Source organism: Myotis myotis, unplaced genomic scaffold, assembly GCF_014108235.1.
Source record: "Myotis myotis isolate mMyoMyo1 unplaced genomic scaffold, mMyoMyo1.p scaffold_m19_p_2, whole genome shotgun sequence".
NCBI lineage: Eukaryota > Metazoa > Chordata > Mammalia > Chiroptera > Vespertilionidae > Myotis > Myotis myotis.
Genome location: NW_023416324.1, coordinates 92,800,562 through 92,872,388, shown reverse-complemented (window position 1 = coordinate 92,872,388; position 71,827 = coordinate 92,800,562). Strand labels below are relative to the sequence as shown.

Sequence of the window (71,827 nt, the reverse complement as noted above, 5' to 3'; positions counted from 1 at the left end):
TACAAGTGAGTCAGTGAAAGGGCCTGAATCTACTACCCTCACAACTGAGCACAGAGCCTTCTTTTCTCTTCTCCTCTTGGGCTTCCTGGACTGGAACTTTGGAACGCTCCCTGCCTGTGCAGCCTAACGCACATTTTACATTTCCAACACTTGTGTTTTTCATGGCCTGGAATAGGCTACAGGCATCACAGTGATTAAAATCAAGACTAAGCCCCAGCCAGTATGGATCAGGGGATAGAGCATTGGCCTGAGAGCTGAAGGGTTTTGGGTTTGATTCCAGTCAAGGGACGTACTTAAGTTGCAGGCTCCAACCCCGGTTGTGGTCGGGGCATGTAGGGGAGGCAACCAATTGATGTGTTTCACATCAATGCTTTTCTCTCTGTCTCTCCCCCTCCCTTCCACTCTCTGTAACAATCGATGGAAAAATATCCTTGGATGAGGATTATCAACAACAAGAAAGACTAGGACAGAGTTCTCTTCATTGTGAAAGACTAGCTGATGAGGCCATGAAGAGAGTATATGAATGGCATTAAAATAATGTCCTTTGCTCTTACACAGCACCTTTCATATGAGAATTTCAAAGCATTCTTTCATTTTAGCCACATTTTCATAATGAGGCTTCACGTTACAGATGGAGAAGCAGACCTCTGCACCCGGTGTTCCACAGACACCCCACTCTCAATATGTAACTGACAGAAGTTACCATCTTTTCCCCAAACCTCTTCTTTTCTCTGGATTCACCTTCTTGTGAATGGTCCCTTTATCTACCTGGTCCCAAAGCCTGAAACTTAGATATCATTCTAGACGTGCAGCCCTCCCCCACTTCTCTAACTGAATTCGTCCCCCAAATATGTCTCAGCCCCGTCCACACACTGCCATCGCTTTGCCTCCACCCAGAGCATTGACTCTCCCAAGGCCCCATGTTACCTGGGCCTCTGCAGCTCTTCTAGCTGGTATTCCTGCCACCTCTCTTCCCTACACTGATCCAGCCTCCACTCTGGTCCTCGAATATCTCCTAAAAGGCAAATGTGATCATGGCAATCCACCCCTGGGCTTCAAATCCTTCAAAAATTCTCCATTTTTGTGGACAGATTCTAAGTCCTTATCATGCCACACATTTGTTTCTGCCTCCTTCATTTTCATCTGCTTCATCCTCAGCTGCTCCCCCGCAACAAACACATGCAAGCACTCATACACACACGTGCACACACGCTCACACACACACCTACACCACATGTTGCAAACCCACAATTCCCTAAACTTGCCTTGCTGTTTTCAAAGCCAGGCCTTCGTACTCATTATTCTCCCTCCCTCTCTCCCCATGGAAAACTGCTACCCATCTTGTAGGATGCAGCTCAAGTGAAACTTTGTGAAGCTTCTGATCTCACCAGGAAAAAGGATCATTTTCTTTTGTGCCATCCATATAACATGTACTTGTTTCATTTCTACTGCTACCATTCTGGGTGCCAATGATTGGATTGGAACTACTGCCTTTACTAGACTGAGCTGTCCTTGGAGGGCAAGGCCCGAGTCATTCATCTTTATATTGCAAGCACCTATGTATCCTGGCAGCATCGGGAACTCCATAAATGACTAATGGCTTCAGTGGATCGACAAATAATGGAGTGAGTCCCCTCCAAAACTAGGATAAAGGAAGATTAAATAACTCACTCCAAGGACAGAGACAAAAAGGATGAAGTACAACCAGGATTGATAAACTATACCCAGAGTTTAGCCTAGTCAGACTGTGGTTGAAGGATGAAAACCTTGTTTTAATGTAACTACTTCAAACCAATACCCTGTAGGAATGATGACTGGAAGGACATATACCAAACCTGATAACAATTTCTAAAAATGAGGGTGGGGGAAGGGGAAGGCGTCAGGATCATACCATGAGCCACTAGAGCTCTAAAGTATCTTTTCACAAAGAAAGTTACCAAAAAATTTATGCACCCATAAATTATGCTCTAGTCTCACACCAGCAACTTGTAAAAAATAGATGACTCCTTGACAGGAAAGCTTAATGGCATTAATTACCGCTGGCCGGGTTACATGAAGGGGCAGTTTGAAGGGCAAATTGCCTACTGGTTAGTAACAGGGATTGGAAATGAGGGAATAAGGATGTTTCCCTTTGTATTAGCTGACCAGCAAACTGGACAGAATAAACAATGTCCTTGCCTCGAGGGTGGCCAGAGAAATAGTAAAGATTTTACGTTTCAGCAGTTGTCACCCAGGGGGTCAGAATGCACTGGGATTCTTGATTAGTTGGGAGAAAGGTAACTTCAACTACAAACTAGCAAATGCACCCAAACCGGAAGACTGAATTACCAAATGCCATCAAAGTTGGGATCCATCAGTGGGAGTGTTTCCAATCTTGACCTGATTCATAGCAGAATAAACGTGGAAAACTACAGTTAGCCCAGTTACTTCATTCTATGAAGGGAGAAACTAAGGGTTAAAACACAAGTGACGTATGCACTGTCACACTCCTCCTCGGCCAAAGAGCTACCACTAGAGCCTGGGTCTGGGCACATGGAGCCCAGGGCCCTTTTTGCTCCTCTGAGCTCATCTTTGTATTCATTACCTTTACCTTCACCACCCAGCTAAGACATGAACCACCCTGAAATTAACAGTGTTCCAAAGGTCTGGGGAGATTGGGTATGGAATCCTAAAATTGCTTTGGAACCAGCTGCTTTCTTTGCTAATTGTACAACAATAACATTAATTGTTGGAGTGTTTGTGTAATTATCACTGTTAGGATAAAAATTTTAACCTATAGTACATCTAAAATAGTGATTCTCAACTGGAGGAAATTTTGCTTCTCTCCCTCCCCACCCAGGAACATTCAGCAATGTCTGGAGAGATTGTTAATTGTCACAACCTGGGGGGAGATTGCCACTGGCGTTTAGTGGGCAGAGGCGGGCATGGTGGTAAACAGCTTACAATGCACTGGACAACAAAGTGATCCAGCCCTAGATGTGGATAGTGCCAAGACTGCAAACCCTCATCGACAACACACACCTTATATTAAAACAGGCATCTTCAGTTGGTTAAAATATGAGCTTTTTCTCTTAATAGGCCCAACCTATTGAGTAATGTTGGTCATAGAAAGGCATTTTGGAGACAGTTTTCTTCTATATAAATTTCCCCAAACTGTAGGCTCATTCTAAGGTACACGCGTGGGCATGAAGCCAAAGCATTGGCTATTTTCACAAACGAACCCCCAAATTGCCAACATTCACGCAAAACAGCGGAGGAACATGGTGCAGCACAAACTGGGACTGTGAGGAACAGACTCTTCCAGCCTCAGAGAACCTCAAGGAGGAATCCTGAGCACCTGGGCCTGGGCCTGGGTCTGGCGGGGAAGAGCATGAGTGGGAAGGAGACAGTTTGGCGTATTCCCCAGATGCCAGCTTTGACCCAGTGATAAGTGTCACTTTGACCCTGTCTCCTTGCTGTTGTCCCTCCACCTGAAGGGACATGGGACTGTGAGAGTACAAGGATGTTAAGATTATACTGTGTGGCCCAGCCGGGTGTGGCTCAGCGGTTGAGCATCAACTCAGGAACCAAGAGGTCACCGGTTTAATTCCCCGTCAGGGCTTATGCCTCGGTTGCAGGCTCAATCCCCAGTGAGGGGCACGCAGGAAGCAGCTGATCAATGATTCTCTCTCATCATTGATGTTTCTATTTCTATCTCTATCTCTCTCTCCCTCTCCCTTCCTCTCTGAAATCAATAAAAACATATTTTTTAAAAAGATTATACTGTGTTAATACAGAAGCTGTTGATATAATGTTGGTGATGCTATGCACAACATTTTGTAACTTAAAGGTATCCCACATAATTGCCACGTTGTGTGTCAGCATTGTTTCCTTTAGGCTTTGCAATCCCCCAAGTCAGGAACCATGACAATCAGTTCCTATGACACAGCCTCTGGCAGAGTTCTGCGCACATACATGTTAAGTGTGTGATAAGGATGATGACAATGAGGACTAGAAATACACCTATTGCAGTGTTTCTCTGCCACATGAACAGTGCTCTTACATGCAAGTTCATTATATGGCAAGTTCCCCATTTCTCCCTCCTGTTAACAGTAGAAAAGAGAATAATTGCTTCTTGCTGCTTGTCATTTTAACAAGACAGAGTTCCAAGCTTCTTGCCCTTAAACAACCAAAAATTATATGAGACTCTTCCTTCAAATGTCAGAATGGCATTTAGCTTGACAGCTTTCTCGTTGTTATGCACAGATATTCTCTAATCAAACCTGTCAGAAATTCCTAACGGGGGCTCGCAAACTTGGAGTCAATACTTCAGACTTGTGTCATGATTCTGAAACTTTCAGTGAGTTCAAGCGAGAGGTAAGTGTGGGTGTTCTCTGACACCAGAAGACCTGAGGTATTCCTCCCCACCACGTTCTGGAAAAGGAAGGGGAAGATTAATGTAGGAGGAAGGTTGAAGGGACACCTTCGAGTGACTGCTTTGAGGAAGACCCTAGAACAGCCGTGGGCAAACTACGGCCCGCGGGCCGGATCTGGCCCATTTGAAATGAATAAAACTAAAAAAAAAAAAGACCGTACCCTTTTATGTAATGATGTTTACTTTGAATTTATATTAGTTCACACAAACACTCCATCCATGCTTTTGTTCCAGCCCTCCGGTCCAGTTTAAGAACCCATTGTGGCCCTCGAGTCAAAAAGTTTGCCCACCCCTGCCCTAGAAGCTTCCTCTGTAGTCAGTTCAGAGACAGAACAAGGGGCAGCCCAGCAGGAGAGCGTCCGGGGCAGCAGTCCATAAGGAATACTGAGACATCACTGGGTAAACTGGAATTCTGGTGCCAGTTAACTCACCTTTCTGCATTGACTTTTTACATAATCTGGGATGAGGATGTTGGGTCCACTTCTGCTGAAGAAGGTGGTGCCACAACTGATGGAGATCTGCCAGCAACCAGGCCAAATATGCGCATTCCTTTAGCATCGGTGAAGTGCCCACCTCTCCCACTCACCGAAGCCACACAGACAGATATCACCGGCGCTCTCCTGGCCCAAGACCTAGTGTTACATCAGAATCGGTGGTTCAGGAGAGGGCTGACCTGTCAGTCAAGAAGATCTCTTCAGCCACTTTCCGCGGGATTTTAGAGCCTCCTGATTCTTTGTGAGAGCCTGTCTCTGAGCATGGCTGCCCCCGAGCATGCCTGCCCCGGTGCAGGTCTCCCGAACACTTCCTCTCCCTCCGCCTCTGAGCACAGGTGGGGCAATTGTGTTCAAACTCAGCCTCGGTCTTCCCCCTGTGGTCACACGTCAGCAGCAGCAGGATCTCGGCTGAGTGATCAGGGAAACCAGGGGCTCAGCCACCCCTCTGAGATCAGGAAGCGGAGAGGCAACGAAGCCAACAGTCAGAATCAGCTAGAATTATGAAAACAATGATGGCACAACGTGGTGCTTTTTATTGGAAATGTGTGATTTATTATGACCCACATTTTAAGCAATTTAACTTGTTTATGGCTGGCAACAAATGGTGTAGTTTGAAAAATCACATCTAATCAATGCATGTAATAAATCCCTTATTTTAGACGTAAATAAAAGATATGTAACATTTATTAGTAAAGAAGTGCCACTTCTGCTGAATAAATGTTGGACTGCTATTCAAAGAACATGCTTTTGAAAGGGTCCAAATAATTCTCAGGATGCCCGTAACCTTTTGATCCCTCCTTTGGGTTAGAAATAAGTGGGAGCTCCTCAACATTTGGGGAAAAGTTATTTACCCCTCAGCACCCTCAGACGTGATGGCCATTTCCCTTTCTGCTCCTTGTAGGGTTGGGGCAGGAAGGGGGCAGAGCCCCTAACTCAAAAGTGGAGTTCAGTTCCACAAAAGAATATGGAAGAAAGGGTTGGGGGTGGAGTGGCTGAGTGGGGTGTTGAGTGAGGGAGTTGAGGGGGGTAAGGAGGGGTTCAGTGTGGGGAGCACCCTCCCCCTGATGAGGAAGCTATGATTTAATGTGTGATTAACTCCTGAGTCTGCGGCTCTGCTTCCTGGGCAAGGCCAGCTATAATTTTAGAGTATGTCAGCTCATCGCCATCACTTTCACATCTGTCTCCATAAGAGCTGACAGAGCTGTGAAGAGATCTCCGTTTTGGAACATACACTGCTGGATGGAGCTCACGTGATGCAGTCTCCTGTGCGCATCCCCCTCAAGCAGCCAGTGGGAAAGGTGAAGGTCCCCTCCTCAGATGAAACACTGAAGACAAGCGTCACCTTGGGCGGTTTGGACCAGGGCTAGGACCAACCATCGGTCGTGCTGTGGGGAAACTGAGGTCGCCCTCAGGAAACTCAGGCTCAGTCTTCCCACCATGGTAAAGATCACATGCCAACCAAAACCACGGCCGCCACCAGCCGCTGTCCCAGCTGGCGGGTGCTGCTGGACCCCTCAGTACTCCACCGCCACGGTGGAGAGTGGGCTTGGTCTCACGGGCTGATTCTGACCGATTGTTGGTGACTCCCTGGAGGGGAGGTTATAACCTGGAGGCTCAGCCCAGCCAGAAACAGGCCGTGGCTGACAGACACGTGTCAGGAGTGGAGGCGGTAGTGTCTGTGATAGCTCCACCTCAGTTATCATCCGGCATGGAGACAGGGCCCTTTCTTTAACTCCCTATCCAGCTATTCAGGGCTGTGGAACATTTAGGTCATTTTGATTGGCAGCTCAGGAAGAACAAACTAGAACTGAACACAACTGCCTTGGACTGGTCAGTGGGCTCACAGGTTGGAGAGTCCTGACATGCTCTGCAGGTTTGGCCTTCGGAGCTGGCCTCCAAGTACTGGCTGTCACTATAGCAACCTAGACTGGCAAGACACTGGGCTCCCTGCTGGCCAAGAGACCACTCCCTCTATAGGTTACTCCTTTGGAAATATCTAACACCTTTAAAGGGAACCAGGTATATAGGAGAGGTGGGGAGAATAATTATGCCAATATCTCCCCCAGGGCGGTGGAGTGGCAGGTGGAGACTGAGCAGCTGAGATTGGCTGACATGCTATCAATAGGCTGCCTGGGATTCCAGTCCTCTCACTTTGAGCTCAGTTCACCAAACCAATCTATACTAACAAAAGGACATCAGTCAGACTGGATTAGGGCCCATCTATAATGACCTCATTAGACCGGGAAACCTTCTGGACACCCTTCCGGACAAAGCCAGGGTCTTGGCTGGCCTGCAAAGCGCCCCCAAACAGCCCTCAGCCCCTCACTCAGGCCAGCCACGCCCCACAGCGGGGACCCTCAACCCGATGGGGGCGTGGCCAGCCTGCAAACCACCCCAGCCCTTCACCCAGGCCATCCCTGCCCCCCAAGGGGACCCCCACCCTTATCTGGGACCCCCTTCAGGGCAGACCAATGACCCCCACCCATGCACCTGGCCTCTATCCTATCTAATAAAAGAGAAACATGGTAATTGGCGTACCACCGCTACCCTTCCCATTGGCTAATCAGGGCAATATGCAAATTAATTGCCAGCCAAGATGGCAGCCGGCAGCCAGGCAGCTTAAACTGAACATGAGGCTTGCTTGCTCAGTGACGGAGGACTCCAACATTCCCCGCCTGCCGCTGCAGGCCTCTGAGCTGCAACTCTAAGCAACTATGTAACAAATATAGAAGCTAAACAAAACCCCAGAAACCTGTTTTAGTCCGCCAGGCTTCAGCCAGCAGGATCGCAACATTGTAAGCAAAGGCTAGAAACCTACTTTCAGCAGCAGAGGCCTAAGAGCTGGAGCCAAGCCTCAAAGCTAAAGCTGGCCCAGAATTAAAAAAAGAAAAAAAGAAAAAAGGAGCGGTTGGGAGCTTCAGTCACCCCCAGCCTGAAAACAGCCCTCAGCTCCTCACCCAGACTGGCCAGGCACCCCAGTGAGGACCCCCACCCTGAAGGGTATGTGACCAGCTGAAAACAGCCATCATCCCCTCACCCAGGCTGTCCAGACACCCCAGTGGGGACCCCACCCTGAAGGATGTGTGACCAGCTGCAAACAGCCATCATCCCCTCACCCAGGCTGGCCAGGCACCCCAGTGGGGACCCCCACCCTGATCCAGGACACCCTTCAGGGCAAACCAGCTGGCACCCACCCGTGCACCAGGCCTCTACCCTATATAGTAAAAGGGTAATATGCCTCCCAGCACCGGGTTCAGTGGAGCCGCGAGGCCTCCCGGCACCGGGATCAGCGTGACAGGGGGCAGCACCCAAACACCCTGATCACCCTGTGGCTCTGTGTGTGACAGGGGGCGGGGCCACAACCTCCCTATCCACCCTGCTCTGTTCATGACAGGGGAAGGTGCCCCAACCCCCTGATCAGCCCTGCTCTGTGACTGATAGGGGGGAGCTCCCCAACCCCCTGATCACCATGTGGCTCTGTGTGTGACAGGGTGCAGCGCCCCAACCCCCTGATTGGCCCTGTTCTGTGCATGACAGGGGGTGGTGCCACAACCTCCCCATCGACCCTGCCTTGAGTGTGACAGGGGGCGGTGCCCCAACCCCCCAATCGGTCCTACCCTGAGCGTGACTGAGGGTGGCATCACAACCTCCCAATCCACCCTGCTCTTTGCATGATAGGGAGCAGCGCCCCAACTCCCCAATCGGCCCTGCTCTGAGCTCGACCAGGGGCTGCACCTAAGGATTGGGCCTGCCCTCTGCCACCCGGGAGCAGGCCTAAGCCAGCAGGTCGTTATCTCCCAAGGGGTCCCAGACTGCGAGAGGGCACAGGCTAGGCTGAGGGACCCCCCTACCCCCCGAGTGCACAAATTTTTGTGCACTGGGCCTCTAGTTTATAATAAAAGGGTAATATGCTAATTAGACCAGACGTCCTTCTGGACAAAGCCATGGTGATGGGGCCAAGGCAGAGGCAGTTAGTGGTGATCAGACCAGCAGGGGAGGGCAGTTAGGGGGATCAGGCTGGCAGGCAGGTGAGTGGTTAGGAGCCAGCAGTCCCGGATTGCGAGAGGGATGTCCGAGGTGTCCCGTATTAGAGAGGGTGCAGGCCGGGCTGAGGGACACCCCTCCCCATCACGTATGCATGAATTTTCTGCACCGGGCCTCTAGTAGGAATATAAGGTAGCCAGGTACGAGGAAACTGGGGCTATAAAAGAAGGAAAGAGAAGTAAATTTAGAATCTTTTCATGCTGCGCACAGTGCTAGATTATTTCACAGGCAGTGTTTTATTCCATTGTCACTACACTTGTATGAGGTAGAATATTAGTCTGTTAGTGTTGCTGTAACAGGTACCCCTTAGACTTTCTAAAGTCTAAGCTACAAAAATTTATTTTCTCACAGTTCTGAGGGCTGAAAGTTGGAGATCAAAGTGTCAGTAGGTTGGTTCCCTGAGGCCTCTCTCCTTGGCTTGCAGATGGCCGTCCTTTCTCTGTGTCCTCACTGAGTCTTTCCTTTGTGTATGACTATGTCTTAATCTTCTCTCCAGTAAGGACATCAGTCAGACTGGATGAGGGTCCATCTATAATGACCTCATTTAAACTTCATCACCTCTTTAAAGGCCCTTCTCTGAATACAGTCACATTCTGAGGTGCTGGAGATTAGGATTTCAACATATGAATTTGGGGGGAACATAATTTACCCCTTAACAGGTAGGTAGAATAATCCCATTTTACAGAACCTGGGGTCCACATCAGTAAATAGCTGTGCTCTATCCAAATGTGAAGTTCATGTTCTCTCCACTACAATATGCTGCCTCTCTGTGTCCCCAGTTTTCTAATAAGAAATTGGATAACCTCACCCCTGCCTCCATTTTTGGTGTCAAAATACAACTAGGAAGTCAAGAGAGTTCTGGAAAAATAAAAGTGACAATCAAGTTAAAGTATAGCATTGATTTTCCTGTCTGAGGGGGAAGAGTAAGGAGGGTGGGGAGGCTGGAGCAATGAAGCGAAGACTGCTCATTCGGAATGCAGTAGGAAAAACAGGAGAGAGAACAACCTGGAGCCACTTTCTTAATTGTCATCTCTGAGCTTCCGGAGTCCCATCCCCTCCACTCACCCCTCCCCATGTCCCAGCCCTGAACACTGTCTGTTTACTCTTTCTAAGCATCAGAGCTCAGAGGAGATGCCTCTTTGAACTGCTTCTTCCGGAAGTCATGGTTCACACTTTGGTGAGCATGTATTACTTTATCTGTCTAGCATAGTCTCCCTCTCCACCTTTCTCTGGTAACTGTTCCCCTTCAAATTCAACTACTGTATTTTCCATGTGTAAGATGCCCCCCACTTTTCCAACCCAAAATTAAGAAATCAATATTTTTAACATAAAACAGAACACATTTTTATTTAGTAATTACCACAGGTAATGTTTACATACCAGTACTATGATATTAGGCAGCATATCACTTTATTCAGCCTCTATTGTTTCACTGCTCTCTTCTTCATCACTATTAGTTCCAGACATATCAAGTTCTTCAACTTCTATTGTATCACTGCTGTCTTCTGAGTCACTGTCTATATATGTGAGATCATCCTCATAAACTGGTAGCATTTTCTGAGCTAACTTTGTTTGTGTTCTCATAGCCAACCCTCCTCTCCTCTTTTGCCTTTCCTGTAAAATCAACAATGTTCATTTCGCTTGCAAACATTCTTGCCTGACATTGAATAAGCATGGCTGACACACATAAGCCACTCTGGCACTGCTCCATAATCCAAGTGTTAAGCCTCTTCTCCAAGTCTGCCCATTTTGCTGGTTTTCCTCTTAAGGCCCTCTTCCATCTTAAGGACTTGTTCTTCCTGTTTTCTCCACTGTCTGATCATACACTTAGTGGGAGGAGGTCCAAATTGTCTCTCTGCAGCTCTATTTCTATGCTCTTTTGCAGAGCTGATTACATTCAATTTGAATTTTGCAGAGTAAAACAGTCACTTACCAGTATTTATCTTTTGACATCTTTATGGGCTCAGAACACTCTGGTCCCTGTTGCATCTGGGCACTCTCCACCTCCATCTCCAATTAGGGCATCAGCTGGGGTCAGTAACAATAAGGCTCGTGATTGGAGGAAGCCTGTTTGACAAGGTATGGGTAGCTATGCACTTGCACGGCTCCCTCCTCAGCTGACTTCTGTGTATAAGACGTCCCTTGATTTTCAGTCTAATAATTTTAGAAAAAAAATAGCATCTTATACATGGAAAAATATGGTATATGACTCCCATGAGAGTTGCCACTTTCTTAAATGACTTCTCTCCCATTGTGGTTCAGTTGTCCAAGGGTGGCCTCCCGGTCCAGGCTGGCCCAACAAAGGTTTTCCAGCTGCACTTTCTGCTGAGCTGTGACGTTGGGAATGGCGCTGTCAGTGGCCGAGCTGCTAACCCTGTGGAAGAACCATCTGCCCAAGGGAATGAACCTGACTCTCAAAGAGGAGCCACAGCATCCCAGGGATGGCAAGAGGACTTTGATTGATGGTCAGAGATCCTGGCTGTTCCTGAGACCTGGATTCTCGGCAGGAGACTGAATTACAAGGAGGTCTGGCTGCTGTGGCTATGGCTCAATGGCGAGTCCCCTTAGCTCCCAGTGCTTTGAGGAAGGAAGAAGTCTCCATTCATCCTGAGCAGGCCCTGACTGGCTGACACACTGCCAGGCCTGCCTCGGGAAAGCATTATCTACTAAAGTATGGGGTCCACGCTCCCTTGGGCAGTGGGACAAATCTCACACAGGCTGTCACTGTTCTGCACAGGCATTACCTTGAATGTCTCGCAATATCCTGGTTGTCAACCTCCTGAGGCTTAGACTGTCTTTAATTTTATTTATTTATTATTTAATATTTAATAATTTAATATTACATATTTAAATATTTAACAGAATATTTACTATTATAATAAGTATGTAATATTTAACATTTATATTATTAGTGTGTCCTAATATTTAAAATGTAGTTTTACTTATTTAAAACTCTCAATCGTGTAAAGGCCAGTTGTGCTGTGTGTGGTTACACAAGACAAAGGCCTGTGCTGTAGAGGGTGGAGACAGGTCAGGGTCCATGCCCCGAGAGCTGGCCTCGAGGCCCGCTTTCCCCGGGAAGGAACGGGGCAGGCGCCGGGCAGAATCGCTGTGTCTGCTCCAGTAGCCCCTGGTCTCGGTGACAGCTTTCTTCACCCTTTGTGGGAACCTTCCCCAAGTGCAACATCTCCACTTGTCTCCAAACACCGCCCCTGAAGAAAGGGCAGAGCCCTAAAGGATGGAGTCTACACACTCAAATGTTGTTTGAAAGTTGAGAAGTGAGATTTTTTTCCTTCTGGAAAATGCCGAAGTTCTGCATACTATGGCTCTGAAATAGAGTTATTTTCTACCAGCACATAGCAGAGGTGAGGCTTCTCCTAGTGAGAGGTGTGGGGTCTAAACAGCTAGTGCTCTCAGTGAGTGGAAACACAAATTTGGCCAGCGAGGGCCTGTGGGCCCCAAGGGAGCCTGACAGGCTTTGAGAGCTCTTTCCCTCTACAGCAGCGGTTCCCAACCTTTGGGTCGCGACCCCTTTGGGGGTCGAACGACCCTTTCATAGGGGTCGCCTACGACCATCGGAAAACACATATATAATTACATATTGTTTTTGGGATTAATCACTATGCTTTAATTATGTTCAATTTGTAACGATGAAATTGGGGGTCACCACAACATGAGGAACTGAAGGTTAAGAACCACTGCTCTACAGCCAGGATCACTATCAGCCTCTTCACACTTCCCACCCTCCTGACTACAGCGATTGGGTTTCCGAGTTTTATCATCTCTCACAGAAGTGGACTCAGGATAGTGAGGCTCTCTCTCCAGTTTGGGCACATTCCACGTTCTCTGGGCTTGTTGGTGTTAGTGTTATCTGTTTCCACAGCTATTTACATGCATAAACAAATCCAAGCAGACAGGTAGGCAGACGTCCATCTGTCTGGTTCCTCCAGACCTCCTTCTACCCAGCCCCTGCCCCACACAGCTTTGCCCTCACTCCTCCAGCCCCAGAGAACGTGGCCCTCTCACTCTGGGTCAGCAGCTTCTCCACTGTCTGAAGCAGCCATCGCAAGGAAGATGTTGCATTTTGGAACATCCACACACTCTCACACACTCACACACACTTACACACCCAACATGACAACACACATGTAATGTGTCCTGACATTTTCTATTCTTTTTTGCTCACTCAGCCTTTATTTAAAGCTACTCACAAGCCACTAACCCAATTTCATGGCCTACTAATGGGTCACAACCCACAGTTTGAAAAACATGACATTGGCCCCACCAGCATCGTCAGATAAAATTGAGCCTGAACCATTCCCTCAAATCACAGCTCTAAAATTTCCTGGTCTCTACACACAAAATGTCTCTAACACCGGCAGTCAGACTTCGCTCAATCAGGAAGTTTACTCTTTTTTGTTTCTTATAAATCTGTCGCTAACTGGCATATAGATGGCCTCTTTGAAAGCCCTGGGCTCCCCGCATGGCATCGCCTGCTGTGGCCGGCCCTTTCCCTCACAGCCGCTTTCCTTTCTCTAGTCACCGCCTCCCACTCAGGACACCTCCACACGCTCTGACACCTGCACAAGGTGGCTGCATGTCACCCAGGCCCCATTTAAAATCTAAATTCCTAAAATTTATATTTGGATAGAGAATTCTGCTTTTGCCACAATTAAACTTTAATGCCCATATGTCATTTCTTCACACCACTATAGAATTTGTTGAAATTATATGTAGAAGTTCAAAAAGTAATACTATGTAGGCCCCTATTTTGTTCTTAAATGGCTGACCAAGACGGTGATGATGACTTTAAAGATGGATGTTCTTTTTTTTTTAATCTTTACTAAAGGATATTTTTTCTATTGATTTTTTAGAGAGAGTGGAAGGAAGGGAGGAGGGGGGAGAGAGAGAAACATCAATGTGAGAGAGACACATCAACTGGTTGCCTCCCGTTTACACCCCAACTGAGGCCAGGGATGGAGCCTACACCTGAGGTATATGCCTTGACTGGGAATCAAACCTGTGGCCCTTTGGTCCACAGGCCGATGCTCTAACCACTGAACAAAACTGACCAGGGTGGGTGTTCCTTTTTTTATTAAATTTATTGGGGTCAGGTTGATTAATAAGATTATATAGGTTTCAAGTGTACATTTCTATGCTACATGATCTGCATATTACATTGTGTGGCCACCACCTAAGGTCAAATCATCTTCCATCACCATATATTTGATCCCCCTTTACTCTTTACTACTCCCAACCCCCTTCCCTTTGGTAACCACCATATTGTTGTCTGATCTATGAGTGAGTTTTTTATTTGTTTTTCTTGTTTGTTCATTTGTTGCTTTTAGTTTTTCACATAGTGGAATCCTATGGTTCTTAACTTTTTCTGTCTGACATTTTGCTTAGCATGTTTTCACAAGGTTCATCCATGTTTTTGCAAATGGCAGTATTTCATCTTTTCTTATGGCTGAGTAATATTCCTTTTTATATATGTAGCACATCTTCTTTACTCAATCATCTATTGAGGGACACTTCCATTGTTTCCATGTCTTGGCCACTATGGATAATGCTGCAATGAACATAGGAGTGCATATGTCTTTGTGAATAAATGTTTTCAATTTTTTTTCATGTAGTTACCCAGAAGAGAGTTTGCTAGGTCATATGGTAACTCTATACTTGATTTTCTGAAGAACTTCTGTACTGTTTTCCATAATGGCTGTACCAGTTTACATCCCCACCAGCAGTAAATGAGGGTTCCTTTTTTCTCCACAACCTCTCCAACACTTAATACTTGTGTTGTCGATAACAGACATTCTAACGGGTTGAGGTGGTATCTCATTGCAATTTTGATTTGCATTTCCCTAATAGCTAGTGAAGTTGAGCATCTTTTCATATATCTGTTGGCCATTTGTATAAGACCTGAAACAATAAATTACATAGAAGAAAATACAGGTACTAAACTTATAGACCTTGGTCTTAAGAAGGATTTTATGAATTTGACCCCAAAGACAAGGGAAGTAAAAGCAAACATAAATGAATGGGACTATATCAAACTAAAAAGCTTCTGCACAGCAAAAGAAATTGCCAACAAAACATGACAAGGGGTTAATATTTTAAGTATATAAATAACTCATACAACTGAACACCAATAAAGACAAAAGGGGGGGAAAAGAATCGACTGAAAATGGGCAGAGGATCTGAACAGACACTTCTCCCAATGATAATCACTTTTGACTTAAGCTATAGCAACAATAGTTTATAATGAGCTTTAGAATTGCATGAGATTTCGTATTTAAATTAGTAACTATAATAAGTATTTTAAGTGAAGGCAAGTTTCAGAATCCAGGCCTTTCAGTAATGTAATTGTAAGTAATGGTAAGGTGTACAGGAAGACAGAGAATTCACTGACTCTGAAGCCCATAAGTATTTTGCATGTGACTACACTTGTTCCTTTGAAAATTAATACTTTCATTACTAACTCTTAAGTTATGAGTTAGATATAGTCATTTTTCTTTCTGTCTTTTTTTGTTGTTGTTGTTAATCCTCACCCAATGATATTTTTCCACTGATTTTTTAGGAAGAGTGGAAAGGAAGGAGAGAGACACAGAGAAAATAACATCAAGTATTTATATGCATATGCACACATTATTTTCTTATAAAAATGATATCATACTATGTATATCGTTTTGTAACTCAAGTTTTTAACTATAGTGACCTTCATGGTCTCTCTTATGGCCTTTGTTTGAAGTCTATTTTGTTTGATGTAAGTATTGTTACCCCAACTTTTTTTTTTGTTTCCATTTGCTTGTAATATTTTTCCATCCCTTTACTTTCAGTCTGTATACCTCTATTGTTCTGAGATGGATCTGTTGTAGCCACCATATGTATGGGTTTTGTTTTCTTATCCATTCAACTACCCTATGTCTTTTTTAAAAAAAATATAATTCTATTGATTTCAGAGAGGAAGGGAGAGAGATAGAAATATCAATGATGAGAGAGAATCATTGATTGACTGCCTCCTGCACACTGGGGATTGAGCCTGCAACTAGGGCATGTGCCCTGACTGGGAATCAAACTGTGACCTTCTGGTTCATAGAACAGTGCTCAACCACTGAGCCATGCCAGCTGGGCAATACAGTCGATGTTTTTGTATTATGGAACGAAGAACTGGTTATCAGTAAAATATTAAGTGGGGGAAGGGGGAGGAGGATTGTTCCTACTGCATTCAGTGATTTAGCCAAGACTTAAAATGGAATCTCAAAGTTGTATATGAACTTGAAGACTACATGTACTGTATTTATATTTTAAGATTCAGTTGAATTTCTACTACATTATAGTCCATAGTTTTATATTATAATTTCTGTTAGAAGTATCCTCTACGATTCTCTATAACAGTTTTTAAAAACACACTAGAACCAACATTTTATTAGCTACCATAAGTGTTTTGATACATGGACAGTAGGAGAGTAGTATAAAAACATGCTCTGATTCTACAAGGACCCATCCTTTCTCCTGCAATAATGGCATGTCCCACAGTAACACCTGGAACGTGCTGCTAGTACATGTCAGCTCCAGACAGCATAATGTGTGTGTGTGTGAATTACCTCTGGATGGTTTAACAATTAACAACACAATTCAGGAAAATTGTTTCTTAAAGGCAAAACTATTGAGCCCTGGCCAGGTAGCTCACGTTGGTTAGAGTATTGTCCTGATACACCAGGTTTGATCTCTGGTAAGGGCATGTACAAGAATCAATCAATGAATCACATGATCTCACTCATTTATGGAATATAATGAACAACATAAACTGATGAACAAAAACAGATCCAGAGACAGAGAAACATCGATCAGACCATCAAACCTCAGAGGGACGGTAGGGGAGGGTGGGGGTAAGGAGGAGAGATCAACCAAAGGACTTGTATGCAAGCATATAGGCCTAACCAATGGACACAGACAACAGGAGGGTGAGGGCATGAGTTGGGGGGATAGGGGGGGTAATGTTGGGATAAGGACACATATGTAATAACTTAATCAATAAAGAAATTAAAAAAACAAGAATCAACCAATGAATGCCTAAATAAGTGGAACAACAAATCAGTGTTTCTCTTTCTCGCTCTCTCTTCCCTTCCTCTCTCTCTATAAAAAGAAATGTAAACAAGATGAAACTATTGATTCTTGCTTTAATTATAAGAGAATAATGTATGCAAGCTCAAATGGATAATAAAATTGGTATTATTCAGGTTGACATGTAATGCCCTTAAATATTCCAAAGAGTTACTTAGAAATAGTAGGTTTAGTCTTTTACTGCATAGATGTCAGATGGGATTACAAAACAGAGTAATAAAAAGAATGAAAAATATTGATCTTTCATCATTTTAAGAATTTCTAAAATTGTATTTTAATTTAATTTAATTTTAATGTGAGGAAATCTGCCAGATCCTGGTAAGGTCAGGATTTCATGAAGAAATTCACACAAGTGTTGGGAGACGATGAGAAAATAAGAAGAGAAGTACGGTTAGTCCTTGCCCTTGTTCAGCAAGTGAGTGAATCAATAGCTGGGGCAGCAGATGCTGAAGGGGCGGGTGCTCCGCTGGCACAGCAGCAGGGCAGGGCTGGAACTGCTGGCGGTAAATGTGCCTCGGTGTCTAATGATCACTGTTAACTTATATTTTTCATTCTTGAGATTTGCTTCTTAGGTTTATAGAACCTAAAGTAAAACATTCTCAATCACTTTAGGTAATTTAGAAATTGCATATTCTAATGTGAAAGCTAAATATTTCCAGTTTTAAAAGTATATTGTAGTATAATATTAGTTATATTAAAATAGTGTGTTATGATTTAAAGGTTTAATTAGTAAGCAAATAAGGTGCTAGCTCTGTCCCAGAGACAAATTCTTCCTAAAACTTCATTTTACCTTTGTTTTTGTTAGCTAATATACTATTGCCTTATACTGATTACAAAAATATCAATAAATTGTTGACAACTTAGAAAATAAGAAATTAATAAAGAGCAAAGCATTCACAAGCCTAGCATGCATACACATCTTTTCTTTCATTTCCATTTAAAATTTTAAAAGCACATTTTATATAGTTGAGAGCAGACTGAATATACAATTTTATATCTTGACTATTTTTCTTATTAAATTATAAACATTTTCCTCAATGTTTTTTAAGACTGTTTTAAGTGTCAGAAAACAGATCTGGTTTTTGGCTCTAATTGAGTAGATGTATGCTTTTGGGAAGTTAATTTGCCTTCACTCCTCATCTGTAATAGATGAAGATAATAATAGTACTTATTTCACAGAGGACTAAAGTCGTGTCCATAAATGTTTTAGCTACATGTCTGGTTCATAGTAAAAGTAATAATAACCATTTTTTTTGAAATGGTGATTGGTTCACTTTTAGAGTGTCGTAGTGTTTCCAACTATTTACCTTTGCAGGATATTAAGATATTGTAAATTTTATTCTTATTATCACTACTAAGATAAATATTTCTAAGATCTATTATTATGTGTTGTTGTTTTTTTAATGTACTAGAAGGGCATTACTAGGTTGAAGAGATCATTTTCAAAATTCCTAGATAGATAGTCAAATTTCTTCACAGAAGGAAGTTTAAGTTCAAGGTGTGCTGCTTCATAACAGGGAGTCAGTTCAATCCACACTTAGAAAATCACCTAAAACAGTGTCAGAGGGTCTTACCACACTGGGAAAGTCCCCCTTCAGGATGACATAGGATGTTCTATCCAGGTTGGGGGTCGGACAGCCCTTCCCGCTGGACACTGCAGCCACCTGGTGCTGGGCTGTCCCTCATGCTCCCAACAGTGTGACACAGAACTTGCGCAGGAAGCCTCAGTGGGGGAGGAGCAGCCAGGGACTTGGTCCCCTGAGACCTGGACAACGTCCATCTGCCTTCCATTGGTCAAACCCCACTCACGTGGTGAAGGTCTACACGTGACCGCACAGAGCCTTGCCTGTACGCTGGAGTGATCTGCATTTGTAGGAAGGATGTTGCTTGTTTCCTGGGGCTCAAGGGTGGGGGTGAGGGGTGAGGACTCACACACTGGCAGCTGAAAACAAACAGAAATCCTCCCTCTGGCCTGGGGCCAGAATCCCAAGTTAAGATGGCAGCAGGTGGCCTTCCCTCCAGAGACCCTGGGGGGCAACTTCCTGCCTCTTCCAGCTCCTGGAACTCCAGGTGTCCCTGGGCTAAGGCTGTGTCACTTTAAGCTCTGCCTCGATCTTCACGTCCCACCCATCCCATTTGTCTTCCCTGTGTCTCTTATAACAACACTCTCATTGGATTCAGGGCCACCAGATAATTGAGGATGGTCTCAAGTTGAAGCCCCTAATCGTGTCTGCAGAGGCCCCGTCCCCACATGAAGTCACGTCCTGAGGATCTGGTGGGCTGTCCCGGTACAAGTGCCCTTCCTGGCCTTCCTGGCCCTCCCGGAGGAGGTCGCCTTGGCCTGGCAGCCATGGCTGTCCACCTGGAGAACCTCCAAGTCCCTGGCTGCTCCTCCCCCACCGAGGCTCCCTGAGCAGGTTCTGTGTCACACTGTTGGGAGCACGAGGGACAGCCCAGCACCAGGTGGCTCAGGTGCCTCAGGTGCCTCAGGTGGCAGGGGCAGGAGAGGGGTCCCACCCAGCTCTCTGCCAGAGCGTCATTGAAACAATAGCCACCAAGAGCCAGCGTTCTAAAATTTACCAAGACTGATTTTAAGTGGATTGCCATTAAAATCAATTTATCTTAAACTTCCTAAAGAATGCTAAAGAATTTTCTTAAAAGCTACTTAAATGCATAAACTTTTCAACATTACTAAACTGTAAGAGTAAAAACATTGTACCAAGCCCATTTTGAATTTTCTTTCTTCCTTGAATAACACAGACATTTAGAGAACTATGAGTGTCTTTTAAAATATGGCTTCTGAACAGAGTGAGCCCAGCGTTCTTTTATTTCGAATACCTGTTGGACAGTCCGCTCCCAAGCTCCAGGTCAACCGGCATCATAGTCACAGGGACTCTGGGGGAGTATCTGCTTCTGCCTCACCGAGGAGCAGCTGAGCTCCCTGGTGGGGACCGGGGGCAGGTTCCTGGTCCATCCCCGAGGGATGCTGAGGCCCACGGGCTGGACCACATGGCCCAGCACAGAGTCACCTCCTGTGTAGGGTCTGCACGTTGAGCTGGAGGGGGCCTCATCCTGGGGGCCTGCCCTCCTCCAGCGCCCTCACAATGACGGTGGGGACGCACACTCTGGGAAGGGTCCTGGGCTCCTGGGCTGGCTCAGTCTGGCCGCTGCCACACAGCAGGTTCAGGAGCGGCAATTCAGGGTCAGAATCTCAGAGGAGGGCTGCTGGCTGGGGGGCACTCGGCCATGCTGTCCTGGGGCTTCTGTAGAACAGTCGCTGTAGGGCCCACGACGGAGGAGGCAGAGGGGTGCCCCGAGCCCTTGGCAATGGAGACCAAGGCAGGGTTCCCGGGACACCTTGCTGGGAGTTGTGAGCCCACTCCTGAAGGAAACACCTAGGTTTACGCACAGAGCCCATTCGCCCTGCAAAATATCTCTCCCGGAGCTAAGCCTGCATTTCCAGTGAGTCCCACACTGAGCGGAAGCAGGTCTGTCTGAGGCCGATGTCCCTGTGCACTGGGTGGAGCCGAGCAGTTTCTTATCCCTCTGCTGAGAGCTGCTGGCCCGGAGACCCCACAGGGAGGCAAGCCCTGGGCGGCCAGGCGGTCAGAGCAGCCGGATCCCACGAGGGCTCTGGGCTGAGCCTGTGCCGGGAGGTCACAGGCCGGGGCCAGAGTGTCCTCCGTGTTCTTAGTGACAGCAGTCAAGCCCCGCAGGCTCCCTGTCACTGCCTAGGTCGCTCTGGAAGGCACACCAGCAGGTGGGCGAGGCGCTGCCCCCTGCAGCCCCAGCAGCCTGGCCTCCTCCCTCTGCAGGTCTCTCCACTCAGCCCAGCAGCTCTGTCCGTATCAGTTACAACGGGCCTCGCAGACTGAGCGGGAAGTCTCCCTTCCTCCTCTGTTTTCTGAAAGAGTTTGTGCATAGTTGCTATTATTTGAAAAACTGGTAAATTCATCAGGGCCTGAGATTTCCTTTTTTTTTTTTTTATTTAGTTGTGATAATTTGTGTAAATTGACTGGAATTGTAACTACTTTTAGAAGTAAGAAAGCATTTTCAACACTGGAGGGTAGAATGAAGTGTAGAAATATTTAAGCGGCCCAAACCTACTGTTATGTTAGGAAGACATCTGAGCGGATTTGTTCGTTATGCTTTGGAGTCAAGAGGACTTGTCCTCCTGCGGGTGGGGAGGGTTAGGGAGCTTGGGCTCTTAAAGCTCTGCCCGAGCATAGGTGAGCCTGGACTTGCTAACTGTCCTCAGGCGCCAGATGGACATAATGAAGATAAGCCACAGAGGGACAGAATGTGATGAGGTGACGACTGTCTAGCAGAGGGGCAGCAACATGGTCAGGGGGCCTGGGGTTCCTGAGACAGGAGGGTGACAAGGTGACCATGGGATGCTCCCCCTCACTTTATCTTTCCTTTATTTCCCACCCACCATTGTTCCCTGTGAGTAGCATCCCGGGGACACTGTACATGCTTAAAACCAGGCAAACAAGCAGTTCGAATGCTGTCCTAACCTCATTTCTGGGGGCCTTGGACCCTATGTTTGTCCCCCAGTGACGGAGGTTAGGACAATATTCGACCTGCTTAAACCCTACGTTTACCTCCCACCCCTGTCGCTGAGGTGCATGCCCAGCTGCTCTGAGTTATGGTTTGTGCGGAGGAGCCTTCAGGAAGGTGGTATAAATGGCAAAGGGTACTCACCAGCCCTGGCCTGGTGGTTCGGTTGGTTGGAGCATCATCCCTTGCACCAAAAAGGTTGTGGGTTCAGTTCCCAGTCAGGACACATACCCAGGTTACAGGTTCAATCCCCGGTCAGGGCACGTGTGGAAAACAACCAATCTCTCTCCCTCTCTCTCGTCCTCTCTCTAAAAGTCAATAAAACCTTTTTTAAGCCCTAGCCGATTTGTCTCAGTGGATAGAGCGTTGGCCTGTGGACTGAAGGGTCCCAGGTTCGATTCCTGTCAAGGGCATGTACCTTGGTTACAGGCGCATGCCCAGTAGAAGGTGTGCAGGAGGCAGCTGATCGATGTTTCTCTCTCATCAATGTTTCTAACTCTCTATCCCTCTCCCTTCCTCTCTGCAAAAATCAATAAAATATACCAAAAAATATTTTTTTTGGAAAGGACTAGACCCAGGCAGAACTGAGGGCATGAGCACGGGATCGGGCATTCTGCTCGGAGGGGAGGAGGGAGGAAAAGTAGCTGCAGGGAAGGGCCTTGTTTCACGGATGGAGCGCAGCACGGGCTGTGGAGCTGCGCCACCAAAAGGCGGTGCCTATGCCTGTCCTTCCTCCTGCAGAAGCTGGGTAGCCTGCAGCTCCCGGGCATCCTAGCGCTCCCAAGCTTACTGCACAAGGGGAAGCTCAGGGAAGGGAGCAGGGGTGAGGTCACCTGGGGGGGGGGGCAGGGAAGCATCCTGCTCGGCAGAGGGGAGAGCTGGTGGGTCAGCAGTGAGTTGCCTTTCAGGACTCATAGTGTCCACCGTTTTCCCGAATCTCCCATTTTTCTGCCACATCTCCTCATTCATCTCTCCTCACTCGGCCTGCTTGGAGGGGAAGCCCTGTGGACAGCGGTGTCCTAAGTGCCGGGTGCCTATCTTTGGGGGTCATCCTGGGTCCACTCCACAGACTCTGCGAGGCCTCAGGCCGAGTGGCCACGCTGCTTCTTAGCTACAAAGTGGGACGTGGAAGGCGGTGAGGTTCTGGCTGAGGAGCTGCTGTGTGGCACCCTCTCTCCTGGCACCTTGCCTTGCACCTTCAAGTGGTGGCCGGCTGTCCTACCAGCCTGGCACTGTCAGCTTGATTCACACAGCGGGCACTTCCTAATTGTTTCTTTATTCCACACTTGCTCCTGATGGGGCAGAGGCCATTCGCTCAGAAAAGTGCCTTCTTCCCGAGCCCAGGCCCCTGCTGGCCACGCCCAGGATTTAACAAGACCTGACTTGCGCCTGGCCAATCGTCAGGGCCCACAGCCGGCTCCCCTCCCCTCACTATTCTCACGGGGGGGGGGGGGGGGGGGGGGGGGGGCACTCGGTTTCCGGTCGCTGCGGCAACTGGAGGCCCGGGTCGGGTTAGCTAACTCAATAAAGGACCTTCTGCTTTTGCATCGGACTGACTCCCTGGCATGGTTTCTTGGGGATCTTGAATTCTGGGCATAACACTCCCTCCCATCCCAGCCCATTCTCCCCAAGCCCCAGGGCGATCGGTTTACAACACAAACTGGACAGTGTCCTACCCCCTCTTAAGGCTTCTCTTTTTTTTCTTTTTCTTTTTTAAATATATATTTTATTGATTTTTTACAGAGAGGAAGGGAGAGAGAGAGAGAGTTAGAAACATCGATGAGAGAGAAACATCAATCAGCCACCTCCTGCACATCTCCTTCTGGGGATGTGCCCACAACCCAGGTACATGCCCTTGACCGGAATCGAATCTGGGATCTTTCAGTCTGCAGACCGATGCTCTATCCACTGAGCCAAACCGGTTTCAGCAAGGCTTCTATTTGCTGAGAACAAATTCCAAACTCCTTGCAGAGACCCACAAGACCACACCCGAACTGGCCCCTGCCGACCCTCCCAGACTCACCCCCACCCTTCTTCCCTGTGTTCTCCACACTGAGCGAGGTGTGGTTCCCTGCACTGGGTGCCTCCCTGTCTCAGAGCCATGGAACTTGCTAGTCCCTCTGCCTGTCCACAACTTCCCCAGGAGGCTCAGATGCCACTTCCTCAGTGGCCTTCCTCTGACCTTCCTGCACTTTTCCAGGCTTTTCTGTCTCAGATTTATTGTGGGCACTGTCCCAGGATTCAAAAGGTGGCTTTAGGTCTGCTTGACAGCTAGACTCAGGGCCCTGGCTAGCAGGCCCCGTGACAAGACAGGCTTAGTGACAACTCACGAGAGGTCATTCTGAAGTCCACTCCCATTTCCCAATCTGAAATCCCCACAGCCTGGGAGGAAGAGAAACGCCATCCCTAGGTCGGGGGACCAACCATCTGGGTCTGATGTGGGATCTTTACAACTAAAACTAAGAAAGACCAGGAAAACTGAGACAAGTTGGTTACCCTATGACCCCAGATGTCTTGAGAAGGTGCAGCAATTGGCCTGAAATCCAACTGAATCACTTTTGCCCACTTGGGTTTTGTTTGTTTGTTTGTTTGTTTGTTTGTTTGTTTGTTTTAGCTTGGCTCAGGTCATATGAGTAGGTGCCAAAGAAGAACAAATACTTTTTTTCAATACCTTGTATAAATTTATATAGGAGGATTTTATAGGAAAACACCTTGCAATAAACACACACACACACAACCTAGAAGCAAATGTGCCATCCATCCTGAACACTTAACATGGCTCGGTCCCCAGCCCTTTGCACAGTGTCTGTCATCTGAGCTTGATAAATATTTGATAAACTCTTGAGCCAAGTTTAACTGAGTACATTACTGGATCACATCCAAAACCTCAGGGCCAGCAATCTGGAGAAACGGGGCTGTTCCAGAAATTCCTCACAGCAGGAAACAGAGAAAGACTTCATAATCTAAATATAGCTGGTTACCATTCCCTCTATGACCAAATTGATCCTTCAATATTGAATCAACAGGAAATTAATACTGGTGCAGTGTAAACACCTACACATTGTAAGTTAATGTAACCACTACAAGAGACAGAAGTATTCCACCACCGCAATAGAGAAGAGGCCTGCCACCTGGTGGTAACTGTTAGCATTGCTCCCTGGTAAACCACAATTCCTGAGTTGGATGAATTTATTGAGCCATAGAATCATCAAAGCTAAGGGCTGGGAGAGTCCCATGTTATAATTGTATTTCCAACCACTAGCATAGAGAAACCTGAAAAATAAAATTTTAAATAATTTGTGAAATCTTTGATATGAGAAATCTCATAATGGGGTAAGAAAAATCTGTGGAATGCTTACTTGAACTAGGTATTCTATATAGATTATTTCCCCTCAGAACAACCTTGTAATATGAATAGTATTATATCTATTTTATAGATGATAAAACAGGTATCAGAGAGGTTCTGACTTTTCTCTGGCATTAAACAAGAAAATAAAAGGATCTGATGCAATTCCAAAGCATGAACTCAGGCTGTTCCACTGCATTTTGCCAAACATTTAACAAATCACTTTTAAAAATTAACTTTATTTCACTATAGTTTACATACAATATAGCTGTATGCTTTTAAATATTTTAACAGGAAGTCACAGATATTTTACCTCTTACCCAACTGCAGTACAATATCTAAACCAGGAAATTAATATCGGTACAGCGTAGACACCTACACATTGTAAATTCATGTAACCACTACCACAATCAAGAGGCAGAAGTGGTCCATCACCACAAAGACCCCTTTATAGTCACACGGCTCTGTGCTGGTCTCAGCCTATGGACAGTGATGCTGTGAGCTGCAAATGCCTGGGGCACTTCTTGGGGCCTGTACAACTGGCATGAATCCCAGACATTCCTCTTCTCAGAACCAGTGTTGCGGCTGAACTGGCCCCGTGGTTATTATCCTATATAATAAAAGCCTAATATGCTAAGTGTCCGTTCGTCTGGCCAGCCATTCAACCATTCAAAGTGTAATATGCTAATTATATGCTAAGGCCACTCAACCACTTGCTACGATATGCACTGATCACCTGGGGGCAGACACTCCGACGAGTAGGTTAGCTTGCTGCTGGGGTCCAGCCAATCAGGACGGAGCCAGATGGGACAGACATGCCCTGGAGCCCTCCTGCAGTCCCTCCCTGGCTGGCCAACCTCCTATGTCCCTTCCAGGCCCCGATTGTGCACCAGTGGGTTCCCTCAACCTGGCCTACGGCCTCTCACAATCCAGGACCCCTCAGGGAATGTCAGAGAGCCAGATTTGGCCTGATCCCATAGGCCAGGCCAAGGGACCCCACTGGTGCACAAATTCATGCACCAGGCCTCTAGTTATGATTATAAGACTCCACAGCTCAGCAACAACCATCAAGAAACTGAAAAGACAAGGCTTATTACTCACTATCCCTGGAGGCTACAAGGCACACCCAGGGCCACATGGTGAGGTCATGGAGAGAGAGGGAGAGAGAGAGAGAGAGAGAGAGAGAGAGAGAGAGAGAGAGAATGGATCTGGGGTTCTATCTTTACTGGGTCCAGGATGTGGTACCTAAGTTTTCTCAGGGTCACTCTTTTAGGAATTAATGGGATGAAAGGGAAAAGCAGGGCTACTCAGGTGGTCAGTTATTTAGGTCAACCAGAGCTTTCTACAAGGGGAACTTCGTGGGTGGGAAGCCTGCCTCTTCATCTAGCTGTGTAGCTGGCAATGTGTTTATTCCAGATTTGAAGTGGATGCCTTAGCAATAAAAAGCTTAATGTCAGCCACTGACATTAAAATCAGAAAAGCTAATTGTCAGGCACCAATATTAAACACACCCACACCTGTCTCTTCCACCATCCCTAAACACATGTGACCATTAATCTGTACTCCGTATCTACAGTGTTATTTAATAGTGTTGTATAATTAGTCATATAGTACGTGAGGTCCATCCATGCTGCTGTGTGCGTCAATAGTTAGTTCTTCTCTATTGATGAGTCAAGTTCCATGGAATGAATGTACCACAATATGTTTATCCATTTACTAAAGGACATTTTAGTCGTTTCCAGTTTTTATCTTTAGAAATAAAGCTTTTATAAACATTTACACAAAGGGTTTTGTGTGGAAATAAGGTTCCATTGTCTTGGGTCATACTATAGTTGCATGTGTAGTTTTTAACTAAAGTAGTTTGCCGAAGTACTTCCAGAGTGGTAGACCATTTGACATTTCCACCAGCAACGTGAGAGAAATCCACTGTCTCCACATCCTTGCCAGGATATTGGGTATTTTAACCCATTTTTTATTTTCGTTGCTTTAATAGGTGTGAGGTGATATCTCAATGTGGTCTTAGCTTGCATGGCCCCCATGGCTGGTGATGTGGAATAGATTGTGCTTATTTGACTTCAATATGTCCTCTTCACTTAAATGACTTTTCATGTCTTTTGCCCATTTTCTAATCAGATTGTTTAGTTTGGGGTTTTTTAGTTTTTTGTTTTTGTTTTTTTATTGTTAAGTCTTGAGCAGTCTTTTTAAATTTAAAAATGTTTAAATATTTTTTAGTATTCTTTAATTTTTTTAATTGATTTTAGAGATAAGAAGGGAGAGAGATAGAAAGAAACATTGATGTGATAGAGAAACATTGATCGATTGCCTCCTAAAAGCACCCCAACCAGGGATTGAACCCGCAACCTGAGTATGTGCCCTGACCGGGAATCAAACCTGCCACCTTTGGTGCACAGGACAATGCTCCAACTAACTGAGCCACACTGGCCAGGGCTTGAGCATTCTTCATATATTCTCTGATGTGTCCTTCTGTTACCAAACAATGGTTCCTTTCCCAATGCACATAGAAGCCAATACCATGACAAGGCTTTTGAGATAAGAATGAGCAATTTAGTTATTGCTGAGTTGGCTCTCTGGAGATAGGAGACAAAACTCAAATCCAGGGTTTGGGGAAGAAGTGCTGGTGGGGCAAGTTTTATTTGGAGAAACTTGGAGCTTGGCTATTTAAGGTAAGGGGGTTCAGCACTGGATCTTTCTTCCTGGACAACAAATCCTTCATGTCCTTGGGGGAGGGGAGGAGAACAAGACTTTGGGTCTAGGTGCACCTGGAGGCCAATTTTCTTTGTTCTGCGAATGCCCTGGCTGCATGACTTTCAGCCTTGGTCTTTTATCTCTGAATAGCAACTCAACATCTTACTAAACAGGATAATACCATTTTGAGCTGGTTCTGTTAGTGGTGGTGAGAATGGCACCAGGTATTAGACTGGTGGAGTCCCACCAGAACTGGTTTCAGCAACCTTAGCACTTGAGTTCTGGCTAGGAAAGAATTCAGAGCCAAGACTCAAATTATAAGAGAACATTTATTTAGAAAGTCACAGAGGTAGAAGAAGTAATGGTAAAAGAAATGGGCTTAGGAAACACGTTATAGAAGCAAAGGAAGGGCCCTTGGAGTTTAGAAGTGAGGAAGGTAAAGGTGACGAGCCTGGAGGGGAGGGAGGTGTGAGGGGAAGGTGAATGAGGAAGGGAAATGTGTTCCTGGGTGGGAGAGCACACTGGGTCCTCCATCCTAAGGATTTTAAGGGTGTAGATTTTAGGGGAGAATTTCAATAGAATATTTAGCAGCTTTCCAGGTGTGTCCTTTTAGGTTCTAAGTCTCTACTGATTGATTTGTCCAAACCAGGGCAGGGGGTCATTATCCAATGCAAATGGTCCCAAGATCAGCCTTGGTATCATTTTGGTTTTGCTACTTTTCAGGCCTGGAGCTGAAATACAACTGAGGCCTAGATTTATCTCTAGGAATAAAAGGTCACGGAGTCTAAAACAAATGACCAGGTCAGGGGGTCCAAACCACAGGTCCAACAATATGAAAGGAGAGGAAAAGATTGCTGTTCCCAGCTCCTGAAGTACCTCCAGAGCACAGAGGTGAAAGATACGTTGTGTTACTCATTATAAGGTCCTTTCAACCACATCTGAGATGAGGCTAATGAGGTGGCTTATGGAAAGCCTCTAAGGATGGGGGAGCTAATTTTCAGGGGAACCAATCTTGTGGTCAGAGAGGTGGAACTTTCAGCCCCACAAGTGGCCATGTACTATTTTCCACTTCTTTCCTCAACCCTAATTTTTATCCCACTCCTTTCCACAGGGACTTCTGAGGGAGTTAATCCTGGCTCAGAGTAGATTAGATGAAGCAGAGGTTTGAATCAGTGTTTTGGAAGACAAGGTAGTAGAAAACACCCTATCAGAGAGCAAAAAGAAAAAAGAATTTTTAAAAATGAGGATAGTTTAAGGGATCCTGGGACAACATGAAATATAACAAAATCCACATCATAGGGGTATCAGAAAGAAAAGAAAGACGGCAAAAAATTGAGAACGTGTTTGAAAACTTCCCTGACCCAGTAAAGGTTCCAAGAAAAATGGAAAAATAAACCCCATGTAGTTCTTCCCAGTGTAAAACAGGAGAAAAATTTTTAAATTAAAAATTTTGGCAGGTTATTAAGATTGTAAAGTAGATCGCTCTCACCTTTGTGAAACCCTGAAAGTGGTCCAGCATCCAAAAACTATACTTCCCTTTATTCAGTACTTCCTCATTTTTAGTTTTTTGTTGTTTTTTTTTCATTCTTTTCCCCCTTATTATCTATTTTGTCTCAAGGGTCATTGCTATTACTTGTGACTTGAAAGAGAAAAGGTTTTCACACATCAAGTTTAGGGCTATATTGGTGGTGGTGCTGTGGTAATTAACAAACCACCATCTGGGAAACTCTATTAGACCAAAGTTTGGTCCTAGAGTCACTGAAATTGTGCATGCCAGCTTCACTTAGGAGCAGTGGGACCTTGGCTAAGTGAGGACTTCTTTCATGCCTCATCCGTGTAATGGGGATAATAGCACCCACTTCTTGGAGCTGTTTAGGATTAAGTGTGATAGCATCTGCAAAGCATTTGGCAAGGTGTTTGGCACAATTATAAATAAATATGCAAATAATAAGTGTCATAAAAACATAATGCTGACAGAAACAAGATGGCAGCATAGGTAAATGCTGATTCTCACAACCTCCCACTACCACAATCAAAATTACAACTAAAATACAGAACAACCATCATTCAGAACCTCCTGAAAGCTGGCTAAATGAAAGTCATACAACTAGAGAAGTAAAAAAAGTACATCAAGACTGGTAGGAGGGACAGAGGTGCAGAATGGGCTGGTCCGACACCCACATATGATGTGTTTTTCAATCAGGAGGGATATCTTGGCTGCAGAGGCCTTCTGTGAGAAGCAAGGGATCTGGGCCCCATACCAAACCCCCAGCCAAGGGTTCCAGAGCTTGGAAGAGAAGTCCCTGAAACTTTGAGCTGTAAAAACCAGTGGGGATTGTGGCTGAGTGACATAGAGACCCAGGCAGTTCCTATTAAAGCATTGGCACATAAACTTACAGGGTCCCACTTACACTGAGTTCCAGCACCAGACAGTGACTTTGGGGGACCCAGGGACATATGGGAGGAACTGAAATGGCTGGCATTGAGACAGGAACTTGGGGATGGCTTTTTCCCAGTCAGGGCTGCTCTCAGGAGTCATTTTTCCTGTGCTGGGACATCCCCTGTTGCAGGGCTGACTGGCAGCCTCCTTTCATATTATTGGACCTGTGGTTTGGACCCCCCTGACCTGGTCATTTGGGTATGTCCCAGCAAGAGAGCCCTGGCTGGTTCCCTCAAGGTTCCGTGACCTGGCCCCCTTCCTCCAATCAGAACCACCCAAAGCCCCCTCTGGCTGTTGACCATTCACCCTCCTCACCCATGCCATCTCCATACCTGTACACCAATACCTAACAGCCCTCCCCCAACTCCCTGGGAATGTCCCAGGTCCCCGGCTTGGAGGAGAAAGCTGAGTTCACACCTACTTTTTCTTATCAGTTCTGTGCCCTGGAAAGACTTTGTGCCTTTCTGGGCCTTCCTAGTCTCCCAGCCTGCACAATGAGAATGATGCTAGACACCATTTCCTAAGGACCTCATCAGGTGTGGATGAGATAACTGTGTGTCTCTGTGTCTGTCTGTCTGTCATATCCATGGAAAGGGGAGAGCAAGCGCCCATGTTTTGAGCTGCCCTATGTAGAGACCTCATTGGAGAGAACCAAGGGAGTGCCCAGGCCAACAGGCAGGAGCTAGAGCTCTCCTCTGTCTAACCTGCATCCTGACACAAACCAGGCAAGTGACCTCAGGGGGAAATCTGTCCCTAGTGGAGCCTCAGTTGAAACACATCTGCTTCAGAGACCTTGGGGCAGAGGAATCCAGCCCAACCGTGCCCAGATGCCTGCTCCACAGAAGTTGTGAGGTGTTAATGTTTGTACTTACAGGTGCAAGGCTTGAGAGCAGTGGTATTTGTGCCTCAGTTTCCTCATCAGACACTTGGCAATAATAAAAAACATACCCTTTCTGTGGTTGCATTAAAGAATTGCTATTTGAAAAATGGTGGGAACACCTGGCCTATCACAAGGGCTGTGTCTACATGCTGTAAGTCAGTTTAAAAATTAATCTTACAGTATCTGGAAGTCCAAGCCTTTTGTTGGATAGGATGGAGGGAGTGTTACATATTAGACAACAGGCCAAAAATGGAGTCACATATGCTAAACCCCACATCACCAAACCAGGACTTACAGTTTGGCTCTCCCAGAAATGGAATCTAAGTCTTTCAGGAATCACCTGATGAGTAATAGCGGGGTCATCTGACTGGCAGACCCTGCCACCCCTCAGAGGAAAGTATATGAAAGTCTTTCATTTTGGACAGCTCCATGAAGCTCCTTTCTATCTGCTAGTTTGGATGCTGCACAATTTGAATCCGTTTTTGCTCAAATAAGCGCCTAACATTTGTAAACTTGCCCAGTGTATCTCATCAGGAGGAGATGGTGACCTCGGGGTCAGATGGAAGGAGGAGGGCTGTGCTGATAAACTGCCCCTGGCACTGTAATAAAGACCCGCTTTGAGGTTCAGAGGGGCGGTTTGTTCCTGTAAAATGGGCGCAGTGCTTGCCTTGCACCCTGGTTGGTGAACTGTTCATAACAGTCTTGTAGCTCTAGGAGGCTGCTGAAGAGGGAATAAAAGATGGTATTAAGAAGGTTTGGTTATTTCTCCTCCCCTTTTCAGACAGAATGGCCAAGTGCTGGGAATTGGAAGTAGTTCTACAATTGTCCATATGTGCAGTGAATAGGCATGTTCTTGAGCTGTCTCTGAAATGTTTCGTGTTGTGCAGTGGGTGTGGGGAGGTAAAAGGGTGGGGAGCAGAGGTTTTGCATGTGCCTGTTGGTCTTCAGCCACAAGGAGCAGGGAAGAGGGCCTGCTTGCCTGAGGTCATCTGAGTGTTTCTGTTCTTCCCTTAGAGAAGGATTCTTCTACCTCTTCAGCCACCTTTGGGGGTTACCCTATCTTTGTTTACTCTTCTCAGCTGGGAGGGAGGAGCCAACTTAGGGGAGGTCTCAACAGAATTTTAATCCTCATTTGTGTGTGTGTGTGTGTGTGTGTGTGTGTGTGTGTGTGTGTGGTCTCAGGGACCCTGAGGCAAGCTCTCTGACCCTCAGACAATCTTAGGCAAACAAATTAAGGTCAGTGCAGGCTTGACTCTGAAGGGAATGGGAGGTGCCGGCAGTTGTGGCCTGGTTTCCGCAGGTGCTGGCTTTTTCTGATTAGGGTGTCCCAGTGCTTAGGAAGGAGCAGGAATTCCCAGTCCCTGTGGCCACTCCACAGGCTTTACTGCTCTGCTCTTGTTTGTAAGAACAAGCCCAGAGGAGAGGCTTGCTAGAGTGCTGGCCTCTTGTAGTTCCAGGGGCAAAGTGCTCAGGAGGCAGAGTCCAGCACCGCTCTGTCTTTAAGGAGTGGCTGTGGTGCTGGTGTGTTGGCTTCTGGAAGCTGCCTCATGGGCCGAACAGGGGCTGTAACGTGGTACATCCTTGTGCCTTAGCACTGAGTGTGTGGAGGATTTTAAGTTCAAGAATTAACTGTGGGTTTTGTAATAGTGACATCTAAACCTCACAAGATGCAACCAAGTAATGAAAAAGACTTAAATTTCTCCCAGCCGGTGTGGCTTGGTGGTGGAGTGTCGACCTGTGAACCAGGAAATCACGGTTCGATTCCCGGTCAGGGCACATGCCCGGGTTGCAGGCTCAATCCCCAGTTGGGGGAATGCAGAAGGCAGCAGATCAATGATTCTCATCATTGATGTTTCTATCTCTCTCCCTCCCTCTCCCTTTCCCTCTGAAATATATATTTGACTTAAATTTCAATAAGACAGTCTTTTTCTTAAGACCTTTTTTAAAAAATCAAGTTTTCCTGAAGGGCGCAATCCCCAAAGGCATGAATAAGCCCAGTCTAACAACCTTCTGGGGTCTACAAATGATATTATATTTTGTATTAAATGTGAAAATTGACCTCTAGCTTTTCCCTGTAAAAGGCAGCATAGGGAACTATTTAAGACTGAAGCTAGACTGCCAGGGGTCATATTCCAGTTCTGCCCCTTGTTATCTGTGTAACTACCCAGATACTCTACCTCTCTGTGCCTCAGTTTCCTCTTCTGTAAAATGGAGGTAATAATTGTTCCTTTCCTTGGGGTTATAACTGACCTTTAGGATTAAAAGAGTTCCCAGGTGCACAGTTCCTTGACTATAGCTGGGCACATAATAGCAGACACTGGCGCTGCTCTTCCATAGTCAGTACTCACCGCCTTAGGCTTTCTACTGCCCCGTCGTGTGATGTGTGAGGTATGTTCATCAACTTTGTCAAAAGGGGGGGGACATGGTATGAAAGGCAGGCTTTCCTTTTCTGTTGGATTTGAGCAAATGTGTCCAAGACAAGAAAAGTGAAGTGAGAGTGAAGACCCACCGACATGTTTCTCTCTCCACAGCTGAAAGAGTGAAGCAGGAGAACCTGGACCTCGTCTGTGTTCCCACGTCCTTCCAGGTGGGCCTGCTTTCCTTCTGCATCTTTGTGGCTGCTGAATCTTCCAGGTCCCTGAGCACAGGGAGGTGTGGCTGTGGGTGTGCACCCGGGCTGTTTCCCTGTGGGAGGGGGGGAGCAGGAGAGTGTGATTACTGAGGTCTGCTCCTTAGAAGCGGGGCTTCAGATGCATTCACTCACTCGCTCTGGATGTGTCAGTGCGTCTGGCGTTAGAAGCGTTGGAGTCTGTAGACATGACCTCATGGTCTCTATCCTTAGGAACATTATTTCCATTTACAGATGAAAAAGGTGAGGCAAAGGGTGCTAAGTGGTGTTAGTGACGCCACTGCAGTATTTGCAGTTTATGTCTAATGCTCTTTCCCTTAAAAGAGAGGCGCTGGTGGAGGAAAGCCGGGGAGCCAGTTAAATGTAGGGAAAGGTCAGGCGAGAGTGGGCTTCTGAAGGGAAGGAGGGGAGGGGCCCAGGTAGAGCCGTCCCTGCCCCTCATCTGCTCCTGTGGGGAGGGTCTGTGTGTCATCTCTATTGGGCTCACCAGGTGACACTGTGCACTGAGGTGAAGGTTGCAGTTGTGGGTGGTTGGTGCTTCTGTGACTTTGTGGACTTAGTTTTGGACAGCGGGTCTTAGGAAGGAGGCTCTCCCAATCCTGGAGGCTCAGCACGATGGCCTGTAGGTAGCCTGTGGGTAAGGCCCCCGAGTCGGGAGCGCAGGAGGGCCAGCTGGGCGGGACAGGAAGTTAGACAGCAGGCTGCCAGAGCCTCCTTGGGGTGAAAGCTCTGGGGATGCTCATCAAGGTGGGTGGGCGGGCACCCAGGGGACTGAAGGCAGGACCATAACTCCTGCCGCGGGCTAGAAAACGAGTGGTTTCACGTTGTGTCTTTGCCTTGGGAATCCTGCTGTTCTGAGGAGATGCTTTTACAGTCAGTGGTTGAATGGATTTTCTTGGAGTTTTGAAAAGCTAAGTGTCTAATTTTCCCAAGTGACTTGTATTTTTCTTTCGTATTTAATAAATTACTTATATTATTTATTGACTTAAGGAACAGAATGGTTTTTTTAAATATATTGTATTGATTTTAGAGAGGAAGGGAGAGGGAGAGAGAGAGAGAGATAGAAACATCAATGATGAGAGATGATCATTGATTGGCTCAACAGAAGGTCTACGGCGCTGCCCTTTGTACATATTGGTACTCCTGCATGCCCCCTACTGGGGACCTATCGGCAACCCAGGCATGTGCCCTTTGCTGGAATTGAGCCTGGGACCCTTCAGTCCGCAGGCCGGTGCTCTATCCACTGAGCCAAACCAGATAGAGCCAGAATGTTGTTTTAAAGTTCTGGGGAACCCCAGAATGAGGCCCCCAGTAGCTCCCTCGCAGCCCACCTCAGAGCCTGTGCGGAGAATCACTCCTCCGTCCCCACTCAGCGCTCCACCCGCCACCAGGGCGCACCCTCCTCTCGTTCTGTCTCCAGCATGGTGTTTCCGAGGTGGGAATCCAGTGGGGGTGTTTCCTTGCTTTACCAAGATAGGCCCCAAAAGATGCCTTTGTTGAGACTTTGTCTTAGTTTTGAGGGATTTAAAGTTTCTGTTGCCAGTGCTTGGGTGGGTTTGGGGGAAGACAGCCATTATTCCGTTGTGTTAGTAAGACTGGCAGGTCTACGGCGCTGCCCTTTGTCACAGTCATTTGGAGGCCGCCTGTGCTCATCATAAGCTTGGTTGCCTCATTTCTATCACTAACTGGCAGCTGACTGATGTATACTGATTGCAAAAACATATTGGTACTACTTCTTCTTAGTTTACATTAGCTTTCTTTGTTGTTTACAGGGACATGGTTTTATTTTGTGTGCATGTGTCTGAATATACAGGACCGTACTTTAGATCTTATTGAATCATATAAACAGTTTATTTTCTGAGTCTGAAAGTGAATTAATTTTGTTTTAAAAGAAGGAATTCTAAGAAAAGTTGGAAATCTTTGGAATGTAGTAGAACACATTAACATGAAGTAGTCATTCCTTTCTTAGGAAATTGTGTTCTGACTGGGGTTGTGCCCAGAGTTTGGACAGCGTCACCGGAAAGCATGTGATATCGTCCTTTGATGTGGTTGTGATGCCCTCTCCTCTGTTTATCTTGCAGCCGCGCTCATTCCCCGGACTTGGGAGTGCACCCTTTCTCAGGGGTGCAAAGGTCAACCTTTCAAGCCGTAATCAAGCTCCAAGGAGACACAGTTTTTCTCATTCTCCAAATATAATCAAAATGCTCTTTTCTTGCACCAGAACAGTCAGTTGTCTCTAAACTTTTATTGACCACTTATGGACAGAAGTGATTACTAATATAAGGTTTGGAGTGCATGTTTTTGTATTTGTTTTAAATGTTGCTAAAAGTCTTAGAAAAGATTTGGCATTTTGCTTCAACTTCCTTTTAGTGTACATGGTTATTAATACTGATAAAAATACATGGAGAGAGGTATGCAGGCCACCTCTGTTTCCGTAAAGGTCATTAATGGTATTAAAGTGACCATAAAAATATTTGTCATTTGTTATTGCTTCCTTAACTTAGAAATAATCTCTCTGATTTGAGTGATGGAATTGGGAGAAACAACTCATTTCTGTAGATTAAGAAATTTTGGATGTTGGATGTTACAACTTTTTTTTGGTTAAACCTCACCCAAGGATATTTTTTCCATTGATTATTTTGAGTGGAAGGGAGGGATGGAGGGGGAGGGGAAGAGAAAGAGATAGAGAGAGAAACATTGATGTGACAGAGGCACATCAATTGGTTGCCTCCTACACGTGCCCAGACGAGGGGTGGGGATCGGACCTGCAATCCAGGTACCTGCCCTTGACCAGGAATCAAACCTAAGAACCTCCACTGTGCAGGTAGAGCAACATGGGACAGGGCATAACATTTTAAAAAGTATTTCTTTATGTTAGTTTATTGTTGGCTGTTCTTTTTGGGAAACATAATTTAGAACTTTGTTCGCTGTGACTTTCTCCTTTTACATTTTCTTTAATTACCCATTTCTTAATTCAGCCAATCCCAGTGGCTATGGGATAATAGGCAAATTAGTCACTCTTCCTGTCCTCAGAGAGACATGGAGGGATGGTGACACAGGAGATACTGCCTGTTCTGCTGGTAGGGCTTTGGAGAGTGAAGGCACAGTGGACAGAGGGTGTCAGAACAGAGGTTCAAGGGACTACAGATGTGCTCACTCTGCTTGTGCCGGGGGAGAGAAAAGGCTGAGAAGGCGGAGGCCTGAGAGAGAGAGAGACATTGCTCTGTGGGGCTGTTCCCTTTGCTGACCTTTTGCCTTCATGTTGGTGATGGAGCCAAAGATAAGCTGGAACCTGTCATTTCTTTCTTGAAACTTTACACATCTAAATACTAAAACAAAAACAAAAACAAAAAAACAACTACTGATACATGCAACAATTTGTACTGATCTCAAGGGTATTATACTGACTGGAAAATGCCCATTTCAAAAGGTCATATACTGTAGGATCCCACTTATTTCACCTTTCAAAAGATGAAATTATAGAGATAGAGAACAGATTAGTGGTTGTCAGGGTTAGAGACTGGGGTGGGTGGGGTTGGTGTATGTGAATATAAAGGAGTAGCAGGAGGGAGATCTTTGAGGTAATAAACAAGTTCCATCATTTGACTGTGGTGCCTGCACAAATCTACACATGTGAGAAACTTCCTGGACACACACACATGTCTGTGTAAAACTGATAAAAACCTGAATTACGTCTATGGACTGTACTGATGTCAATCTCCTTCTTTTGATTACATAGTAAAATATGTAAGATGTTACCTCTGGGACAAAAAGAGAATAGGGTACACGTGACCTCTCTACTACTCTGCAACTTTCTGTGATTTATAATTATTTCAAAATTAAATAAAATGGGCAAAGACATGACTGCACATTTCATCTAAGAAGATTAATGAATGGCCAGGCCGGCCAAAAAGCACATGAGAAGGTGCTCAACATCAGAAGTCATGAGGGAAATGCAAATTAAATCTACTTCACACCCACTAGAATGGCTACCATCAGAGAGAATGACAATACCCAGTCCTGTCAGGAGAAAGAAACAAACCTTCAAACAGGCCGGAGAGAATATACATATATAATGGCATACCAATTTGAAAAACAGTCTGGCAATTCCTTAAAAAGTTAATAAAGTTACCATTTGACCCAACGATTCCACTCATTGGTATGTACCCAAGAAAAAAGAATCATGGATATCCACACAAAGACTTTAGCTCCAACGTTCATAGCCCCGTAACACATAATGTCAAAAAGTGTCCACAGATCAAATGTCTGTCAGCTGATAATTGGATAAACCACTCGTGGTACATTAATACAATCAACTGTTGCACACAACAGGAATAAAGCACTCACACCTGCTAGGACATGGGCGTCCCAGCAACATTTCCAGTGAAAGAAGCTAGACACGAAAACTACATTCTGTGTGATCTATAAGATGTCCAGGAAAAGCAAATCCACGAAGGCCGAAAGCCTGCACTGTGGTTGCCCAAAGTTGGGAATGGGATTAAGACTTACTGAAATCAAGCACAAGGCATCTATTTAAGGGGAGAGGAAAATTTAAAACTGGATTGTGGTGATGACTCCATTAGCTGTAAATTTACTAAAAATCACTTAATTGCACACCTTATCCAGAAAAAAGGAATGGGATAGCCAGTTAGCCTGGAGGTCAAATCACCCCCGGTATTGCCGACCGACAACAATCAAGGCTTAACTACAACAAGACTGCGCACAAAGACCACTAGGGGGTGCACCAAGAAAAGATAAAAAAATGCAGAGACAAAGAAACAGGACACAAATGTCAGAAATGGAAGATATAGAGCTCAAAACCACACTTTTAAGGTCTCTCAAGAACTGTCTAGAAGCTGCCGATAAACTTAGTAAGGCCCTCGAAAAGACTGGTGAGACCGCCGATAAATGTAGTGAGATCCTCAAGAAATCTAATGAGACTTGATATTGTGATAAAGAACCAACTAGAAATTAAGCATACACTGACTGAAATAAAGAATATTGTACAGACACCCAACAGCAGACCAGAGGAGCGCAAGAATCAAGTCAACGATTCGAAATGCGAAGAAGCAAAAAACACCCAACTGGAAAAGCAAAACGAAAAAAGAATCCGAAAATACGAAGATAGTGTAAGGAGCCTCTGGGACAGCTTCAAGCGTACCAACATCAGAATTATAGGGGTGCCAGAAGATGAGAGAGAGCAAGATATTGAAAACCTATTTGAAGAAATAATGACAGAATACTTCCCCCACCTGGTGAAAGAAATAGACTTACAGGTCCAGGAAGCGCAGAGAACCCCAAACAAAAGGAATCCAAAGAGGACCACACCAAGACACATCATAATTAAAATGCCAAGAGCAAAAGACAAAGAGAAAATCCTAAAAGCAGCAAGAGAAAGAAACTCAGTTACCTACAAGGGAATACCCATACGACTGTCAGCTGATTTCTCAACAGAAACTTTGCAGGCCAGAAGGGAATGGCAAGAAATATTCAAAGTGATGAATACCAAGAACCTACAACCAAGATTACTTTATCCAGCAAAGCTATCATTCAGAACTGAAGGTCAGATAAAGACCTTCACAGATAAGGAAAAGCTAAAGGAGTTCATCACCACCAAACCAGTATTATATGAAATGCTGAAAGGTATCCTTTAAGAAGAGGAAGAAGAAGAAATAGGTAAAGATACAAATTATGAACAACAAACATGCATCTATCAACAAGTGAATCTAAGAATCAAGTGAACAAATAATCTGGTGATCATAATAGAATCAGGGACTTAGAAAGGGAATGGACTGACTATTCTTGGGGGGAAAGGGCTGTGGGAGATGCAGGAAGAGACTGGACAAAAATCGTGCACCTATGGATGAGGACAGTGGGTGGGGAGTGAGGGCGGAGGGTGGGGTGGGAACTGGGAGGAGGGGAGTTATGGGGGGAAAAAAGAGGAACAAATGTAATAATCTGAACAATAAAGATTTAATTTTTAAAAAAAAAAAAAGAAAAGAAAAGAAAAAAGGAATGGGCATGGCTCTGCAAGGGTGTAAAGTCTGAGATACATAAGCTCCGGAACAAGGGAGTTCCCTTTCTTGCTGCTAGCGCCGGACTCCTGACTTGTGGGGCTGTCACACTCTGCACTGGCCCACATGGCCCACAGCCATGCGGCCCCACACAATGGACTGATGGGCTGGAATGGACTGATGGGCTGATGCTGTGCTGGACCCAGCTCCACCATGGGAGGGGAACTCTGGACACCAGCTTCTAGCTCTGCTGAATCCCTAGCTGAGCTTCTTCCAGGACTGGTTTAAGGGAAATGCAACTTTGCAACCCAGGGGATGTAATTCAACACAAATAAAGCTTTCTACATCTTATCCTCCCGTGGGGGCCCCTGGAAATGCTTATTCCAGTGGCGCCCCTAGAGCCCCTCTCCCACTAGCAACAGAGAGGGCAAGCCACGCAATTCTCCGATAAAAGAATGGCAACCATGAAGGGAGACAGGCAAGCCACGCTATTCTCTGATAACACTAAGATGTTATTGTGTTCACATAGGAGAAGCACATAACCAGAAGTAAACATGGAGGCAATCTTCAGCAGTATGTTGCTGTTACAAATATTCTTTTTCTCTTTTTTCCAGAAGATTAAACCCTCACAGTGTGTGGCCTGTCCGCTGGGATGCAACTCTGGGAGTCCCTGCAATGTGTGGATTTGAGTGCCAGAGCTCTGCGGTGGCTTCCTGTGGACACCTCCCGCCTGTTTCACAGTGGAGCCTTTTGATACATGGCTTTGGTTTTGCTGCTCCTGAGTGTAAGGTGCTTCTCACGGCTCACTGTAATTCCAGAGCTGGGATCACACCCACCCACCGCTCACCAGGCAGCCTCGGTTTCCGGTGTGAGTAGTGCCCCTTCAGCACACAGGCATTCCAGGAATATCCACTGGATGATACATGAGCAAATTGGTTTTTTGAGTCTTGGTGTGGGCATATGTTTCCACTTCTTTGGTGATAGATTCTAACCTTAACCGCTAAGCAACCAGCCCTATCCTTGGACAGAAGTGAATTTTACCCTCATGAGAAGAAAGGCAACTGGTCAACCCCCATCAGCCACCTAACAGCCCCCTGAAAGGAGGGTGCAGTAAACTGAGCACAGCTGGAAGGCAGAAGGGGGATCCCGCGTGTGCAGCTGGGCCACAGAACATGTTCCAACGAGGAACATGAAGAGGAAAACTCTACACAACCAACCAAACACCTTGCTCAACGACGAGGGGCGGGGCTCCGGACCAGCCTGAGGGCAGGGTTTGGCTTCCACCCCTCCCTGGAGGGAATAAGAGGAGGCACACCTTTATACGCAAACACGACATCCAGAAAAGGAGAGTAATATATTTTATTTCATTAAAATAGATTTAAAAACAGACTGTGTAAAATAATTAGGATTTTCAATAATTTATTATTATTTACATTAGCAGATGTTGGTCCTTAGTAGACACTGAAGAAATAAAGGAAATAAGCACACAGACCCCAGACCCTCCCTGAGGGCAGAGGGAAACGGGCAAACCGAGTGCGTGGCTTTCCTCTCACTCTCTCCCCTCACGTTACTATGGCAGTTCCATAGTGGAGAGCCGGTAACCAGAGACAAACCTCGGGGCCCAGGTGGCCATAGCACTGGGCCCCTGAAGAGATGCTGGCAGGCCAGGCAGGGTTCTCTTCCTGATGAGCAGCATCACTAACTCAGCCCCAACTCATAAGCACCCCGTGATCAACGGTCCCCCGTTCCTGCCCCCATCCACAGTCCCCTTCGGTAAACATCCACTGTGGCTGCCACAAAGCCAGCCCTCAGGTTCCAGACAAAAGGTGAAAAACAATGGAAGCCACACATCCAGCTTCTCAGGAAAAGGCTGGTTACTTAATATGCCCTGCCTGTGTCGCCCAGAACTTGGGACGCAACAGGATCTCACGTGGGTTGTTCTGTGTGCTTGTCGTGCTGGGGATGGCAGGAGGGAGGGGCGCCTGGCCCTGGGCCCCTGCACCAGGAGGAGGCTCCTCCCAGGAAGCAGTCACAGGCGAGGAGGAACCCAGCAAGGCCCTGGGTGGCCCCCTGGCATCATGATGTCTTGCAGGCACTTGTGGCTCCTCCACACGGGGAGCGAGCGAGTCCTAGGAATGCAGAAACAGGCCGGGGGTGTGCAGTGGGAGAGGGCCTTCCTCAGCAGCAGGCATCGCGGACTCCCGGGCCTGACTCCTGGCTGTTGGAGATCGTGGGGTCGGTGCTAAGCCCAGAACCCCCACTACTCCACTCACCACAGAACACCAGGCCTCGGTGCGGGGCCTGGCAGCAGAGCCGTGCTCAGTCAGTGCAGGCACGGGGGCCCTGGTGGGATAGGGCCCAGTGAATAGCAGCAGAACCAGCAGCTGAGGGCTGAGGAGGGCCCATGAAGACTCAGTCCAAAATGTCCGTCTCAAAGGGGACCAGGTGGTAATAGGACAGGTTGGTGTCATAAACTGCTGGGTCATCGCCGTCCTCCGGCTCGGAGGTGAACTCACTGCCGTTCTCAAACCTGAAACAGGAAGGACAAAGGTGAGGGCTGCGCCTGGCTCACCCCCAGTGCCACCCAGACGGAGAGAGTACAGCAGGTCACTGCAGGAGGGCACTTAGGATCGATGTCAAACTGTGGAGGGCTTTCCACTATGCCAGCCCCGCATTACGGCATGAACTAACGCGCCCTCCATACACACACAGCAGGTACCGTGCGCGTGTGGCAGGGCTGGGTGTGCAAAGGGACAGCAGCATTTTACAGGAGGGACCCCTCGGCCTCGCCAGCATTTCATGACACCACAGTGAAGGGTTCTTGCACCACCTACTTGAGCGACATCTGAGACACTAAGAAAGAGCCCGTTCCATGGGGCTGACAGGGCTTCCCCGACCCGGGGATGTCACTCCTGGGGTCACACTGTGTCCTGCAGTCCTCGCCTGGGTGTCCCAGCATGAATCTGTCCTAGTCCATGTTTGTTTTCAGTGGAGTGGATGGGCCGGGGCCTGGCATGCTGAGCAGCCCCTCTGCCCATGGGTGTGCTTCTCTTGGCCACAGGGAGACTGCACACCCAGCGCTGCCTCTGGGCTCCTGAGCCAGGTGTGCCACCCTTGGGACCTGAGGTCTGCACAGTGGATGCTGGAGGACACAGTGGTCCCACTTTAAAGATTCAGAGGTGCCAGGAGAGGCTAAATCACTTCCTGACACCCACACAACCCTTGTTCTGTTGACAGTCGACAGAAGCCACGCTATGACTCCCTGAAGCTGCTGTCTGATAATTCCCAAGGAGAAGGCGGCTGTGCCTCAAGGGGGCCCAGTGCCAGCTTCCTCAGGGCACTCATGGCCAAAGTTCTGCTAAAAGAGAGGAAGAACGGAGAAGTGGTGTTTCTGGCTGTCCCACCTTCACTAGTCACTCATCCTCCCCTCCTCAGAGCAGGCCCCCCGGGCCAGGCCCCAGCACCCGGGCGTCTGAAGAATGTCTAGCCCTGCGACGTGAGGCCGAGGTACAGGTGCCGCTTCTCCCCATCCCAGGAGACCAGGCCTGGCACCAAGGAGGCTGTGGTCCCTGTGCCCCCTCAGGGCCCAGCACAGACCAGACCCTGAATCTTGGCCACTTAGCCAGCCACTAGGACGAAGGAACTGTGTTCCCACAGGTTTATGACCACAGTCTTATGTCCTCTAGAAAAGGAAAACTCTCTAAATAAGTGTCCAAATACATGCAGGATGGCTTGGTGTTTGTGGCCACGGGTAGTTCCTGCCTACAGAGCTCTGCAGGGGGTGAACCCAGTCTGCCCTAGCCACCCGCTCCAGGATCCATCTGTAAAACGACATGCAGACCAGCGTACTCACAAATGCTCTGCCGGATCCACACCCAGGTGCTGCTCTTTTCCGTTGGGTATACTGTGGTCGATAACGATAGTTTCCGTATTTGCTAAACAAAACCCGTTGGACCTCATGATCTCTGAAAATGAAAGCAACAGGTAAATATTCAGGTCAGGTCGGATTTTGAAGTTTTAAAGTTTGGGGCTTACAACGATCTGCAGACTGCCCCCTCCACCTGCTGCCCTGTCTCCCCCACACTTTAAGGGAACACTCTGCACCCACAGGTGCAGCTGGAGCCAACCCTGGAGTCCTGCACACGATTCAGGGGCTGGCGCAGCCTTCACAGGAGCCATACCTGCCGGCCTGTGCAAGCGGGAGGCGCCTCTCTCCCCCAGGAATGTCTGAGCTCTCTCCCAGACACCCTCCGCATGCGTTTGAAGCTGGGGCAGAAAGAGCATTGAGCCCACATCTGTCAGTCTGGTTTGAGTCCTGGTCTCGTCCGCGGCACACTGCATGGCTCTGCAGGGCTCTAAGCTCCCATCTGCCAGGCAGGACAGCACCTTCGGGCCCCCCCCCCCACCCCCGGGGGCTGCCACATGGATCAAATGAGATCAGTGTGTGTCTTAAACCAAATGGGCAACTTCACTTTTCACTTTCTCTCATTCTGCCATGTAAATTGACTTTTTACTAACAAGCACAAACTTTGATAATGTAAAAAGGCCCACAAAGAAAAAGTCTTCATATGTCTTGTTGGCTCTGTGGTGTTAGCTTTCTGAGGGCACAGGTCTTGGTCTGTCGGGCGCTGGAAGTGGTGGAATGGCGGTGCCCGAGGGTGTGGTAGCTGTTACCGCACCACTGGGGCTCAGACCAGCCAGGGGTTCTATGATCTGGGGACTCAGTACCCTCAACTGGAAAGTTCCTGGTGCATTCTCAAATTCAAAGGGTTTTCCAAAAGATTACCATCTTCCCAGTCAGGGCCTCACACACAGACACGCAGCTCCAAATGGCCCTTCTCCCCTGGCAGCGAGGGCACCCGGCTCACTGGGCACCTGGCGCATTGCTGTTTGGGAGATTTATTTTTTCTGACATCTGACCATAACTTAGATCGTTTTATTCCCATGCATGGATTTGCTTTTTATAAGTGGATGCTTATTTTTAATCTTTCTAGGTATTTGGTTTTCAGTTTGTTAAATTTCTCTCCACATGAAGAGAATTAGGGAAACTACACAAAAATGAAGAAAGAAAAATATAAGGTTTCCTCCTCATCCCTACAGGATTAAAATGACAACTCATTGTTCAGATTTTCCAAGTAACTAGTTACTAAAATTTCCAGATGGCTTTCTGGAGAGGTGACAGCTCACACTTCACAGGTTTTCTCAACACCAGCTCAGCCAGTCCCAGTCCCAGTGACGTTAGGTGGGGTCCAGCAGAGCTGCCACCTTCCCTGCATGAGAACCAGTGAGAGAGCCTGCAAGTCATGAGAAGGAGCAAAGACCAACAGACATGGGCGCTGGGAACCTCCAGGGTCAATTCCCTTCGGAGGTGTGAGAAGGTGCAAGAAGATGTTTACCGGAGCCTGAGTGACTCTGAAGGTGACTAACTCTTAACCAGAAAGACTAAGATTCCCTCCCCTCTCAATTTCAAACATATGGGAGCCCGAATGAAAACAATACAAAACAAACACTTTCTTTAGCTGCTTTCATTAAGTTTGTCCCAAATCTGTCTCTCCCAGGAAGCACAGAAGACCTGAGAGTGACGTCAGCACAGTCAGCAGATGGCCCCAGCACCTTTCTGCACCCCACCCCAACCAAGGGGATGGGGGGAGCCTTACAAGTGAAACAAATGTCAGTGCCTCAAACATTTCTGAACGTTCTGAAGAGATACCTTGTAGAGGAACTTCCTAATCTTTCTTGTTGTTGTGTTTTGTTGTTGTTGTTAATCCTCACCCAAGGATATTTTTCCATTGATTTTTTAGGGAGAGTGGAAGAGAGAGGGCGAGACAGAGAGAAACATCGATGTCAGAAAAACACATTGGGTTGCCTCCTACACGAGTCCCGACCAGGGCCCAGGCTGGAGAGGAGCCTGCAACTGAGGTACATGCCCTTGACTGGAATCGAACCCAGGACCCTTTTGTCAGCAGGTCGACGCTCTATCCACTGAGCCAAACAGGCTAGGGCTTCCTAATTTTTCTTAAATGTGAAACTTGAAGCTCTAAAAAATGGAATCTTGACCAGCCCCCTCAAAATAGACATGTAGCAAACTATTCCTTAGCTGCCTGTGCTCAGCCTTTGTGCATAGGAATATGGTTTAATTATTCGCAAGGCCACCTGGGCCCTTGAGGAAACTCCAGTTCTGTTACTTTTGCCTGGGGAGCAGGTTACTTCTTGCTCAGTCAGTTTCTTCTTCTGTAAAATGGGAACAACAGTATCCACCCCAAAGCGCACAAGTACAGATTAAACGAGGTGGCATTTGTAAAGACCGAATAAGCACCTGGTGCTTGCGGAATGGTTGCTAATGTCTTCATATCTGCTGTGTCATGCAAATAAAAAGAAACAAAAGCAGTGTTGTGACTTCAGAAAAATTACAGCATTTTAATTTCTTAGACGCCAGCTTAATGCCTACAGTAAAAAAAATCACTGGCCAATTTAATTAATCACATACATGACTGATTCTATGAAATGGTGCGTTCTCAAGCTACATGTTTTCACATTAAGTAGAGTCCTGCTTTGCCATTTCTTATTTTTGTTAACATTTTTGAGCTAATTTTAGACTTATAAAAAAGTTGTGAAACCAGCACAGAGTTCTCACATATCCCTCACCGGCTTCTGCTAACATTGACCTTTTAGGTAACTGTGGTAGGATTACCAACCGCAGGGAATTACCGTGGCACAGGTCTGTTCACGGAACATCTCCCTCCCTTGAGTTTGACCAGCCTTTTGTGGTTTCAGACCCAATGCAGGACTCCTTGCTGCATTAAGCGGCTGTGTCCTCGTCTCCTATGACCTCTGGCAGTTCCTCCGTAAATTCTCATCTCTGATGACCGGGACACTTTTGAAGAGACTGGTGAGTTATTTTACTGACGTCCCTCGAAGTGTCTGATGCTTCCGTGAGCTCTGACCACAGTGGTTCGCTCTAGCAGGAGCCCTGGGTGTGTGATGTCACTGGCCTCACTCCTGGGATGTGGGCCTGGATCACCTGGGTAAGGAGGCTTCTGCCAGTTTCCCCAAAGGTTACTATATTTCCCTTGTGGTTAAGAAATACTGTTAGGGAGATGCATCCAGATTATGCAAATCCTACTTCTCCTGAAACTTTTGCCACTAATCTTAGCAGCTATTAATGGATCTTTTCTGCAGTAATTACTACTGTGGTAACGATTTTTCTTTTTTTAACTGCAGCCATGGTTTCCAGCGCTCCATATGCTATCAGTCCTTCAGTTCATTAATTCATATATTCTATTTTTCTTATGTTTGATAATAGTTAGATTAACATGGGTTGAGGACTGTTTGAGGTTGTACTGACCCAAAGCATCACCAGAGAATCCATTGCCCTTGTTGTGGGCCCAGGACTTGGCTCGGTTCTCGCACCACCAGGGCCTGGCGCCACCTAGTGGGGCCCGTGGCCACTGCACAGTTTGAATATTAGAGAGGAGGCTGTGCCTGCAGAGGCCTGATGCACCTAAGTCGCCAGTGTGAAGAGCAGCCTCTCACAGCCAGGGAGGCCAGTGCCCGTTCCCATGGCACCTCCTCCCTAAATGCCATGTCAATAGCATGAGAAGGCACTAGGAAATCTCCGGGGAGAGGAGGAGGAGGGGCTGGGTGAGTCGCAGCAAGTGAGGGCATTTTGCTGAATGAATGGAATTTAGCAGGACAGGAGTGGACGTGGAGGGGCAGACACAGCACGAGCGAAGCTCAGCCAGGAGGGTCTGCAGCAGAGGGTGCTGTGGTGACAAAATCAGAAAGCTGGAGCCAGCCAGACTCTGCCATGCCTAGAATGACTGGGGGGCTTGGGTTTTATTGTGGATGCCGGGTTCTGAGAAATTACTGAGCTCAGGGAGCCAGAGTTGTGGGATGACCAGTCAGCATCCAGGCTATAAGCCAGGGACAGGGTGAGGCTGATAGAGACACTTGTGGATGTTCAAGCCTGGGGGACCCCCGAATGCAGCAACCCCAGAATAGGGGTCGGAGACTGAAAGGCACCACTGGCAAATGTGTGCACTCGTTCTTCAAAGGGATGTCGGTGCCACCGCAAACCCCAGTTTGACTGAAAAGTGTCTCCTAATTTACCACAGTGCCTTGTCTTCGTATATTTATCTCCTCGAGCAGTGAGCAATGAGCGTGCACCCCACCTCCGTGGAACACCCCCAGGCCGGCACACCTACACGCTAGTCTATGCTGGGAAGCTTCAAAGGGAGACTCCCAGACTTCAGGCTCCATTGATGAGGGCAGAAGAGGAGGACACCCCTTCTTGTCAGAGACTCAGCTCAGGAACGGTTCGATTGGTGCTCCCCAAGCCTGTCACCTCGCGCATGGGCTCCTTGGACAGGCGCCTAGCTGGAGGATTTCGGGGACCGACGCGCAGTAGATATTTACAAACTCCATTTTTTGGCAGCCCCGTTTATTATGAAGTGTTTTGTGCAGAGCCAACACTGGGGAGTAGTGACTGCTACGTCCCCAGGACAGAGCATACCCCCCCACCTGGGCTCCCGGCTGGCAGGAGGTCAGCACCCTGCCTCCCTAGACCTGGACACCGTGTCCCTGGTCACCCACGCAGGGCCTCACTGAGGCTCACATACAGGGCAAGCCAAAACCTCTGTCCTCAGTCCTCTTGGAAAAGCAGGGAGAACATACTTAAACATCAGCATGGGACTCTACCGCCATCCCTTCATCTCAGTCCTCGCAGCTCCTTAGGGCAGACGTGGCCTTGCATTTACCCGTCACTGTCACCGATAAGACAGGCCACTAAGAGGGCTGGGATGTTCCATGCGGTCGCACTCTGGGAGGTACTCAGAGGCAACGCCACACAGCCCGAGTCGGTCCTTCTCCACGTGGAGCCAACCTGAAGCACACCAGCTCTTGTACCAACACCGGCCCTGAAAGGACTGTGCTGCTCTTTGCTCTCCCACTTGCTCAACATGAAAGAGCTGAGGCAGAGCAGGGACACCAGTGCTGGGACCCTTCCACCACGTACTGAGGACAGAGCTTGCCCCGCTCCAGCGGGCAGCATGCAACCAGCAGGACTGGCCATCTGGTCCCGGAGCCCCCCGAGCCTCCGGGCCTGGAGCCCATGACACCCACCAGGATAAACGACAGCCACCTTCACTCTACCACGAAGGAGGAGGGCTCTGACCCCTGCTCTCTTGCCAGGAATACACAGGAAGCTGTATAGACATCAAAAGCAGCAGACAGACAAACCCAGGCTTCCCACTCATCCTCACACAGTCAGACCTGGAAGTACCTTCTCCATCCCAGGTTCCCAGACCTCACCCACCCTGCACACCTCACTAACACACAATGAGGACTCTGGTCCCCGCTGTGGCACAGAACTCAACAAGGACACTTTTCCACCAATGACATTCTCCGGGTTGGCTTCCTCGGTCTCCCCTTCACCACGACCACCAATTTCTTCTTAGGAGCCGGCTCTGGGCTCTTCTCCCCTCTCATCTACTTCCTCTAGAGGCTGCTCCTCCATTCCTCCTCTTCCTTCCTTCCTCCTCCAGAATCCCTCCTCTGCCTCCTACAGACCAGGATGCTCTGCAGGCCCTCACGGGTAGCCTGCAGCCCGCTGCCTTCCCTCCCTTCCCACCTGGCAGACCCTGCAGGACTCCACGCAAACGCTACTTCTTAGGCCAAAACAAGTGGACTGCCTGTTGCCTGGGGAAGCCCGGTGCCTGCCTGCGACCCTCAGCGGCCTTCACAGACAGCACTGCAGAAAGCAACAGTGTTCTTACGACAGGGGCAACTAGAGCTAAGAAAGCTACCACAAAGGGTGAAGTCCAGGGCCCCCTTCCTTTCATGTGACTCCACAGGTGAGCTGGCCAGCGCTCTGCTCAATGCACAATTACTTACTGCGGCCAACCTTGCCTCTTTCGTTAATGTTTTAGTTAATTTATCAATGCTAACAAATACCTAGACGGTGTGTTCCCCTTTGGCCACAGCTGCCCTAGACTAAGAACAATTCAGTGCCACATTATGTGCACTATCTTTTTCAGCAGGCTAGACTACTGGCTCCAGAAGGTTGCTTCAGAAATGCCTCATTGATGTTTTCATCATTATACTGCTTCTTAAGCTCCAATTTATATGCCAAGTAACTCCCTTAGGATGGAGGCGGAGTGTGAACTCTGGGTCAGAAAACACACTGTTCATAGGGATCTGGTAGCAGCCTCTCACCCAAGATGCTCACCATCTGTTGAGCTGTCTTTCTGGAGCCCGAGGGGGGTGCGGGGGGGTGCAGCCACGCAGGCACCGCACTGAAAAGCTCCTAGAAACCCCTGCGGCATTTCCCCCAGGCCTTCTCTGTAGCTCTTACCTGAAATTTTCACTGGACTTTGAAAGCTGGGTTGAATTTTATGTACACTGTCATTTTTTAGCACCTGATCCAGAGGAGATCTTTCAAAGAAGGTGAGCACAACTTCTGACCTAGAATACTGGGGAGAAATGGGTTAATTACTAAAATTAATCCTCTACAAGGTGGCCCCATCTAGTGCTACCCAGAGCTGTTCAGACAGCCCGCAGGACCGACCATGCGAAAGAGGCTGAAATCGCTGACCTCGTTTATTTATGGACACGTGGCTAAACACAGAGCCCCTGGGACAGGCAGGACTGGGTGACAGAAGCTGGCTAGCTTTTCTCAGTGCTGCATGGCCAGCATTTCCCCACAGCTCCCTTCACTTCACAGTAAACTATGAGTGCCCACAGAGGAGGCAGGCAACAGCCTGCAGGAGTAAGGTGGTAGCCTGACTCAGCCGGTTCCTCATCACCACAGCACCCAGGCCTGCAAGCTGCTTATCCACCTGCCGCTGCTGAGGCCAACACTCCCTCGGGCTCCTCACGCCTCTTCTCAGACACCCTCAGCCAGACCAGGGGCTTCTGCATGGAAGCAGGAAAGCAAGGACCACTGTAGCGGAGGGCCCCTTCCCTTCCTACTCAACGCCTCTTTGGCCCCTCACTCCCTCCTGCCCAGGGAGGAAACAATAGAGCCACTGGAGTTCATCAAAGTCTTTCTTTCCCAGGTCTACCCACTGGCCTCCCTATGGCCTGACACTTCCAGGGAGGGGCAGGTGGCCAAGGGAGCCAGCAGGCCAGCTATGTGGATGCTGGTGGGATGTGCCACCATCCCGCCCAGCCGGACCCGACCCACTCACCTTACATGGCATGCTTATGATGGTCTTCAGCAACTTCTCCACCTCGTTGAGCCTGGTCTCTATGTCATGGGCGTCCTTTATGGCTACCAGTCCTACAGTGGAAACAGATATGCCTACAGTCAGAAAAACAGACCAGGAAATGTGCTCCCACATCAAATACAGACAACAGGCCTCCCACGATGAGGATGCCACCCGTGTCACCCTGCATGAGGGTGGGTGCATCTACTCAGCCTCGTTCATGTACGTACAGCCCTCCTCTGAAGCCCTGTTCCACACCTCATGTGAAGTTTCAAAGACCCAGTGAATGATCTGGACGTATTTGGGGTGACACTACCATCCGAAGAGAGAGGTCTGGCAGCCAGGGACAGCGAGTGAGGGGGGTAGGCAGGCATAAGCACAGACAGACCCTCCAAGTGGCCTCTGAGGGAGCAGCAGGGATGGCTCCAAAAACACCCTGGGCTCCACCGGAGCTCGGCGGGGCCCACTCACCGCCGCCTATGGTGGCTGCACCAGGGGAGGTGCCCTGGACACACCCACTCCCACAACACAGCACAAGGTGGACTCGCTCTGTGCTGCTGACCTGACCGCAGGGCCCATCTGAATGGCGCCCATGGTTAGATAAGTCATTTAAATGCTGGCGTTGGAAGGAAAAAAATCAGATTTCTACTCAGAGAAAACCAACATGGCATGACTCACAGCACTTTCCAGGAACCAGCGTCTGACCTTGTTAGTTACCAGAAATACGGAGCCGCTGTGAGGAAGTGCAGTCTATTGCTTTGTAAATGCTATAGGTTACAGCATGGAGACTCGGGGCACATTTCTGTGTCCCCATGAACAGTGAGGAACACAAACCCGCCCATTACAGTTTCTATACATCGGCTTCCTGAAGATGGAGGATATTCGGTTCCCAAGGAAGCATGCCTCTTCCCACATGTCCTGTGACCTAAGATGACTGCCCTGTGAGCTCTCACCAAAACACATGGCTGAAATCCCAGAGCTGTTATCAGTAATGAGTCTAAGTTCTTTAGAAGTTCTGGTTTCATTTTGTTTTACAGGAGAATGGGTGCTTGTTGTTTTTAGGCAAATCAATGACTGAGTCTATATAAATGATAAAATTAACTTCTTATACTACATGATTGAAAGGAAGAGGCCTACAACATAGAGTCCCTGGAAAACCAGGAGCACCCCAGACATGGGCAAGGGCAACTCTGAAAGCCTGGTGACAGCAGAAGGATGCTCCACAGCTCAAATCGAGGCCAGGAATCACCCTCTCAACTTCCTGAAGCCCCTGCCCCTTGGATGTAGGCGTCCCTGCTTGGTCCAGCCCACCCTGCCCAGCCTCACAGGCCCAGGCAGCCAGAGGTCAGCTGTCCAGGGAGCAGGAGTCCCAGAGGCAGGACGGTGGGTCATGACTGGATGGCTGGGAAACCCCAGGCTCCTATGCACACAGCCTGGCACATCCGCCACAGTGTCCCAGCCATCCCCAGCAACAAGGACTGGGCCACCATCTCCGCTCTTCCCCAGGCTGTCAGCCCCAGCACATCACCCGGCACACATTGCGGGAAGCAGGGACCAGAAGGGAGAAAATACCAGAGACAGACTCTCAGGATGCTTGTTCTCCAGGCCCTGAATTCCTGGGAATAGAATTTCAAACACACACATGCACACGCCTTGCACCAAAATGCTTTCATCTTCTGCTTGCTACAGGGAAGTCTCAGGAGGGAAAGGGACCAAGCAAAATCCTCTGAAAGTTTTTTTAAAGAGACAAGTATGTCAATCATGCCCACAAGGTGCTCCATTACTCCAAGATAAGCAAAACCGTTACTGTACTTCAGCTTCTACTACAGCTGGACTACTCGCGTAATCAGCCGGGGCTCGGACACAGTACTGTGGGCATCTGCAGGAAGACCAGCCTCCTGCAGAGGGAGAGCATACAGCATTTCACACCCGCTTTACAAGTTAAGAGCATAACTTAATCCTAAGTCCGTACAGAAGTTTACAATTCTTGTATCTTTGCTTTAACACCATAATTTTGGTTACATCTTTGCTTTAATTAATATTCAACCTATGGTTGGGTTAATAACCTCCAAGGGTAAGACTTCATCAGATGAATACATTCTGCTCTATGATGATCTTTTAAGGTGGCCAGATGTAGCAAATAAAACACAGGATGCCTATTTAAATTTGATAAACAATGAATAATGCACTAGTATGGATAGGCTTCTACTAAAAATTGTTCATGATCTATCTGAAATTCAACCTGAACTGTATTTACCTGGAACCCTGTCTTCATGGTGACCCGTTTTCCAGAGGAAAAAGAGAAGCACGCGGTCAGGCCTCTGGAGACAGTCTCAGCATCTTAACCCAGCGCACAGACCCTCCTCGGCCTGACCCAGCCCATCTTAGTGGCCCTGTGCCCTGTGAGTCCCCCACCCACACACCAACCCCAAGGAACAGGTCCACACCATCCAAACACAGCCCCACCCTCACGCAGCACTGCCTGCTGACCTGCCCACCCTCACGCAGTGCTGCCTGTTGCTGGAACAACCTTCCTGCTGACGTTCCCCCACTTCCAGGTTCGTGTAGGAGAAAATCTCATCCAGCCCTCAAGAGGAGGCACATGCCCTCTGTTCTGCACAGCCTTCGCCACATCAGAGGCTGGGCGACCTGGGCTCCCAGAGAATTCTCTCCTGACATCTGCAGAATTCACCACTCTGCACTGTACCTGCTCCTCCACCTGTGGTCTCCCCACACCTCTTGGTTATGAGACTGTGGTTCCAGGACTGGCCAGCAGGGGGTGACCGTACTCTGGAAGCCATGGAATTCAGTCCAGTGAGGACAGGAAGGGATCATCCACTACCAGTCATATTCAGATACTTCAATCAGGAAACTGACTGACTTAGTAGATTTCACAGCACCTGGGAGTTTTTCTAATTTCTGATAAAAACATAAACACTAATATAACCTCAACTGTTAAGATTTCACTCTTCATAATTTGTGATGTGAAAATTTTATCCAGATTTAGCCCCAACCAATTAAAAATTTGAAACCAAAAAAAAAAAATTGATAGCACAATTATATATCCATTTCAGTGTGCCAATTCTACATACATTTGAGGGTTAAAGTCAGCCTACAGCAGCCAGGGTGCCTTTTGCTTGTGAACTAGTTTAGCCTTGGAAACTGAGAACACAGTTTGTTTCAGTCGGTTTCAGGATCAGCTTCTTCATGCAAACACCTGATTTATTCTCGAAACCCAGACTGAACACGCTGACATCAGCACAATGATCCACCAGTGACCGCAAACACAAACAACCCAGATTCCTAATCTCAGAAGCCTGGGTCCAAAGTCCTGTTTTCTTCAGGAAGTAGAGGCTTTGTGCGGAACACCTCAGACAGTCGCAGGCTTCCTCCACGGACAGACTCGGGAGACCGAACCTAACCTGAGCCTTCTGCTGCTAAAATTCTGGAAATAAAGACAGGCGTCTTCTCGGTCAGTTCGGAAGGAAGACCATCTTTCTGAAGCACAGGAAGGAGTGTCCATTACCCAAAGGGCACAAGTCTCAGAGGAGACTCCACAATAGAGCTCCAGGAAGATTTTTGGTAACGTGACCTTTCAGCCAAGTCAAATAATAAATTACATCTCCAGAGTTCCTTCTCCATGCGCAAACGTGTCCATCAACACCTCGCACAGAGGGCAGACCGTGTGGATGACACCAGGAACGCAGGGCCATCATGCATGCTTAGGAGACACATGTTCTTTAAAGGTTGAGCATAATACACATTTTGGAAACAAAACATTTTAAATTTTTTGGAAAATCTTATAGGCTTACTTCCAAAGTACCTGTTTTCTAAATAGGTAGCCATCATTCAAGAAATGGAGGCTAAGAAATGAGCTGGGGAACGTAGCCACGTGGCTATATTTGCACACGTACACATCCCAATGAGGGCCTTTCTCCCTGGGACCCGTGGCACTCCCCTCTACACCATCTCAGTGTCCTGTGCTCCCTTCTGCGAGGTGTCATGCAGCGTTTATGAGAGGACTGTCTGCCCTCACTGACACCTGCTGCACACGGCCGGGGGGGGGGGGGGGGGGTGCTGGCTCACCCTCCCTGCCGGCTTCCCTTGCTCAATGGTGTAGAGGAGGAGGCAGAAGAGGCAGCGACAAAGTTACTCTTTCTAAGGACCCAAGAAGGGCTGAGAGGAGATGCTCTTCCCTCCTCTGTGTCTTCCTACAACTGGCAGATGCTCCCTGAAGTGAATGTGGTTTTGTCATATGAGAAAGTAAGTGTTTCCCTAAGAAGTACCGATCTTGCCCTAACCGGTTTGGCTCAGTGGATAGAGCATGGCCTGCGGACTGAAGGGTCCCAGGTTCGGTTCCGGTCAGGGACATGTACCTTGGTTGCGGGCACATCCCCGGTGGTGGGGGGTGTAGGAGGCAGCTGATCGATGTTTCTCTCTCATCGATGTTTCTAACTCTCTATCCCTCTCCCTTCCTCTCTGTAAAAAATCAATAAAATATATTTTTAAAAAGTACCGATCTTTTCTGTGTCCTTCCCTGAACCCCTCCTTTTCTAGGCCTCTTCATTGCTCTCCCATTGAAAGCACAATTCCCTTCCCAAACGTGTTTCAGAAGCCATTCACTTAGCCAGTCTGCCTTAAAACATCAAAGGTGCTGAGGGAACACCGCCCCACTCTCAGCTCTCACAACAGGAAGCACCTCTCATCTGCTCATCCCACAGTGCTGCCTGCCCTCCTGCTCCAGCCAGGCAGTCCCCCAGGTGTGGAGGTGCCCGGACAACAGCTAGCAGGACCCTTGCCTCCCCAGGGCTTTCATGCTGCCGGGAGGATGGAAGTGAGATGCACACTGGCCACAGGGAGTGGGGCGTCACCTGGGAGGCTAGGAAGACTCACAGCCAGGGGCCCACCCTCTCAGACTAGGGGGCCTGAGGAAGGGGCGAGGGAGGGAGAAGGAGATCAGGGAGTGGGATCTGGAGTGTGGCTGGGGCAGGGGTAGGGAAGGCTGAGACAAGCAGGGCCTCACACGCTACATGAAGGAGTTTGCCATGGGAGCAGAGGGCAGTCGTGGCCCCCCTTGCAGGCTCTGGCCTCAGGAACTCTACCCACCTGGTAACTCTATTTCTTATGGTAGCACACACACCAGCCCCAGGTATCCACAGTCATCTGTCCCTCATGAGACTGCCCCCTGGACAGGGCGCTCTCAGGAGCAGGGGGCCACCCTCTGGCTCTCGGAATCTGGATGACTTCCTTTATTATGACTGTCCACAATTCGGAACTACCGTCCACCTTTGGGAAAGGTGATTAAAAAATAGTTGCAAAGGAAAGAGCCAAAGCTCCAGGGTCACGTGGTCCTGAGTCCAAAGCTAACCATTGTCAGGTGCCCAGCGTGGTGCTGGGACCGTGGAGATCGCTGCTTCACGCTCGCGACAGCCCTGCAGCGCAAACATCGCTACTGCCATCACTACCCAGGCCTCTAGGAACTAAGCCACTTGCCTGAAGTCACCGGCAAGACAGAGCCAGAATCTGAGTCCTTCCCTGTCTGGTTCCAAAGCCAGTGCTTTCCCCCACTTCCCCTGAGCCCCCCCACCGTGACCTGTGCTCCAGCCGTCAGGGCCTCCGTTTCCTCACTGGGGAGGCAGGACAGGGTCTGGTGGCACTGAAGATGCCCTGTGAGGGCTGTAATCACACATCCATTCCTGCTCTCCGCTCTGCCCAACTGGTGCTCAGTGTTTCCCCACTGGTTACAAGTTACCTATCAGCGAAGGACGGTTAGTGTTTTGTTCTTAAACAAAAATTAAGTAAAACTTGCAGGGTAAGTTATCAAAGGAGTTAATTGGTTGTGTCCACAGCTGTGACTCCGTCTAGGGTGCGGGGTCAGAGGAAGATGGACTGGAAGTGTGTGCTTGGAGAGCGGCATCTCAGCATGTGAGTAAGCTCCAAGGGGACACCTGGGCTGCCATCATGTCATCGCAGGGAGGCCACAGCAGGCCCAGACGGAACGGAGAGCAGACCCTAACCCTCAGGCTCCCTGGCCTTCCCACCAAGGAGAGGTTTCCGACTACGGGGCTCTGGGGCTTCTAGGTTCCGGGACAAGGGGACCATCTTTTTAGTGGTGACAACTGGGGGTGACCGGTGGATGCTGACTGTCACCCAAGAAAGTAAAAGTGAACAAAAATACCAATAAAAACTGTATTTCAGTGAGCGGGCAATGCCAACCACCGATAACAACATACTGTCCCATTTACTGCCCAGAGCTCAGAGCTCCCACAGGACACCCGCCCGGAGGACTGTGCCACGGGGGCCAAATGCACGTCGGGGTCATAACTCACCACTCAGCCTCAGCCTCTCTGACTCCTGAATCCCATGAGCATGATGCAACTCCAAGCTGGGCTTCAGCCAGAAGAGGCAAGCTGACCCAGTGCCCACTGCTTATTAGCTCTGCCTGGTACTCTGAATCTTCCCGGATCGCCACTGTCCACAATGCAGGCGTATCTTTCACCTTTCAGAAAAGGGTTGATTAAGAGACAGCAGAGAAAGGTGAGGCCTAGCCTTGTTTTAAGAAGGGAAGGGGATTCATGTCCCTGAGGGCAGCCAGGACTCCACAGTGAGTTCTGATCTGAGAAGCGGAACTGAGTTTCTCCTCTGAAATTTGGTGGGAAGCACCATGTCAGCTCCTTCTCTAGCTGAGAGTTAGCTCGGGCCACCTGTGCCCACAGCACAGTGAGATCTCCTGGGATGAGGTCACAGGACCATGAACCAAACTCAGCCACGTGGCCACTTGCAGAGACCGGACCAGACACCAGGAGCGCCGGCACTCTGGACAGTAGCAGGGTGTGGACTTGGGAAAGATAGGTAAAGCAGAAGGAGGGAAGAGGAAGAGCAGGCGACATGGAGGTGCACAGTCCCAGCCGGGACGGTGGCAGAGCATGCGGCCATGCTGCCGGGGTCCGGGAAAGCACCCAGCCCAGGAGCACTATATATGGAAGAAACTCAAAACTGGCCTGTGAACCTGAAAGGACACCCCGAACCCCCAGAAGTGAAAACTGCCCATTAGGAGGGGCAGGGCATCCTGAGGTGAGGCTATGCATGGGGGTGGGAGCTGAGACACAGGCGAGGGGCAGGCTCACTGAGCACACATCTGGCCGGGCAAAGAAGGCCTTTGTGCGGCTGCTCTGCTGCCCAGGGCCCAGGTGGCTGGCACTTTCTTCAGCCTCTTAGAATGTAAACTCAGAGACTCTGCAGTCCGTCCGATCCAGCAGGTGGCGTTCTCCCAGCTGGTCCGGGGCAGCGCTGAGCTTCTTCCCTGTCTGCCCACAGGACAGGCTCAGGGCCCGGGAGCAGAGGACACATTTTCCTTGAGCTATCAGGGTGTGTGAGGCTGGTAGGTGTATCCTGATAATACCCTAGATACCGTAACTCCCATCCCTCAGACCTCAAATCTAAGCACAGACAGTCCATGAGGTTGCAGGTAGGTTAATATCTTCAGTGATAAGGTGAACAGACATGTGCACCTGTGCCCCTCAGGCTCCCAATGAGGTGGCTTATCTGGAAAACATGCTGAAATACACTCAAAGCTGGAGCCCTACCCCGGCTCCTGCAGGCTTCCCATCTCAGTGAGTGGCAATTCCGTTTCTCAGGCTGAAAGCTTGGCTGTGAGCCTGATGCTCCTTCACACCCACATTTGGTCTCTCAGTCAACGCTGTGCTCTTCCGTCCCAGACATATCAGTGCGTGGCCATGTCTCACATCTGCTCTGCTGCACCCGCCACAATGTCCCAGCAGCTCGAGCAGCCTCCCTTCCTTCCCGAGTCATTTCAGCACAGCAGCTGGAGCGTATGTTCGATCAAGTCACTTGCTCAAAGCTCTCCATCTCGGAGTAAGAACCCAAATCTGAGTGCGATCTGCCCACTCCCTACCTCCCCAATCATCTCCAACTACCCTCTCCACTCCAGCCACAATGGCCTCTCACTACTCAAAGTCACCAGGCACGTGCAGGCCTCAGGACCTTTGCACTTGTTCCTCTTTCTTCCCCAGGTAGTGATGTGGCCTGGCTCCCTCCCTTCCTTCAGATCTTTACTCAAAGGTCACTTCCTTTCAGACCTTGGGACCATCCTACCTTCCCTGCCCCCATAAGCAATAGCTCTTTTCCTTACTTACTTATTTTTTATCTTCTGAACATTTATCACTAACATATTTTTTACTTATCTTGTTTATTACTAGGTTTCTCCCAACCAGAATATAAGAATCATGAGGGCAGGGATTTTTCTTTTTTTCTTTTTTTTTTTTTTTTTTTTTTTTTGGTCTTTTTTGTTCACTACCATGTCCCTAGCACCTAGGATGATACCTGGCACATAGAAATGAGGTGGACTTTTCTTTTACATTACTGGAATGTATTTTACTAAGAAAATTATTTCCCTGGACTTAAACAGTTCTGAAAAGGAAAAGGACTTCCCTTCGGATTGTACAAAACTCAGGTGGTGCTGGGGGAGGGACCAGCTTGCCTCCCTTCAGAGAATCAAGGACTAGATGGAGAATTAAGGCCATCACTCCTCTGTCCCACGGGTTGCTGAGCCAGGAATCCAGCCAAAGGTTCCAACAGTTTCACCGTGGGCTGCTATAGGTCCTTTCACCCAGCCGCTGGTCCTCATCCTCACCACCCCCACTGCCCCTACCACCATGACCACCACCATGGCTAATACCTCATTTGAATTTTCTCCCCCTTCAGATAATTGAAAGTACCTATCATATCCTTTCTTTTCTTTTTCGTTAATCCTCATCCAAGGTTATTTTTTCCATTAATTTTTAGAAAGTAGAAGGAGGAGAGAGAAACACTGATGTGAGAGAGACACATCTACTGGATGCCTCCTGCACATGCCCTGACCGGATCGGGAATCAAAGCTGCAACCCAGGTACGTGCCCCTGACTGGGAATCAAACCCATGACCCTTTGGTGCATGAGCTGACGTTCTAACCATTGAGCACACCAGCCACGGCCTATCATGTCCTTTTCAAGTCTACTTTTCTCCCCATAATCCTAAACCTTTCTTCACTTGTGAGTGGCCCACTCTTCAGAGGTACTCACTGTGTGTCTACACCTCAGGAACCTAAACTGGCCCAGCACACAGAAGGCACAGAGCCAGGGGCATGTGCGGGGCGGGCCAAGGCCTCACGCTCACGTCCCTTTTGCTCCAGGTAAGACTTTTCACTACCACATCCCAGAGCAGCCAATGCCACGCTCTCCTCCCACCACCATCTACAAAGGCTCACCAGAAGCAGTGGGTGCTGAGGGGAACTAGCATTAATGCCGGGCTTCCTACTGCTAGACACTCCACTCTGCATTTTAATCCTCACATACAAAAAGTGAGCAACAGGTACTGTGTTACAGAGGAGGAACCGAACAGGGTGCCCAGAGTCACGGCTGAGCTGGGCCACCTGGCTGAGTGAGACCTGGAGGGCAGAGGGGAAGGCAGGCGCTCTGAAGGCCCTACGGGGCCCCAGTTCATTCATGGTCCACCTTGTTCCAGAAAGGAGAACACTCAACTAAGCTTTCCTGATTTGGGCATTCATTTGAATTTAAAAATATAATAACACACACCCAAATAGCAAACCCAAGGAAAACTGTTTGCATGCTTAAAATAATCCTAAACTAGCTCCAGAATGGCTATAAATGTGGGAATCGGGAGAGCAAAGAGAAGCCTGCAAGGCAAGCTGTCTCGCTCAGGGCCTCCAGACTCACAGGCTTGCGGAGCCTTTCCAAAATGACGCGTCTGCCAGAGGATGTGTCATGAGATATAAGTCACACTCTGGGGTGGGAGGGGGGATTGCCAGGGGTGTAAGGAAAGGTTATCCTAAGACCTCAGGTAGACAGCAGCTAAGGAGACTTGTCCCGGCCACCCTCAGCTTCCATAACTGCCCCCAAAGTGCCGCCCAGTCTCTGCTTAGAGGAGTGCAGAAAGGAAGGCTTCTGGGTGTCACCTCACTGCAGGTAGTCATGGGGGCGCGGATATAAGGGAAGCGAGGCTGCTCAGAGCCCTGCAGACTGTCCTGGTCCCTTCTCCTCCTCTGCAATCCTTCCCATCTCAATTTTAGCTTCTCTGGCCCTTCCTCCTCCTTCCCACCTCCTCCCCGCCTGGCCTCCAAAGGGCAGCCAGTGGGACGGGCGACAGCCAGGCAGTAGGAAATGCGAAGCCACAGCAGATCTCTGAAAACTCCAGCCCCAGGAGCCAGGACCGGTCACAAGGCGAGGGAGGAGGCCGCCACAGTTAATCAAAAGCAAATGTGGACCCACCCCTGGGGTGGGGGCCCGAGCTTTCCTCTGCAGCTGCCCGTGGGGCTGCCCCTCCCCAGCGGTGACAGAGGGCTGCGTGGCAACACGCACCCCGGCTCCTCTGTCAGCGAAGAGGCGCGGCCCCTCCCGGGGGAGGAGTCTGAGGGGTGCCAGACGGGACGCAACCCCCAACTGGACACTGTCAGCTCTTCCCATGAGTCCCTCTAGCACCCTACTGCCGCCCCTGGGCGGGCGGGGACGCAGCTGGCCTTCCCGAGAGTAGGGACGGAGGCGACCACTCGTCGGGGCTGCCGCCGAGACACCCCGACACCGGCCGCCGCGCTGGTACTGCTCAGTGACCGGCCCGCTGTGACGGTCAGGGCGCCTATTCTGGTATCCAGGCCGGGAAGGCTGCGGGGCTCCACGAGCGACTCCCTGTCCCCTTACCACGGCCACTCTGGGCGCCCCTCGCCTGGGGGCGGAGGGTCCAAGTGTCCCCCGTCCGTGCCAGGACGGAGGGAAGCCGCAATCTCAGTTGAAGTAACTTCCCCGCTCCCTTCCGTGCACTTTAAAACGACCTCCCATCCTCGCTGCCCACTGAACCCCACCCGCGGCGCCGCCCGCAGCCCGCGCCCCCGCACCTTGGCGCAGCGGCGCGCGTGCCAGCTCCGGCCGGTCCTCGGGGAACGCGTCCCGCAGGCGCTTCCACAGGCGGCCCAGGTCGGCGAAGCTGCGGTGCAGGTAGAGCACGCTGCGGTCCGACCACTCGGTGCGGATCTCGAAGAACTCCTCCTCGTCCCCGCGCCGGCTGACGATGAGCCTGCGGATGCCGTTCACCCAGCAGCCGCGCACGAACATGTTCACGAGCGAGGTGCCCTCAAACACCGCCGAGGCCATGCCGCGGGCCACGCATGCCCCCGCCGCCGGCGCCCTCGGCCCGCTGCCCGCCGGCAGGGGGCGCGTCCGGGCCAGCCGGGTGTGCCTGGAGCCGCCCGGGGTCCGTCCGGGTCTTTCCGAAGCCGAGGTCGGCCGCTCTGGGGGCTCCGCGGGACCGGGATCCGTCGGAAGTCGGTCGGCGGCCAGTCCCCGGCCTCCGCGAACCCTCCCGAGACAGCCCGGCGAGAACCGGGCGGGGGCCGAGCAGCGGCTTTTAAGGCACTTCCCACCGCGGGCGGCGACGTCGGGGCTGCGGCCGGTCCGCTTTCCTCCGCCTCCGGGGAGAGGACGCGCGCGGGGGGGGGGGGGGGGGGCGGGGGGCGGCCCGCCGCCCACGCCCGGCACCGCCCACCCCGAGCGCGCGCTGCTGGGGCCGCGAGGACCCCGCCGACCGAATTGGGGCGAAACCAGCGCTCGGTCCCGCCCCCTCGCCCCCTCCCCGCCCTGACCGCCCTCCCGGCTTCCTTCCCCCGCGCCCTGGTGACGGCTGGAAGCTGCAAGGGAGGACGTAGCAGGCCCACGCTCGGGTTCTGGAGACTTTTTCCTCTTTCCTCTTCGGGATCCTTGGGTCGCTGCGCGCCGGGGGCGTGGGGGTTGGGGGGAGCTGGGCCGAGCGCGGAGGGAGGCTGCGGGTCACACTCCGAAGCCGGGATCCGACTCGCGGGGCGTTGGGGCTGTTTGCCTCTTCCCGGTCTCCGGGAGCCGGCGCTCCCGCTCCGCGTCCGCCCCGCGTCCTCCCCCGCCCCGCGTCCCCGGTGCATTCCAGTCGTGCCACAGGCCGGGACGCTGGCTGCAGACAGACAGGACGCGGCCGGAAAGACAGAGGAGAGGGCAGGCCCCAGCAGGGAAGGGGCGTCTCCTAGACCTGGGTCGGTAGCCGAGGAGTCGCCCTCTAAAGGGGAAGGCGGACCCCCCTGCTGAGACCGGCGACACACTGGTGGGAAGACGTCCCGTGGCCTTTTGTGGGACCGAGGGACTTGGGGAGTCTAACTGGGGAAGCCACCACATGGGAAGAAAACGGGTTCACAGCAGCGGGGACTCAGCCTCCAGTTCTCAGGCTGCTCCTAACAAAAGATGCTTTCAAGCGCCAGTTTAAGAATTGGAAGTTGGTTCCAGAAGTGTCATCGGCCGCTCTGGGCTGGGGTGGGGGAGCCCGCGCGAGGCCCCCGAGTGTTTCGAGAAGTTCTGGAAAGTCTCAGAAGCCCAACTAGGGCTGAGGCCAGGTTGCCGGTCTTTTAACTCCAGACGGAGATGTTCCCCTGCCCCGCACACATCGCCACTACCGGGTTTTATCCAGACTTGCGGATGTCGTATCTTCAAAGTTCACCATCTCGGTCTATCGTCACCTCCCTGTGTTGGTCATGCTCCCCATTTGTCCTGTGAAAAACCCTCTGCCCATCTCCGGCCCTTGCAGGGAGGGAAAGGCGGGGGGGGGGGGGGGGGGGTTCAGTAAGTGTTGAGTGATGGGTAGACTGAACAAGGAAGTCCGCCCAGGAAGGGATCCTAAGAGAGCAGAGCAGAGTTCCACCTCCCCAAAAGGCCCACCAAACACCATCTTCAACCCCCCCCACCCCCCTCCCACACACCCACAGGTCCTCTCTGGACACACCCCTTTTCCTTCATGCCACTGGTGTGGGCAGCATCTCTAGCACTCTGAAGGCCAGGATGAAGGTGCTTTGATGCATCTAGTTTTTTAAAATATATTTTATTGATTTTATTGATTTCAGAAAGGAAGAGAGAGATAGACACATCAATGATGAGAGAGAATCATTGGCTGCCTCCTGCACACCCCTGCACATCCCACACTGGCAGTCAACGGTGACCTCCTGGTTCATAGGTTGATGGTCAACCACTGAACCAGGCCAGCCAGGCTGTGCATCCAGTTTTGAGGGCACACTTTGCTGTGTAAAATCTTTCCTAGGAAAAAGCTAGTCTTCATTCCCCTCTCACCTAGGAGTCCTAACTTTGTGAAGCTGCCCTTCAGTTTGTGCCAGGCATTTCTGGTCACTAAAGAGAAAAAAAGTATTTTCCTGTCACTGGTGTTTATTTAAGAGGCCTGGAACTGCCCTAGCCCGTTTGGCGCAGTGGATAGAGCATTAGCCCTGGGACTTAAGGGCCCTGGGAGGTCAAGGGCAAGTACCACTGTTGTAGGCTCAATCCCTGGCCCTGGCCAGGACACATGGGAGGCAACCAATCAGTTGATGTTTCTCTCTGTGTCTCTCCCATCTCTTCCACTCTCTCTAAAAAATCAATGGAAAATTAAGAGAGAGAGAGAGAGAGAGAGAGACCTGGAACTAGAGAAAACTGGGTAGCCAAGTAAAAATAACAAATGCCTCAAAGTCACTAATAGTTACAGAAATTCAGATTAAAACACAATGAACTGCCATTTTAAATCCATTGCATTGATACAGATTTTTTTTAATCTGTTAGAAAATTATCCAAAACCTGGATATAAGGCCAAAAGGGTAGTCATCCATTCAATGTATGGCCTTTCAGTGTCCTATTGAAGCATCATTCAAAGGCCCAAGGATTACAGGCAGTCCTCGGGTTACGTTGGACTCAACGTACATCGTTTTGTGGTTACGTCATCATCTCCCATTTACAGTATTTATTTTTTTAAAAGTTCCGTCATTTTGACGTATGTTCATATGTGCTTTATGTTTTTCATTATTTATTTACCACAAGTAAAGGTCAGGAATTATCTTTCTTTCAAATTTTTTTTACTGTTTCACTTCATCACTGCTGTGTATGTGCTCCATGTGAGTGACGTAGGTACTTATGTAGGTGGGTTCCGATTTACGGCGAAAATTGAAAATCGCATTAGGTCGAGCCGTAGGAACGTATCTCCAACATAACCCGAGGACCTACTGTATTTAGTTTTCTAGGGGACTGTAACATTGTTTGATATTGCTGTTTACTATTGATGAAAGGCTAAGACTCTAAGGTTATGTATTAACTTGTAGATTTGTGCCATGTAGAGAGGCAAATAATTTTTGTCCCAAAGAAAGATAACTTCAAAGGTTATAATTTATTGGCCTGTAGGACATTAACCATTTTTATATGTAGCCTAGTAATCTTCTTTTAATATTTTATTAAGAACTATATTATTACATTTCTCCAAGTGGTCTTTGAAATAGCTTTTTCATATTACAAATTTTCTCATTAATTAATAAGCTGAATACATTTTATACATGTGCACTCTATATTTGTAAAATATATTTGAGAGTCATATTTAACTTTTGAAAGTTACACATGGACAAGTCTAACAAGAACAAGGATTTTTTGCAAAGTTAGAGAGAGATAATCCTCGTACACTGATTTTGGATGTACCAGTTGGAAAGGCTCTTTGGAAGGTAGTTTAGCAGTAGTTATTCAAACTGAAAATTACATAACTTGTGACCCAACAATTCCTCTTCTAGGATTCAATCTTAGAGAAGCATTTCCACATAGGTCTAAGAGAAATGTACCAAAACATTCAATGTTGCAGTGTTTGCCAAAGAGAAAAATTGGAAATCACGTAAATATTCATCAAAAGGAGAATGAATAAATTAGTGCCACATGAGTATGGTGGAATACTATATAGCTCCAAACATGAATTCATTATAAAAATATAGCTAGATCTCAGAAACACAATGTCAATGGAAATGACTGAGATGTAGATATATATGACAAAACTACTAAATTTGGAAAGATACTTGCCAAGCCCATAAAAGTGCCTTGGGGGTGATGAACAAGTCAAGGTGGGAAGATGTCAAGAAAGATTTTCACTTTATAGATAATGTTCTTATATATATTTCAGAATTGAATGCAATAATTGTGAAACTTTAAATATATCTCCTGATGATGATGATGATGATGATGATGATAGAATCTCTGAAATAAGTGCTGGAACTTCTGACTCCTGGTCCTGCCCAGCCTCTGACTAACTCCAGTCATCATCTCAAACTACTGGCCCGAACTTGCTTTGCCAGGATTTTCGTTTTCATGAATGAGGAATTTAAAACAAAAAATGTTAAAGCCCATACTGTTGTGAGGACTAATAAACCGGTAGATGGTGGAAAGTGTGCTGTAAACACTTTGAGGACCTGTGTTATATAAATGTTAGGAACCAATACGGAGAAGCCGGAGTGGTTTCAGGTTGTAAATCAAGCTGATTAGCTAGTTCAGTGCCTCAGGCTTCATAATAGAATGCGAAAATGGAGAACAAAGAGGAGCTCTCTGGGTCACTGTCCCTCTTCCAAGCCGGGTGTAGAATGACACAGGTGTATCAGAGGAGGAGCCCTGCTTGTAGGTAAGAGCTTGGGAAACCAGATACTTCAATCCGATTAATAAGAGTAAATACGGGAATAAAAGACTTCATGAAATTCAAGGCCTTAACTTTCAAGGGGATGTTTATTTTTCTGTTTATTTTCTTCTGCAGTTGTTTGATTTTGGCTTAGACTTTTGTTTGTTTGTGTGTTTCATCCTTTCTTTCTAGCCTTCAAAGTTAAGAGAAAGACAGTGCAAAGGGTGGTAATCAATCCTTCAAGGCACCCTCTTTGTCCTACTCCTGGGCGCCTGACAACACAATAGGAAGCAGCGGGCTTCGAGAGTCTGACAAACAAGACCAAACACTCTGTCTGCCTAAACCTGGAAGGGAGGTTTGGGTGAGGGAGGTAATCCTGGACCAGGGGGGCTTAAACCCCACAGGTTCCACCATTTGTAACCATCCCCCTCTATCTTCACCTCCCCCAGTGTGCAAAGTTAGAGCTGAATAGTATTTTCTCATCACTAACTGTGCTTGGGTGAGTTTGATAAACTATTCATAGGAGCACCATGATTGGCTTGTGTGTTCTGCCTGGAGTTGTACTAGACACAATGAGGTAATCAGTGAGCTCCCAACTACCACATCTCTTCTCTGTTTCTCTTCACAAGAGTAGCAGTGACAGTGTCTCCCAGCTGTGAACATGTCTGTATTGGTCTTCCTTCGCCGGCTCAAAGTGCCTTCCCACTGAGAGCCTGCTTCGGGGCTTGGCAGGCCTTCCCCCTCCCTCCACTCTTGATTCCCACTTACCCTGTAGGCCAGTGCTTCTCAAACCATAAGGTGCCCCGTGAATCCCCTGGGAGCTTGCTGAAGAGCAGATCCTGATTTGATAGGTCTGGTTGGAACCTGACAAGTTCCCAGACCTCGTTGTCTGCAGGCTGCTCTGAGTAGCAGGCTGATTCTAGCATAAACTGGACAAAGTGAGTCCGGAAAGCTGTACAATTTCGTAGTACCTGCATTGCTTCTTAACTGTAACCAAGCATCAATTATGTTTTCTTGGCTGGATAGTAATCTCCACATGGACAGGCACTAGAATAGTCTCATTCATATTTGTGTACCCGATGCCTAACACAGTGCCTGGCACATGATAAACACTCACTAAATATCTGTTCAATTAGTAATTGAGTGAGCCAGAGCCGGCACTGTTCTTTCCACCAAAATGATACCTTCCTTTCATTTCCAACAGTTGGACTTTGGGAGGCTTTCATAATCTATCATTAAATCCAGACTTTCCTGCAGACCCAAACTGCAGGCATTGAGCCACCTTAAAAAGGACCGCCCAAAATGCTCATGGCAATGATCCTCAAGAATGGGATTACAGACTTCTATTTTTGTGTGTGCAGTTTTTGTTTTCCAGATTTGATGCAATAAGCAAGCATCGCTGCAGTAATTCGAAGGCAGCATTGAGAGTTTAGTTAGCAGACTCTTTCTTGTCCTATCCGCATGGCCATGTCCCTGTCACTGCAGACGCTGAGCTAGCTGTGGAGTCAGTCGCTTGTGCTCCTAGTTAGTGCCTCAGTTTCCTGACTACAGAGTAAGGCTGGGCCCCAGCTGCCCGCTGAATTTGTTCGGGCATGGATTCTCTCGGAAGCTGTCGGTTCATCCAAGTATTCCTTCTCATCCCTGTTACTTCCAAGGAATCCTAAGCCCATTTCTTGAGACTTGTTCTCTGCATGTTCCCACCAACCTGAATATTGTTTCCAGGTGCCCCTTTTCTGAGGATGGAATTTTTTAATTTAAGGGCTAGTAGCAGCAGACTTCACCTGTAGCCTCAGCTGAGGCATTTGCATAAATTTCAATCACCATTTTTGAATGTGACACTAAAAAATCAATAAAAACTCAAGACTGTTTAAGACTATTGGTGTTAGTCACAGCACTAACTAATCCCATTTGGAAGGGCTGCTGGAGTTTCACACTTTTCAGTTACTGGAATTCAGAAAATAGTCTCAAAATAAATACTATGTAGCCTGTGTGAGGGTATTCAGCAGTCTATGGACAAATAAAACATTTGTACCTCTTCCCATACCCACTCCATTGTTCCCAGTGGTGTGAATGCATGAATATATAAAATGATTTAACATGATTTTTTGGTTTGAAGCTAAACAATGCTTTTTATTAGATGCTTGAAACATTCACTCAAGCTGCTTTCTGTTGGCTGCCATGAGATGAGCTAGCTAGCTTGTTTGTGAAAACTATCTAGAAAAAAATCAAGATAAAAACTGAAATAGTTAGGGACCAACACTGTAGCTTGAGACATAGTGCCTGCCCATGACATTTACAGAGGACTGCCTACCATATCAGCGTAAACATCAGGCCTCTCTGTATGGTGCTGTCACCAGTTCTGAGCTAGCAGAGCTGCTCCGATTAACCGGCAATGTTAGCCCAAAACAAGCAGTAGAATTTTCAAACTTTTACTGCATAGATGCAGAGACATAAATATGTCTTGTTTGATTCCAAAAAAGATTTAGGATGACTTGCCAAAATATTTATACAATAAAAGTGCATACACTAAAATCAAAGCTGTGAGGGAATTTAGTAGAAGAGAGAAGGGAGCGGAGGAAAAGTGGCCTAGCCTTATGCAGTACCGAGTGTGGATTGCACATGGCTTCCCTCCATGGCTTCCCGTCACAGTTAAACCCCAAAACCTCAGCCTGGCCTCCAAGGCTTCCATGTGACGTGCCCATCACCCCATCACTCCCCGCCCCACCTCGTCCCCTGCCACTCTCCCGCCCCCTGAATCTATCCTCTTCAGATGCCCGGGCAGGCCCCACCTCCGACTTTGCAGCTACCATTGCCTCAGCCTGAAGCTGCCCTGTGTCCTTCAAGTGGCTCCCTCCCTCCCTGATCTGTGCTTAATTCACCACCACAACAAAGAGGCCCTTCCCACCAGCCTTCCTAAAAGAGCCTGCTCCTGCCCATCACTGCCTTCGTCCCATGTTCTATTTGTCTTCACAGCACACAACTTCGTATATGTTCTTTTATAAAAAAATCTTTATTGTTGAAAGTATTACATCTGTTCCCTTTTTTCTCACATTGACCTTTTCTAGCCCTCCCCCCCACACACACACCCCAGGCCTTCACCACCCTATGTCTGTGTCCATGGGTTATGCATATATGCATACAAGTTCTTGGTTGATCTCTTCCTACCCATCCATCCTCCCCATGCTTTTTCTCTGAGATTCCACAGACTGTTCCATGCTTCTGTGTCTCTGGATCTATTTTGGTCATCAGTTTATTTTATTCATTAGATTCCACATATGAGTGAGATCATGTGATACTTATCTTTCTCTGACTGGCTTTTCCCTCTTAGCATAATACTCTCCAGGTCCATCTATGCTGTTGCAAATGGTAAGAGTTCCTTCTTTTTTATAGCTACGTAGTGTTCCATTGTGTAAATGTGCCACAGCTTTTTTATCCACTCATCTGCTGATGGGCACTTAGGCTGTTTCCAGATCTCAGCTATTGTAAATTGTGCTGCTATGAACATAGGGGTGCATATATTCTTTCTGATTTCTTAGGATATATTCCTAGAAGTGGGATCACCAGGTCAAAGGGAGTTCCATTTTTTATTTTTTGAGGAAACTCCATACTGTTTTCCATAATGGCTGCACCAGTCTGCGTTCCCACCAGCAGTGCACGGGGGTTCCCTTTTCTCCACATCCTCGCCATATACTCTTGAATGATCTGCCCCCTCACTAGCAGGAAAACCCTTTGAGAGCAGCCATGGCTACGTTTCTAGGCTCTGGCCAGGGGCAGAATGAAGGCATTTTTACATGAAAGAACATTCATCCTATATCTCAGTTGGTATTTTTCTTTTTAAAGCACACGGATATTCCCTCAATCAACAGAACAGAATTTTTGTCTGAGTCTGATCCATGCTCACCACAGCAATGTCTGAGAGCATTCAGCTCTCCATGGTGATGGGGCAGGCGAGCCTGCAACTGAAGTTTCCAAGCCCAGGAGCAGCTGTAGTGCTGAGCAGAACAACAGGCAGGACCCCAGCATGGTCCACCCAAAGTCGGTCCACAGTGACTTGGGAAAATTTCCAAATAACATTTCCTCACTGTCTGCTACAGGCCTATAGGTACAGACAATCAACCAACTGATTCCTGGTGAGCCTACAAGGCTGCCTTTGTTATCAAATAAAACATTCCTTCAAGTAACTGAATTTGGGAGTACATTTACCCCAAATGAGAATTTTGGTATTAGAAGTCTCTTAGGCCATGCTTTCCAACAGTAGAGTGACACTAAGTGCTGATAAGGTCACTCCAGCACATAAAAATAAGATAATAAGCATGAAGGATAATTCATAGGCCATTGGGAAAAAATACCAACAGGATAGTAAATGCTTCTTCAGACCTTTTCTTTATTTTCTTAAATGTAATAATGGCATTCTGTAATGAAAATGTCTTTGTTTTTAGGCTTCACATGCCAAAGTCCTGAGTACGAAAGTGTCATAATGTCAAAAACTGTCTTTCAATTGGTTCCATAATAAATGAATAAATAAATAAATAGATAAAGTGAATATAGTAAACTGTTACTATTTTATTTCTACTCCCTTATGGTAGTTTTATAATATTTTTATTCCTACTCCTTTATAGTATCCAGATAATCTAAATATGAATTCAAATCAATAAGCTATATATTAACAAGAAGAGAGAAAAAGTACTGTTTTCTGCCTTGAGAAACACTATTTCTGTTGATATTTTCACATGTAAGCATCAGTGCCTAAGGACTTTTGTCAAGCACATTAAAATTAGTCCCAAATGGTTACTGTTCACTGAATTAAAGGATAAGGAAAAAACAAAATCAGTCAGTACTGCATCTTGTGGGTAACTCGTAACATTGGGTACAAGGTGATAAAGAACATGGCAACAACCATTCTAAAGGCTCCTTAGTCCTGAGACCACTTTTACTATAGCACATAAGCCCCAGTCATTTAAGTCCAGACTATTGCATTTTATCCCAATTCCCCAAGTTAGGTATTCAATTAAGCTTTAATAGATTCAATTTACATGCTAGCTAAAAGGACTCTAACGATCATTTAACTCTACTGAATGTTGGTGGTAAAGTTATGAATGCTCCTGAGAATGGAGATGTTGTTTTGAACGTATTTACAATAGTTGTATCACATAACATAGAGTCTCGAGATTGGTATCAAGTAAGCATCTTATTCTATGAGTGAATGAGGAGACTGAGGTACTTCAGGATCATTCAAAAATTTGGGGGGAAGATTTGAGTCAGTGTGTACTTTATTTGATATCTGTTCATATCTATATGCTCAACATCTTGTCCATTTAGTGTAGTCTCAATCTAATCACATCATTAGCTACTTAGCATGAGATGAGCAAGAACTTTTAGCTAAAAGACCAAGGTAGAGTTCTATTGCCCTTCATCTTATGGAGTAGATATGTTTCTGGAAAGATGTGGATTGACTACCTTCATCTAAATTTGATTAGAAGGAGCAG

The 71,827-nt window shown here is 48.0% G+C and overlaps 1 protein-coding gene across 1 annotated transcript; it reads right to left on the bottom strand.

Annotated features, from left to right (window-relative positions):
- Window positions 1-40,992: 40,992 nt before the first annotated feature.
- PXDC1 (PX domain containing 1) lies at window positions 40,993-62,336 on the bottom strand. Its single transcript, XM_036349286.1, has 5 exons — window positions 61,762-62,336; window positions 50,838-50,929; window positions 50,003-50,120; window positions 43,505-43,616; window positions 40,993-42,181 (listed from the first exon to the last, which is right to left on the bottom strand). The coding sequence occupies exons 1-5, from the start codon at window positions 62,015-62,017 to the stop codon at window positions 42,064-42,066; spliced, it is 696 nt and encodes a 231-aa protein (XP_036205179.1). The 5' UTR covers window positions 62,018-62,336; the 3' UTR covers window positions 40,993-42,063.
- Between the last annotated feature and the right edge of the window lie 9,491 nt (window positions 62,337-71,827).

What these genes read in the sequence shown, in the direction of transcription:
- PXDC1 (XM_036349286.1), bottom strand. Translation starts at nt 62,017, where the DNA reads ATGGCCTCGGCGGTGTTTGAGGGCACCTCGCTCGTGAACATGTTCGTG. An exon ending in TCATAAGCATGCCATGTAAG is followed by an intron (nt 50,121 to 50,837) that starts GTGAGTGGGTCG and finishes ATTTCTCCCCAG; the next exon opens with TATTCTAGGTCAGAAGTTGT. An exon ending in AAGTCCAGTGAAAATTTCAG is followed by an intron (nt 43,617 to 50,002) that starts GTAAGAGCTACA and finishes TTTCATTTTCAG; the next exon opens with AGATCATGAGGTCCAACGGG.